Below are 69,259 nucleotides of genomic sequence, written 5' to 3'. Positions count from 1 at the left end.
TTCGCATAACATTGCCTGCCCAAGCCAATTTCTTCCTATTGATTTCGACTAGCATGTCATTAACTCGCGTTTGTTCCCTCACCCACTGTGCCTGCTTCTGGTCTCTTAACGTTACACGTGTCATTTTCCTTTACATGGCTCGCTGCATTGTCCTTAACTTAAGCTGAACCCTTTTCGTTAGCCTCCACGTTTCTGCCCCGTAGGTGAGTACCGGTGAGATACTAGCTGTTGTATGCTTTTCTCTTGAAGGATATTGGTAAATTGTCATTCATGATATGAGAGAACCTGCCATATTCGCTCCGCCCCTTTTCACTCTCATAATCAGGATGTGCCGCCTCTACCTGCCTTAAGTAGACGCATCCACTTACCATTTGTAGCATCTCACTACCGATTGTAAACATGTTGTTCCCTTCTGAGACTGTTTAACATTACTTTGGTTTTTGCATATTAATTTTTAGACCATCATTCTGCTCTGCCTGTCTAACTCATTGATCATGTTTTGTAGTTCATCTCCTGAGTGACTTAGCGAGGCAATGTCATCAGCAAATCGCAGATTACATATGTATTCTTCATTAAGTCTTATCCCCAACAGTTCCTAATTTAGCCCTCCTGTAAACAGGTGACGAATAGCATTGACGAGATCGTGTCTCCCTGCCTGACACCTATCCTTATTAGAATTTTTTAGCTGTATTCATGGAGAACTATGGTAGGTATGAAGTTGTAGATATCTTCTAGTATTTTCGGATAAGACTCTTCTATACCCTGATTCCAGAATGCCTGTTTGACTGCTGAGGTTTCCACTGAGTTATGTTTTGCACATTTCTCTATCACCTGACTGATAGTGTGCATATCTCTGTTGTCGAGTATCCTTTACGAAAGCCTACTCGATCATTTGGTTGATTAAAATCTAAGGCAGTACTGATTCTGTTAGCGATAACCTTAGTAAATACCTTGTAGGTAGCGGACAGTAAGCTGATCTTTCAGTATTTTTTCAAATCCTTGACGTCTCCTTTCTTATGAATCAGTATAATGTTAGCGCTCTTGCAAGCTTTTGGTACGCTCGAAGACATAAGGCATTGCGTATACAGTGTGGCTAGCTTTTCTAGCGTCATCTCCCCTCCGTCCTTCAACAGAGTTGCTGTTACCTGGTCCTCACCAGCCGCTTTCCCCCTTCGCATTGCATTGCTCCTAAGGCTTTCTTTACTTACTCCTATAAAATGTTAAGCTATAGGAATTAGCAAATTGTCCAGTACAATTATTATATTACTGCGTTGATTCATAACAAAGATATCACTTTATAGCTTGGACGTGAACGCCCAAAGGAGCAGCGGTGAAGCCCGCGGACTCACCGCTTAGGTCCCTGGATTGGAGAGAATGTAAGAGCGTGTGCCCTTGTCCCCGGTTTTCGGCCGTTTTAGACACACGTCGTAAAGCAGCGGCATCCCTCCGTTCCTTCGTCTCGTTCTCTCTGCCTTCTTCTTGTGGCAAGCGCCGCTTCTGCATGAAAAATGGCGTCAAACGCTCGCCTGGGGTATCTGGGGAGGCGCAGAAGCAGGACGACCGCGCCTAGTCTGCGGAAGGAGGAAAAACAGAGGGGAGAGTGTGGGGCAGCATTCTTGAAACTTTCGCATTTCTTTGTCGCCAGAACCGGGCCTTATTGGACGGCTTCCTGGTCTGACAAGTCGTGACCCCCCCCCCCCCCCCACCCTCCCAGTCTACCCACAAAACGTCACCGAGGAACCTCCTTGCTTTTCTTTTTCGGGATTGCCCCTGCCTCCCGCCCCTTCCCCCAATATTCCTTCTCACCCTTAGAAGAAATGGTTGCCCTGAATTGCACTGAAGAGATATGTACGTGGTCAATTGCGCTGCACACAAAGCAACAGAAGACACTAAGAGCACCGTGGTGCCTGCAGGAAGACCCCCCCCCCTCCTCCCGACCTCCTGACTACCTGCAAAATGCCATCCAGTAACCTCCTTGCCCTTCTTCTTCCGGGCTGCCCCAATACCCTCTGAAGAGAGGGTGTTGGCTGCCCCTACCTTTTCTCTTCTTACCCAAGAGAGAAATGGTTGCCCCCGAATTGTACACAAGAGACACGTACGCGGTCAATGCTGCACACAAAGCAACAGAAGGAACTGCGAGCACCGCGGTGCCTGGAGCGTGGCCGGTGTTCGTCTTGATAAACTAAAGCGCTTTTTTGAGACCAGTGTGTTTAATGGAATTCCGTGAAATGGACGTACTGGTTCCAATTAGGGCTTTAGTTCCGGTACAAGCACACAAGAAATGCACTTAAAAGATCTCTGCGTATCCGGGCTAGCTCTAAAGCTTTTAAAAAGCCTATAAGCTTTTCCTTATGAGTTTATAAAGACAAGTTCAGGCGTTCTTCGGATGCAATTTCAAGCTTTTTTTTTTAAACTGTAGAATATACGTCGGCGGGCTCTGTGCACGTGGATGGCACTGCAAGGCGGACAATATGTACGTGAGATAGCAAGATAATTAGAGATGTAAAGAAACTGAAGTTACCTAATTAACTTCTGATTTTTGAAGGGCAAGATTATATTGCGAATATGAAGGCCGTCAGCGTTTAAGGCAAGCCCAGTTTTCAAATTTCCTTAATCGGCAATGTGGTTCCAATTATCGAGCGTCAAAAGTACTCCTTGGAACGCTCGTCGATTTGTCTCTGACCTTCGACGTTTACGGCCTTCAATTTTGCAATATAATATTCCTCCCCAAAATCAAAAATTAAAAAGTTGATTACTTAATTTAGTTCAATAATATTCTGAATACAGCTAGAGCTCTATCAAGTGCCTATTCCCCGCCTTGCTGTGCTATCACCCTTATAATAAACTGCACATCTCCAACCAGAAATTTTATCTTTAACCCAACGTTTCGAAGCCGACTCGGCTCCTTCATCAGTGGTGACAGAGGGCAGTAGCTAGCGTCTTTTAAGTATGCAGGGGAGGGGGTGGTGGTGAAAAGAACGACAGCTGTGTCGCGAAAGGCGCAGGGGAGGGGGGGTTTAGGCTGTTAGTCACGCTGGCGCACTGCAGGGAGGTGGTGAATGGCGACTTTTTTTCGTTGCGTTCGCCATTCAGCACCTCCCTGCAGTGCGCCAGCGTGACTAACAGCCTAAAACCCCTCCCCCGCGCCTTGCGCGACACAGCTGTCTCTTTTCACCCCCCCCCCCTACTTCCATACATAAAAAGACCCTAGCTACTGCCCTCAGTCACCCCTGATGAAGGAGCCGAGTCGGCTTCGAAACGTTGGGTTAAAGTTAAAATTTTGGTTGGAGATGTGCAGTTTATTATGTCTTCAAACCCAACCAGACAGGCAAATCTGTTAAAATGTTTAGTTTTGTACTATCCCCCAGTACGACCGCACGGACGTATCTCACGGTTTTAAAATAAAGATCTGTAAACTTAAGGAAAACAAAAACCTGTATACATACATTATATTACTCTGTAACTTTTCTTTTTCTTTGTCATGCGTGGGGTTTACTATGGCGGCTGATAGTTAAGTGGAACTTCGCCCACATAACGCGGGTACAGGTCATGGAAAAACTGTAGGCACCGCAAAAGCAAGAACTACACACGAGTGACGGCACAGAATAGGGCGATCGCATGCAGCATGGCCGACCAAAAGGTTAAATTGTGCGCGCCACAACACGAGAGAGGATCGACACAACACGAGGGAAGCTGCGGAGCACATCTTGACGTCACAGGTCGCACGTCGATGGCCCATCGCGCGACGCCACCGGCAATGGCCGGCGATGTCGAAAAACCAGACAAATCAGGTCCTCCCGAATCTGGAGCCTCAGCGCCGCACTGGCGGGCGACAGGGCTCCGCTCAGGCCTGGACTCCAGCGTACATAATATATGCGCGCGTTAAACCACCCGCGTTCTTGGCCCCCGGAAGGCGCCCGGAAGGCTGTCTCTGCGCACCTTTCTGCTGCCAGAGTCTGTGGCGGTCTCCCCGTTTATTTTCTGCTCGCGGCCTCTTTCTGCAAACAACGCCCCCCAACTGTCACTCGGAACTACCCAATGGGGACGCGAGGTCTAAGCGGGAAGAATGGACGGGAGGGTGATTTACAGCGCTTCTCAAAAGAGCCTCCCTTGGAAAGGAGGACAAGGTGGTGGTTGTGGTGGTTTGGTGCTATGAAATATTCTGGAGAGGGGCATTCTGGTCCCGACGTATGTTGGCCCTTAGGGCCGTTGTACGATCGTTTCGGAGCACCTTCCGCCTCGTCCGCTTCGCGAGCGGGCCTGGCGGATCCGCCTCGTTCGGCGAAACACAGCACACAACTGCTTGCGTTAGCGTGCATCAATGAGCTTCCAGCCTTTTGCCGTAGCTCCAGCCCTTAAACACACTTACACGACATTACCGAGAAAGTTACAGTTAGAAAAGACTATAGACACGCGACTCTATATCTTTAAACACACAGAACATTAACGAGGACGTTATGTTAGAAAACGCTATAATCTAGTGTCGCATATTTAGTGCTTTCAACTGTAACGTCCTCGGTAAAGTGTAAGGTTGTAAGTACGGCAGAAGGCTGGAAGCTCACGTAAGTCCACAAAAGCATTCGAAACTTGAAGAAATTTAAACACGGGTCACTAGCAGCTATACGCTATACAAATACACAGCATTTCAATCTTACACCTGCGCAAAGCTACATGCATACTTCCGCGCTGCCACAACGGTTCGGAACGCGCACAAGAGAGCGCCAGCAAAAGGGCGATGCAGCTACCCGCCGGGGCCGCGTTATCCTCAACGGGATCGAGAGTCGGTCCTGATTGGTCCTGATAACCAGCTTTGCCCTTGTAGTCGAACAGCAGTTGCGAAGCTCTCCAGGCAGCGATGCGTACAGCCCCGCGCAGGTGGCCTCGGGAGTCACGCTGATGCTGCGATGTCCTCTGGAGCATACCACAGAGTCTGGGGCTCGGGCAGACGCACTCAAGGCACCGCGAAGCGACGGCAGGCGTCCCAAGAGAAAGCATAAAGATGCAAAGGTCGCGTACCTTGTCCACTGCAAGGCTTTAGACAGGTAATGAAGCTGCGGAACAAAAAAAAAGTATTTCAAACAAACAATTCCCCCAACTCCAGCAAATGACCTCCGACTTCGCTAAGTGGTCTGGGGAGAGGAAGATCCCGAGCAGCGTGAACACGAACACACATTCCGAAGCTCTGCTACCAAGTGTGCTGTGCAGTGAGTGCTTTACGTGCCTTTTTTTACTCACTCTCCTCCCCCCCCCCCCCCCCCGCCGGGCCTTCGTTCGAAGGATTCGTACCCCCGCACATTGCGCGCACGGTGTCTTCGACATCTGAAAAGGCGCTTAGCGGGGGAGAGGTAGATACGCGGCGAGCGAGCCCAGTGGGGAGAAGGAAGGCACTGAGGAAAAGAAAGCTTCCCCCCCCCCTTCCGCAAGCAACGGCCCCTTCCGGGTCTACCGGAAAAAAGGGGGACCTTGACACCCCCCTTAGCCCCACAATGAGACATAGAAGGACCTTTTCTGCTGTGAACCGAAATACGTTTCGTTATCTACGATACTACACTGTACATGGGCGAGAGAACAAAACACTTGAAAACTCATGTTATACAGTCATGAAACATTTAAACGCCCAAAACACACTGAATAATTCATAGCCCTGTACTAAAACGCCGCGGTGGCTCAGTGGTTAGAGCGCTCCGCTACTGAGCCAGAGTTCTCGGATGCGAACCCGGGCGCGGCGACCGCGTTTCGATGGAGGCGAAACGCCAAGGTGCCCGTGTGCTGTGCGATGCCAGTGCACGTTGCAGATCCCCAGATGGTCGAAATTATCCTGCAGACCTCCACTACGACAAATCTGCAGATCTTTCTCTCTTTTCATTTTCAGTCCCACCTTCCTGCCTTCCCTCGTTGTCCTGTGTCGATTGGTAAGCCTAGCTGCAACTGTCCCGCAGTCGCCTCTGATTGGCTATTGAGAGCGTCACAAGAAGTTTTGCTGCGCTTTTCATTGCCCCGGTTCTCCGGCACCTGCCGCGGTGGCTCAGTGGTTAGAGCTCTAGGCCACTGAGCCGTATGGTTTGGTTTTGTTTGGTTTATTGGGGTTTTACGTCCCAAAGCGACTCAGGCTATGATGGACGCCGTAGTGAAGGGCTCCGGAAATTTCGACCACCTGGGGTTCTTTGCCGTGCACTGACATCGCACAGTACACGGGCCTCTAGAATTTCGCCTCCATCGAAATTCCACCGCCACGGCCGGGATCGAACCCGCGTCTTTCGGGCCAGCAGCCGAGCGCCATAACCACTGAGCCACTGCAGCGGCCCACTGAGCCGTAGTATACCCGGGTTCGAACTCGGCCGCGGCGGCCGCGTTTCGATGGAGTCGGAACGCAAAGGCGCCTGTGTGCTGTGATGTCAGTGAGGTGGTCGAAATTATTCCGGAGCCCTCCACTAAGGCAACTTTACCCTCCACCACAAACATCGCTATCAAAACAACAACAGACGACCTGGCGACAACTGCAAGCTCGCACCTTTCCCTCCCTGGCGCTACTTGCTCTTTCCTTCCCTTCAACTCACACCACCGAGAAACTGGTAATGAAAATTGGTTGTTGGGGGAAAGGAAATGGCACAGTATCTGTCTCACAAATCGGCGGACACCTGAACCGCGCCGTAAGGGAAGGGATAAAGAAAGGAGTGAAAGAAAGAAGGAAGAAAGAGGTGCCGGCAGTAGTGGAGGGCTCCGGTATAATTTCAACCACCTCGGGATCTTTAACGTGCACTGGCATCGCACAGCACACGGGCGCCATAGCGGTTGGCCCCCATCGCAAATCGACCCCGTTACGTTCATCTGCCAACTGCAACCACCGGCCCAATGGGCCCTGGCGGACTCGGAGGGGATGGGACGCCCTGGTCTCTAGCTTCGACCCGGCCTCAAAACTGAGGGTGGTGCAGTGAGCGCAGAAGGTCGCCGTCAGACACGGGCTGCCGGCCACCACCCACGACCAGGAGCCAGCTCACCTCTGAAATTGTGAACTACTGAACTATAAGGGTTCCGCCAGTAATAAAGTTTTTTCATCTGCCAACTGCAACCACCGGCCCAATGGGCCCTCGCGGACTCGGAGGGGGTGGGACGTCCTGGTCTCTAGCTTCGACCCGGCCTCGAAACTGAGGGTGGTGCAGTGAGCGCAGAAGGTCGCCGTCAGACACGGGCTGCCGGCCACCACCCACGACCAGGAGCCAGCCCACCTCTGAAATTGTGAACTATTGAACTATAAGGGTTCCGCCAGTAATAAAGTTTTTCACCACCACCACCACTAAAGCGCCCCTTATCTCTTCCCTCACGGCGCTTTTCAGGTGTCCACCAAGAAGTGAGACAGCTAATGCGCTATTTCCTTTCCTCAAAAACCACTTATCGCTTATCATTCTCCGGCGCAGTTCATTTTAATCTCTGCCAGGATAAAGGAAAAGGAGACTATTCGAATTTTAGGCATGTGGCTACAGAGCAACGGCAAATGCAACCACATGATAAACCTCCTTAAAAAATCAACGGAACAAGTTTGCCGCATGATAACCAGAGTATCATCCAGAAGATACGGCATGAAGGAGTGCGACACGCTGAAACTAGTGAACAGCCTAGTCATCAGCAGAATAATCTACTCACTACCATACCACAACATGCTCAAAAGCGAGGAAAATCAGACGGAGGTTCTAGTCAAAGCATCCTACAAAACAGCTCTGAACTTACCAAGAAACACATCAAACGAGAAGCTGGCAGAACTTGGGCTGCACAACACTTTTGATGAGCTTAGTAAGGCACAATTCATGTCGCAAATACAAAGGCTAAGGAACTCGACAACAGGAAGGGCCCTCTTAAGAAGGCTGAACTATAAAGAAGCCTTGGACATCGAGGACAGGTCGGAAAACATCCCAGATGAAATACGTCGAACCTTCCATGTTAGTCCCATACCCAGGAATATGGATCCAAACCTCCACGCAGCAAGAAGACAGGCAAGGGCTAAATATGTAGAAACGAAGATAGCCACACAAGATCGAGTAGTGTACACTGACGCCACACTGTATCCATGGAATCGCAGCCAAAGCATCAAGAAAACAGTTTCGGTTGTAACAACGAAGGAAGGTGACCTCATCAGCGGTGCATCCACGAGAGATGGAACGATAGCTGAGGCAGAGGAGATAGCCGTAGCCCTAGCGGCAGCCGAGGGCTATCGCACCAACAAATCTCTCACAATCTTAACTGACTCCCAGGAAGCGTGCAGACGCTACATGGCAGGAAGAATCAATAACAAAGCACTAAACATGCTCTTGAAAACGAAGCGAACCAATGAAAATATCCAACATAGGATCTACTGGGTACCAGGACACGCCGGAATCAAAGGCAATCTGAAGGCAGACAAGCTAGCTCGCGAGCTCACTACCCGAGCTGGTGCGTCAAATGCCTCGGACGGCCCGGGGATGACGGTGGAGCTCACGTACGCAGCTATCCTCAACCTCATTAAAGGCAGAAGGCGCAAATACCCCCAGCCACACCCTCAGCTAACACAATACGAGGCGACATGTTGGAGAAGACTCCAAACAGGGACCTTCTACAACCTTCATGTCCTACATAAGATGTATCCAGAGCAGTATAGGGATACATGTCCGTGGTGCGGGACAACCCCCCCCCCCCCCGTTATATCATATCACATGGGAATGTACACACAATGTAGCGTTCCGAAATAATAAAGACCCAAATGCGGAGCAGTGGGAGGACCGGCTAACCAGCAGCCAGCTTAAGGTCCAAAGGGACCTAGTGAGCCACGCATGCCGGATGGCCAGGGACAGTGGTGCCTTGGACTAGGGGCGCCAACCACGCTCAGCCTGGAAGACATCGGCAGTCTCCGGGCACGCAACCAAACCTCTCAATTGTGAACAATAAAGTTTACTCTCTCTCTGCCAGGATAAGTACCAGACTGGCCCGACTCTTTCCAGTTATCGGATACCGCATATATGAAGTCCCTATTATTTCATGCTGCCACTGATATCGCCTAATCGTAACTTCGGTGAGGGAAGCTTAAAAGAATCACCCGGCTCGATGCAGCTTGAAATCGGACGCAATGAACAATAGCTTGTGCCCAGTGAGACTCAGGAACATCGGAATATGTCGGCTATTTAATAGGAAAAAATTAACTCAAACGTTAAAACTGCTGATGTGAGGAAGGACCGCCAAATTTTACGAATTGAGGGTGAGGGAGAGCTGAAGATTTATTGTCGAGGGTAATAAATAAGGTAGGAAAGACCCTTGGTCAGTGTAAGTGTTTCAAGCATACGTTTCCCGTGAGCAGCGTCCCGCTGCCCTGCCGACCCTCCCCCGCGGGGACAGCACGCCATCTCGAGCTGGGAGGACTGGGAGGTCCTGCTTATGTCTGCAGACCCGACATCGCAGCTTGCTGCGGTGACTCGGGCTGCCGACGTCATGTCCCGGCATGACCTACTTGATGCAGTGCGGGACCGCGCAGTGGCCCAGGGACCCAGTTGGGTCTAAAACTCATTTGTTCAACAAAGTTTTCTGTCTGTCTGTCTGTCCGGTCTCGTCTGATTAGAGTCCACAGCCTGCTTGATATAGGTATCATCGGGGGCAAAATTAACTGACAGGGTTTCTTACTATTCATACTAAGAAACTATGGTAGGAGACCCCCCTCACCTACAAGTTTCGGCCCGTGCCACCCTGCATGGGGGCGCCACCTGACAAAACACTTCTGGTTATCAGACCGGCGCAGTGGGCCCGTTGACAAAGACGGGCCTGACAGAAGTTCTTTCAGGTGGCGCCCCTACGCAGGGTGGCACGGGTAGGTTTGGTTTGGTTCGGTTTTTAGGGGGTTTAACGTCCCAAAGCAACTCAGGCTGTGAGGGACGCCGTAGTGATGGGCTCCGGAAATTTCCACCACCTGGGGTTCTTTAACGTGCACTGACATCGCACAATACAAGGGCCTCTAGAATTTCGCCTCCATCGAAATTCGACCGCCGCGGCCGGGATCGAACCCGTGTCTGTCGGGTCAGCAGCCGAGCACCATAACCACTGAGCCATCGCGGCGGCTGGCACGGGTAGGAACTTGAAAGCAAGGGGCTTCTGCTACGTTTTCCCCAGATGGTACACATTTTAATGAGTGTGAACATCGTAGTTCGTGGCTTCGACCACTAGAATGCGTTTGTTAGCACACCAGGGCAGGGGTTGGTGTTCACGCTGAGATCAGAGAGCACAACGGTGTATGAATCTACTGCGATTAGTACTAACGCTATACTTGTGCGTGTGCGCCTTTTTTTTTTTTTGATACGTCGTGAATCTCTCAGAAGGAAACACGCGCAGCAGCCTGTACAGTCTCTTTTGTCCCTTTTGCTGTGCTGTTTATGCTTAAGTATGCAAAAACTAGGTCAACTCTCCATTTTACTGTATCAGCTAAGATTCCATGAAATCAGTCTGCAAAGACTGCAGACTTGCGAATCATTGGCTGCGTCTTTTTTTTCTTCAAAACGCCAAACACCTGCGTAATTAACCCTTGCCAATCTTCAAACACCAACGCCGCCATCAGCTGGCAAAGAAAAAAAACGAAATGGCCACGCAACTCGGCCCATTTTTCAGCGCTAAAAAAAAACGTTCATTCACCATCCACAGACCAGGCGAGTCACACTTAAAAGGCGAAACTAAAATAATGGGCGAGTTGCGTCTGTCCTGCCATCGACCGATGACTGCTCCCGGAGACAGTTCCGCCAATTTTGAGTAGCTGTTTGAGATGTTTCGCTCACCGTCAACAACGCCATATTTTCTGCGACGGGAGCTCTTTTAAGGCTGACGTAATTCATGTGGGATCTGTGCAAGGACAGATTATCTTAAAAGGGGAGGAACTTCTGCCCCCCATTTTTCTAAGCGAGAAATTTTCCAGAGGCAAACGACGCGCTACCGCCACCCCCCTACTTTTTTATGACGAGAGCAGCTCGAAAACTGCATTCTGCAGAGCATCACGCTAAGAATAGGTTCCACAACGCACCTGGTTTTCGTCCTTTATTTCTCCAAATCAAGACGTGAAACCGAATGCAGAGTTGAAAACATGGTAGAAAGGCGAGCGAGCGCCGTCGGCTCAACGCGCACAGCTGCGGCCAGGCGTGGCGAGTCACGTGGAATGACGTCACAGCAAGCTTCCATTCCTCTTGGTTCGAAAATCGAATTCCATAGCTAAGCGACCTCCAGCTTTGTATGGTAGGAGTACAGCCTCCGCTCTAATACCGTGAATAGTACTAAGGCTATGTACGTCAGTGTGCGGCACTTTTTTAAGTTTTGTTACGTCATGAAACCGTCAGAAGGAAACACGCTTAGCGGCTCTGATAGCATGAAATCAGTGTCGAAACCGCGCACACTTGTGAACAATTGGCAGCGCTTTCCCTGTATTTTTTTAAACAAACAGATACCTGCCTAACCGTTAGTAAGCTTCTAACGCCACCGCCACGACGGTGGTAAAGAAAAAAAACTGAATGGTCACGTAACAAGTCGCCCCATTTTTCAGCGGTAAAAAAACGTTTATTCCCCATCCACATAGAAGGCTAGTCACACTTAAAAGGCAAAACTAAAATAATGGGTGAGCTGCGTCTGTCCTGTCATCGACCGATGACTGCTCCCGGAGCCAGTTGCGCCAATTTTGAGTAGCTGTTCCCACGGAGAGGAAACTTTCACTTGGACCTGACGGAGTTTCCAGGTTTGGAGGGCGCCTGCAGAGTAGAAGAGAGCATGCAGCTAGGTTAATAAAGTACAGCACTTCCCCAGACTATAAGCTGTCTGTAGGACACTGTACAGATGACGGGGAGGAAAGGGGGCAGTTAAAGCGCTTCCAAGCGAACCTCTAAGCAGACGCCTGTACGATTGGCCTCTCGCAGCTAGCGCGTTCATTATGGAGTGGGTCTCATCGTGTATTCATTTTGTGCGGCAACGAATTCCGAGTCACGAGAAGACAAGCGACAGCTTCAGATTTTTCAAAGAGCTTGACAAAAGATGACACACCAGGTCGCTATCGCCCATTCCTCGGCGGTTTCAAAAAGTTGGCTTCACTGTGGATCCATGTGCATTGTCACGACGCACCCAAAGAAAATACAAAGCAGGCCCACAGTTGGACTGCAATGCACAGGGATTAGGGCTCAAGAAAGCGCTGTCTCAGGGAACGTGTTAATCTCTGCTTCCGGCGCAACAATTCGTACACTGCCTCGAGCATCCAACTGATTCCATTCCGGTGTAGACTTACTTGCCTGCTCCCAAATGTGCGTCAGGTGCAAAACCCGCAATCTAGCTTCTTTTCTTGCTACAACTAGGCTATACAAAACGATTTAACCGTGCCACATTCACCGAAGAAGCTCACCCATCAGCCACCACCTGTTTTCGCCCAGATTTAAATTGTGAAAACAAAAAAAAAATCAGGTGAACGCAGAAGACATGAAAAACCAAACGTAAGCAACGAGGTGCCACAGATACAGAAGCGTATAGCCACTGCGTATAATATTGCGCGGTTTCAGATTAAATCCTGCAACGGCAAAAATAATTACGTCTGCAAACCTGTAAACGTTACGGCTCATTTGCGCCAATCGGAAGCACTCACCTTCTCCTGGACCTTTTTCGTTCCCTGGGGCCCTTTGGACGGAGCGGTAGCTACCATTCTCCCTTGGGCATTAGAGTCCAACTCCGCCAGCGCTCGGTCCTGCCGACATGCATGAGCTTTCTTGGGTGCCGCCGAACCAGCACCTTTCCCTCGGAGGGCGTTCACCAGCTCCTTCAAAGCGGAGCGGCCCGTGTCGGCGTCAGGCTTCTGTTTAGAGGGCTTCCTGTTCTCCAACATGGAGTCCTCAACGTTCTCCAATTGCTTCTTGAATCGGTCTTTCTGCGATCTTGTGCATGGCGGCGAGTAGAGGTCACCCACTCCTTTCACCGCCTTCCGAGGATTAGTCGCGTTAACGGAGGGCTTGCTGGTGGTAGTAGACGGCTTGCTTTTTCCTACTGCTTCTCCTGCTGCTATCGCTGTGGTCGGCTTGCGGCTGTCGCTGGCTGCTTTCTTCATTGCTGTATGAAGCGCGATAACCGAAGGCCTACAGGGCGTTGCAGTGACGGGGAGCTAACGCTGAAGGGCCCTGGTTTGGCCTTGCGGTGCCCCCAGTGGCACGAGCTTTTCTAGCACACATGCAGCGCCCCCTAGTAACGGATGACTTTTTCGGCTTTGATCTCACCTTTTGATTAAGGTAGTCGAGCGGCTACGACTTTATTGATTACGTTGGCGTTGTCCTCTAAGGGAAAACCCTATATTGGTGACTGGCCAAGACTCCTGTGACGACGTCCCAGTGTTAAAAAAGAAAAAAAATGAAGCTGAGCATATTTTACTTTAAATATTTTGTTTTTCAAGTAAAAAAGCGAGTGTTCAGAGAATTGCCTCCTTGCGCATGCGCACAGTGGCTCGTTTTGCGGAAACAATGATGTGGACCGTTGAAGTCGAGCAGCTGGAGGCATCGTTAAGACGAAAAAAAAAAATTGGGAGGGGAGGTGCCACTTAAGCTCCGCCTTAAAGGGGCAATGAGAGCCTATTTTGACGCATGCCCTGTTTATCGCCTTTAATTCCCAACAGGTTAAATTACAACAACCCTAATTTTCAGTTGATCCTGTGCGGTAAATATGTTTAAAACGATTTTTTTTTCTTTTGCGAACTGCTTGCTGGTCTGGCAACATCTGATCGCTGACGTCACGAGCGCACACACGCCACGCGTCGTCTGCTGCGAGCTGTTGGGGTGCTTGCATGCTGACCGTAGACAGCGGTCTCTCGAAAAGTTTTTTTCTTTTAGCCTAGCGAAATAAAATGCATTTTCCGTGTTCTCTTTTGGTAAGCCATCAACTTAGTACTCGAGCTGAGTGATCCTCGGGAAAGCGGACTTGCTCGTGGCGCCCACTTTCCGATTGTTGAGGAGACAGAAATCGATGGACTCCTGCTTCATTATTTGCACTTAGAAGCATGCTGTTCGTATGTTACGAGTGTGGTCTCTTTTGAGCAGTCAAGTGCTCCCGTATGTGAAAAGCGGCACGTGCCGTGCATGCCTTCGCCGATGTGCGCCGTGAAAGCCGCGGCGTTTTGTAGCTAGCTACCAAGTTCTTGTCCGCTATTCATCGCTCGATAATTAAACTCAAATTATCAAAAGGTGGCACTAGAGTAACCTTGAGGCACGAAAGGAGCCGAGAAAAGTGCCGAGTGCGACGACTTCCGCGCTGCATGTAAGCGTTTGTAAGTCGAGCAACCATTTCCTTCGACTCATATATAGAACCTTTTTGCAGGAACCAAGCCGCTTGCAAAACCCTACGTAAATCGAATGTGTTCACTGTCCACACCGATGAATAGTCGCCGCCGTCTAAATGAGTGCTTCGAAATAATAGTACAGAATTTTGCTGCGCGTGCGCATTGTGCCCCAGGAGTGCGACGATAACGACAACTGCAGCCCCGCGCTGAGGTTGATTACATGGCTGTGCGCAAACAGTACTGCTCGTTTGCGTGGCATAAAACGCCAGGTGGGTTATCCCCATCCTAAATATTACGTACTCTTGCTCACAAATTGCACTTTCACTCATTTACACACCATGATAACACTGCAATAAGCGCCGATGATGCTATATCGCCTGCTTGGGAAACGCTTCACGTAGGATACCGGCGCTTTCCACCAATTGTATCTGCTTTGTCTTATGTCACCAAAATTTAATTTTAGATCGGTTTAGCTAAAGATACGGTCGGACATTGCTTGAATTAACGAAAACAACCAGATTTGTCGTCCCCAGTCGACACCGACGGCTGCTGCCGGCTGCCTTCTGCACATGCTATGCAGACCGGGTCACATATATCGGCACTTCACTTTTATTGTACTCGCGTCCTGCAATGTAGGCAGTCGTCGCTTTGAGGGCACTGTAGCCAAAGCTACGCTCTACAGCTATTTGCAGGCGCTAAAACTTGCGAATTCGCTCTCCGCAATCGCCGAAATCGCACGCACGAATCCTGAGTACTCGCTATAGGCCTCGTCACGAAAGGGGCATGCGGTCCGCCGTCAACCGAAATTCAAGAATATGCCAAAAGTTCCTCACTGATTAGTAACAAAGTGTGAAGATATGATATGTAGCCGCTTGTTTCGCTTTTTTTTTCGATACGGATAAGGTACACGAGCGCAGTTTTTCCGGCCGTCGCCTCACCGGATGTGAATCTTTCGCTCGGCCGCACGAGCCCAGGCGACGGCGGCGAGCGGCACCGTCGTGCGGCGTTTTCTGCCCGTGTCGCTTGCGTCGCCGATCGGTTCTATGCGCAGGCACCGAATGAAAGCACATCTTCGCATTTACACGCACATCGCGTATGTCGCCGTGGCTAGCATGAGGTCCCATAAGTTTTAAAATTCTCAAGTTCATAGAATGCCATACCAACTAGTCCCCTACCACTCTCTTCTGGTTCCCACTAAGCAGACTAACGTTACTACGATATGCGATCATTGATCGTGCTCGCGTCGCCACCGGTCTAGTGTAACAGACCAGTGCGTCACCGACGGCATTTGCGTACCGATTAGCCCACCGACCATCGATCCCCATCGCATCGGCCTATAGAGTGACCGGACCCTACCTATACCGACGAAAAACTGCGTTACTGTTATTATCGCTTTTGCGGTACCAGTCATTCATATATGGGGGACGACTGCTACTTCGATCGCCCGCGAAAGTACAGGGAGGAATGGGACCTCGCTGCACACATTGCAGAAACGAGAGCAGACGACGTTGCTCCCTGCATGTGCTTATGACGTCACGAGAGCTTTCAATATGGCGGTCACTGCCGGTGGGAGGACTCTCCCGGTCTCAATTTCGATCGTATTTTTTAGAAAACACAGGGCGTCCAGGGCAGCCGAATTTCGGAAATTGAATCATAAGCTCTTGCATTAGTTACTGAAGCAGAAAACTGCAATATGAAGAACGACCCTGCCATGGCCCCTTTAAGGGCACGGCCCGATAGGGTGAATGGGTTAATGCCCACATATATGCAAGATTGGTCATCCACTACGGAACATTCATAGCCGCTTCATCCATTGAGCCGCGTGAGATAAACCTTGCTGAGTTTTTTCCGGTTTGGATCTGCACCACACCCTGGCCAATCTCCCACCGTGAGTATGTGCCATAGTATTTTTGAGGCAACAACAACAGCAACATTCACTGATCCCTCGAAGTCCTCGTACGTCTCCTGGCGAAGTGGTGCAGCGGCCAATTAAGCGATTCACTACCCTGCGATGGCAGGTGCTGCCACCGGTGGTGCTTGGGCGACCCAGGATTATCTTCGTGGACAACCTGTCGCGACTAGTCATTAATTTATCTGCCACTTGCCATGGTGCGCAGTTGGCTCACAATTATGGCTGTCAGGCTGTGACGACGCCACAAGGCTACGTGCCCCATGTGACCCACCTGCCGGTTGGGTTACTACTCTGGGGATTTTTGGAGGATTTTTCGCTCGCCGTAATTTCTGCGGCACAAAATTTTGTCGCATGTCCAAAAATCCTCGATTCTATTCCTGGTAATTCATATTTCTTTAATTCATTTGACTGTTCCAATTTTGATATTGATTTAGTCTTCTCGCGCCTATTTTTCCCCGCGCAAATACCTCATTGGGATTATCTACTGAACCTTGGCCAATCCCCCTGCTTACTAAGGAGAAGAAGAAGAAGACACGAGCTCTTTAAGGCTGACGCATTCATGTGGGATCTGTGCAAGGAAAGATTATCTTAAAAGGGGAGGAACTACTTCCCCCAACTTTTTTAAGCAAGAAATTTTCCACAGGCAAACGACGTGGTACAGTCAACCCCCTTACTTTTTTATGACGAGAGCAGCTCGAAAATTGTATTCTGCACAGGAGCATGTCAAGGATGCGCTCCATAACGCACCTGGTTTTCGTCCTTTACAGCTGCTCCAATTCAAGACGTGAAACCGTATGCAGAGTCGAAAATATGGTAAAAAGCGAGCGTGCGCCCTCGGCTCAACGCGAACCGCTGCGGCCAGGCGTGGCAAGTCACGTGGAATGACGTCACAGGAAGCTTCCATTCCTCCTGGTTTGAAGGTCGAATTTCATAGCCACACGACCTCCAGCTTTGTGTGGGAGGAGTGCAGCCTTCGCTCTAATACCGTGAATATATAGTGCTAAGGCTATGCCCGTCAGTGTGCGGAACTCTTTTTCTTTGTTACGTCATTTACGCTAGTTTTGTTAGGTCATGAAACCCTAAGAAGGAAACACGCTTTGCTGCTCTGATTTCGTGAGTAAGACGTTCTGGCAGGCTAGTTGGTACATATTCATTTCTGAAAGGGTCTGCGCCAAAAAGACTTTCACAGGAAAAAGGGGGGCAGAGACGATAGGAAAGAAGCGCAACTTTCAACTTTAATCACGACAAAAGAAGCCAGGCGCACTTATCTATCCGCTGTTATCCAGAGACAAGCTTCATGAAATAGGGTCAACCTAAGAATCAACACGAGAAAGAGTGATGGGACATATCTAAGTGAGATTAAAAACCTAAGAAGGCGAACATATCAACACGTGCCCAGGTATGGTAAAAAAAGAATTCACATGGGATAAGAACAATGCATAACACCATAGAATACAGGGCTGCATGAAAGATGACAGTGAAAACAAAAGAAGTGCGTAACAAGAAAAATAAATGTATCACATGAAAAAATTCTGACAATGAAAGGATACAAGAGAGACGGGGATAAAAACCATGTAAAGGGCTGCACAAAAAAAGATAAAAGCACATTAAAAATTCTCAAAGGAAACTAAATACAGAGCAGCGACGGGATTGAGAGACTAGATGTAACTATCCAAAAAGGATAGTTCATTCCTAGAAAGGTTAATAGAAGGCGTCCTAACGCACTTGTCTTTTCTTAGGTCATTTAAAAAGGCCTCACTTACTTCTCTATCGGTCTTGTTCTGAGCCTTAGCTAGAAACCCAGTTTCATGAAACTTGGGGTAGCATTTTTGGCAACTGCTGCAGTGTAAAGGAAGGTTACCTCCATATTTGCTCTTCAGGGTGAGGTTGTGCTTGCGCTCATTGAAACATTTCTCGGTTTGCCCCACACTCACTCTGCCGCACGTGAAGGGAATCTCATACACAACATTGGCAGTGCATTGTTTGCGCAAGGTGTCTATAACAGCGGATATATCACCGCGCCAGGCTTCTTTTGTCGTCATTAAAGATGAAAGTGACGCTTCTTTCATCTCGTCTCTACCCTTTTTTTCCTGTGAAAGTCTTTAGCGCAAAGCCTTTCAGAAATGATTTCATGAAATCCGTGTCAAGACCGCGCACACTTGCGAACCATTGCAACGATTCCCGTGTTTTTTTTTAAACGACAGATACCTGCATAACCATTAGCAAGCATTTAACACCACCGCCGCCACGGTGCATGGTGAAGAAAAAAACGAAATGGACACGTGACAACTCGCCCCATTTTTGAGCGCTAAAAAACGTTTATTCACCATCCACATAGGGGGCTAGTCACACTTAAAAGGCAAAACTAAAATAATGGGCGAGCTGCGTCTGTCCTGTGATCGACCGATGACTGCTCCCGGAGACAGTTGCGCCAATTTTGAGTAGCTGTTCCCACGGAGAGGAAACTCACTTGGACCTGACGGAGTTGCCAGCTTTGGAGGGCGCCTGCAGAGTAGTAGAGAGCATGCAGTTAGGTTAATACAATACAGCACTTCCACAGACTATAAGCTGTCTGTAGGACACTGTGCAGATGACGGGGGGTGGGGGGGAGTTAAAGCGCTTCCAAGCGAACCTCTAAGCAGACGCCTGTACGATTGGCCTCTCGCAGTTAGCACGTTCAATGTGGCGTAGGTCTCGTGTATTCATTTTGTGCGGCAACGAATACCGAGTCACGAGAAGACAAGCGACAGCTTCAGGAGCTTGAGAAAAGCTGACACACCAGGTCGCTATCGCCCATTTCTCGGCGGTATCAAAAAGTTGGCTTCACCATGGAACCATGTGCATTGCCACGATGCACCCAAAGAAAAAACAAAGGAAGCCAACCGGTGGGCCACAATGCACAGGGATTACGGCTCCAGAAATAGCTGTCGCCGGGAACGTGTCAATCTGGACTTGAGGTGCAACAACTAGTACACTGCCTCATGCATCCAACGAAGTCCATTCCTGTGCAGACTTATTTGCCTGCTCCCGAATGTGTGCCAGGTGCAAGAGCTGTAATCTAGCTTCTTTTCTTGTTTCAACTAGGTTATGAAAAACGATTTAACCGTGTCACATTCACCAAAGAAGCTCAGACATCATCCACAACCTGTTTTCGCCCAGACTTAAATTGTGAAGAAGAAAAAAATCAGGTGAACGCAGAAGACATGAAAAACCAAACGTAACCAACGAGGTGCCACAGGCACAGAAGCGTATAGCCACTGCGTATAAGATTGCGCGGTTTCAGATTAAATCCTGCAACTGCAAAAATAATTACATCTGCAAACCTATAAACGTTACGGCTCGTTTGCGCCAATCGGAAGCACTCACCTTCTCCTGGAGCTTTTTCGTTCCCTGGGGCCCTTTGGACGGAGCGGTAGCTACCATTCTCCCTTGGGCATTAGAGTCCAACTCCGCCAGCGCTCGGTCCTGCCGACATGCATGAGCTTTCTTGGGTGCCGCCGAACCAGCACCTTTCCCTCGGGGGGCGTTCACCAGCTCCTTCAAAGCGGAGCGGCCCGTGTCGGCGTCAGGCTTCTGTTTAGAGGGCTTCCTGTTCTCCAACATGGAGTCCTCAACGTTCTCCAATTGCTTCTTGAATCGGTCTTTCTGCGATCTTGTGCATGGCGGCGAATAAAGGTCACCCTCTCCTGATGCCGCCTGCCGAGGCTTAGTCGCGTTTGCGGAGGGCTTGCTGGTGGTACTCGACGGCTTGCTTTTTCCTACTGCTTCTCCTGCTGCTATCGCTGTGGTCGGCTTGCGGCTGTCGCTGGCTGCTTTCTTCATTGTTGTATGAAGCGCGATAACCGAAGGCCTACAGGGCGTTGCAGTGACGGGGAGCTAACGCTGAAGGGCCCTGGTTTGGCCTTGCGGTGCCCCCAGTGGCACGAGCTTTTCTAGCACACATGCAGCGCCCCCTAGTAACGGATGACTTTTTCGGCTTTGATCTCACCTTTTGATTAAGGTAGTCGAGCGGCTACGACTTTATTGATTACGTTGGTGTTGTCCTCTAAAGGAAAACCCTATATTGGTGACTGGCCAAGACTCCTGTGACGACGTCCCAGTGTTAAAAAAGAAAAAAAAATGAAGCTGAGCATATTTTACTTTCAATATTTTGTTTTTCAAGTAAAAAAGCGAGTGTTCAGAGAATTGCCTCCTTGCGCATGCGCACAGTGGCTCGTTTTGCGGAAACAATGATGTGGACCGTTTAAGTCGAGCAGCTGGAGCCATCGTTAAGACGAAAAAAAATTGGGAGGGGAGGTGCCACTTAAGCTCCGCCTTAAAGGGGCAATGACAACCTATTTTGACGCATGCCCTGCTTATCGCCTTTAATTCCCAACAGGTTAAATTACAACAACCCTAATTTTCAGTTGATCCTGTGCGGTAAATATGTTTAAAACGATTTTTTTTCTTTTGCGAACTGCTTGCTGGTCTGGCAACATCTGATCGCTGACGTCACGAGCGCACACACGCCACGCGTCGTCTGCTGCGAGCTGTTGGGGTGCTTGCATGCTGACCGTAGACAGCGGTCTCTCGAAAAGTTTTTTTCTTTTAGCCTAGCGAAATAAAATGCATTTTCCGTGCTCTCTTTTGGGAAGCCTTCAACTTAGTACGCGAGCTGAGTGATTCTTGGGGAAGCGGGCTTGCTCGTGGCGCCCACTTTCCGATTGTTGAGGAGACAGAAATCGATGGACTCCTGCTTCATTATTTGCACTTAAAAGCATGCTGTTCGTATGTTACAAGTGTGGTCTCTTTTGAGCAGTCAAGTTCTCCCGTATGTGAAAAGCGGCACGTGCCGTGCATGCCTTCGCCGATGTGCGCCGTGAAAGCCGCGGCGTTTTGTAGGTAGCTATCAAGTTCTTGTCCGCTATTCATCGCTCGATAATTAAACTCAAATAATCTAAAGGTGGCACTACAGCAACCTTGAGGCACGAAAGGAGCCGAGAAAAGTGCCGAGTGCAACGACTTCCGCGCTGCATGTAAGCTTTTGTAAGTCGAGCAACCATTTCCTTCGACTCATATATATATAGAACCTTTTTGCAGGAACCAAGCCGCTTGCAAAACCCTACGTAACTCGAATGCGTTCACTGTCCACACCGATGAATAGTCGCCGCCGTCTAAATGAGTGCTTCGAAATAATAGTACAGCATTTTCCTGTGCGTGCACATTGTGCCCCAGGAGTGCGACGATAACGACAACTGCAGCCCCGCGCTGAGGTTGATTACATGGCTGTGCGCAAACAGTACTGCTCGTCTGCGTGGCATAAAGCGTCAGGTGGGTTATCCCCATCTTAAATATTACGTACTCTTGCTCACAAATTGCATTTTCACTCATTTGCACACCATGATAACACTGCAGTAAGCGCCGATGATGCTATATCGCCTGCTTGGGAAACGCTTCACGTAGGATACCGGCGCTTTCCATCAATTGCGTCTGCTTTGTCTTATGTCACCAATTTTAGATCGGCTTAGCTAAAGATACGGTCGGACATTGCTTGAATTAACGAAAACAACCAGATTTGTTGTCCTCAGTCGACACCGACGGCTGCTGCCGGCTGCCTTCTGCACATGCTGTGCAGACCGGGTCACATATATCGGCACTTCACTTTTATTGTACTCGCGTCCTGCAATGTAGGCAGTCGTCGCTTTGAGGGCACTGTAGCCAAAGCTACGCTCTACAGCTATTTGCAGGCGCTAAAACTTGCGAATTCGCTCTCCGCAATCGCCGAAATCGCACGCACGAATCCTGCGTACTCGCTATAGGCCTTGTCACGAAAGGGGCCGGTGGTCCGCCGTCAACCGAAATTCGAGAATATGCCAAAAGTTCCTCACTGATTAGTAACAAAGTGTGAAAATATGATATGTAGCCGCTTGTTTCGCTTTTTTTTTCGATACGGATAAGGTACACAAGCGCAGTTTTTCCGGCCGTCGCCTCACCGGATGTGAATCTTTCGCTCGGCCGCACGAGCCCAGGCGACGGCGGCGAGCGGCACCGTCGTGCGGCGTTTTCTGTCCGTGTCGCTTGCGTCGCCGATCGGTTCTATGCGCAGGCACCGAATGAAAGCACATCTTCGCATTTACACGCACATCGCGTATGTCGCCGTGGCTAGCATGAGGTCCCATAAGTTTTAAAATTCTCAAGTTCATAGAATGTCATACCAACTAGTCCCCTACCACTCTCTTCTGGTTCCCACTAAGCAGACTCTTTAACGTTACTACGATATGCGATCATTGATCGTGCTCGCGTCGCCGCCTGTCTAGTGTAACAGACCAGTGCGTCACCGACGGCATTTGCGTACCGATTAGCCCACCGACCATCGATCTCCGTCGCATCGGCCTGTAGTGTGACCGGACCCTACCTATACCGACGAAAAACGGCGTTACTGTTATTATCGCTTTTGCGGTACCAGTCATTCATATATGGGGGACGACTGCTACTTCGATCGCCCGCGAAAGTACATGGAGGAATGGGACCTCGCTGCACACATTGCAGAAGCGAGAGCAGACGACGTTGCTCCCTGCATGTGCTTATGACGTCACGAGAGCTTTCAATATGGCGGTCGCTGCCGGCGGGAGGACTCTCCCGGTCTCAATTTCGATCGTTTTTTTTTTTAAATACAGCGCGTCCAGGGCAGCCGAATTTCGGAAATTGAATCATAAGCTCTTGCATTAGTTACTGAAGCAGAAAACTGCAATATGAAGAACGACCCTGTCATGGGGGGCCTTTAAGGACACGGCCCGATATGGTTAATGGAGTAATGCCCACATATATGCAGAATTGGTCATCCTCTACGGAACATTCATAGGCGCTTCATCCATTGAGCCGCGTGAGATAAACCTGGCTGAGTTTTTTTCCTGTTTGGATCTGCACCAAACCCTGGCCTATCTCCCACCGTGGGTATGTGCCATCGTATTTGAGGCAAAAACAACAGCAACATTCACTGATCTTTCGAAGTCCTCGTACGCCTCCTGGCGAAGTGGTGCAGCGGTCAATTACGAGATTCACTACCCTGCGATGGCAGGTGCTGCCACCGGTGAGGCTTGATCGGCCCAGGATGTTATTCGCGGCCAACCTGTCGCGACGAGTCATTACTTTATCTGCCACCTGCCATGGTGCGCAGTTGGCTCACAATTATGGTTGTCAGGCTGTGATGACGCCACAAGGCTACGTGCCCCATGTGACCCACCTGCCGGCTGGGTTACTCCTCTGGGGATGTTTGGAGGATTTTTCGCTCACCGTTAACGACGCCGTATTTTCTGCGACACGAGCTCTTTAAGGCTGACGAATTCATGTGGGATCTGTGCAAGGACTGATTATCTTAAAAGGGGAGGAACTACTGCCCCCCACTCTTGTAAGCGAGAAATTTTCCAGAGGCAAACGACGTGGTACCACCACCCCCCTTACTTTTTTTATGACGAGAGCAGCTCGAAAATTTCATTCTGCATAGGAGCATGCCAAGGATGCGCTCCATAACTCACCTGGTTTTCGTCCTTTATAACTGCTCCAATTCAAGACGTGTGCCGAGTCGAAAATATGGTAGAAAGCGAGCGTGCGCCCTCGGCTCAACGCGAACCGCTGCGGCCAGGCGTGGCGAGTCACGTGGAATGACGTCACAGCAAGCTTCCATTCCTCCTGGTTTGAAGGTAGAATTCCATAGCCACACGACCTTCATCTTTGTATGGGAGGAGTGCAGCCTCCGCTTTAATATCGTGAATAGTACTAAGGCTATGCCCGACAGTATGCGGCACTATTTTCTTTGTTACGTCAGTTTACATTAGTTTTGTTACGTCATGAAACCCTAAGAAGGAAACACGCTTTGCGGGCCTGATTTCATGAGTAAGACGTTCTGACGGGCTAGTTGGTACATATACATTTCTGAAAGGCTCCGCGCCAAAATTGTCTTTCACAGGAAAAAGGGGGTAGAGACGATAGGAAAGAAGCGCAACTTTCAGCTTTACTGACGACAAAAGAAGCCCGCCCACTTATATATCCGCTGTTATCCAGAGGCAAGCTCCATGAAATAGTGTCAACCTAAGAACCAACACGAGAAAGAGCGATGGGACATATCTAAGTGAGATTAAAAACCCAATACGGTAAACATATCAACACGTGCCGAGGTATGGTAAAAAAAGAATTCACATGGGATAAGAACAATGCATAACACCATAGAATACAGGGCTGCATGAAAGATGACAGTGAAAACAAAAGAAGTGCGTAACAAGAAAAATAAATGTATCACATGAAAAAATTCTGACAATGAAAGGATACAAGAGAGGCGGGGATAAAAACCGTGTAAAGGGCTGCACAAAAAAGATAACAGAACATTAAAAATTCTCAATTCAAACTAAAATACAGAGCAGCGACGGGGTTGAGAGACTATAGATGTAACTATCCGAAAAGGATAGTTCATTCCTAGAAAGGTTAATAGAAGGCGTCCTAACGCACTTGTCTTTTCTTAGGTCATTTAAAAAGGCCTCACTTCTCTATCGGTCTTGTTCTGAGCCTTAGCTAGAAACGCAGTTTCATCAAACTTGGGGTAGCATTTTTGGCAACTGCTGCAGTGTAAAGGAAGGTTACCTCCATATTTCCTCTTCAGGGTGACGTTGTGCTTGCGCTCATTGAAACATTTCCCGGTTTGCCCCACACTCACTTTGCCGCATGTGAAGGAAATCTCATACACAACATTGGCAGTGCATTGATTGTGCAAGGTGTTTATAACAGCGGATATATCAGCGCGCCTGGCTTCTTTTGTCGTCGTTAAAGATGAAAGTGGCGCTTCTTTCATCTCGTCTCTACCCCTTTTTTTTTTTCCTGTGAAAGTCTTTTTAGCGCAAAGCCTTTCAGAAATGATTTCATGAAATCCGTGTCAAGACCGCGCACACTTGCGAACCATTGCAACGATTCCCGTGTTTTTTTTTTTTAAACAACAGATACCTGCATAACTATAGCAAGCATCTAACACCACCGCCGCCATTGTGGTGAAGAAAAAAACTGAATGGTCACGTAACAAGTCGCCCCATTTTTAAGCGCTAAAAAACGTTTATTCCCCATCCACATAGAAGGCTGGTCACACTTAAAAGGCAAAACTAAAATAATGGGTGAGCTGCGTCTGTCCTGTCATCGACCGATGACTGCTCCCGGAGACAGTTGCGCCAATTTTGAGTAGCTGTTCCCACGGAGAGGAAGCTTTCACTTGGACCTGACAGAGTTGCCAGGTTTGGAGGGCACCTGCAGAGTAGAAGAGAGCATGCAGTTAGGTTAATACAATACAGCACTTCCCCAAACTAGAAGCTGTCTGTAGGACACTGTGCAGGGGGGGGGGGGGGGGGGGGGGGGGGCAGTTAAAGCGCTTCCAAGCGAACCTTGAAGCAGACGCCTGTACGATTGGCCTCTCGCAGTTAGCGCGTTCAATGTGGAGTGGGTCTCATCGTGTATACCATTTTGTGCAGCAACGAATGCCTAGTCATGAGAAGACAAGCAACAGCTTCAGATTTTTCAAAGAGCTTGACAAAAGATGACACACCAGGTCGCTATCGCCCATTCCTCGGCGGTTTCCAAAAGTTGGCCTTCACTATGGATCCATGTGCATTGTCACGACGCACCCCAAAGAAAATACAAAGGAGGCCCACAGCTGGGCCGCAATGCACAGGATTAGGGCTCAAGAAAGCGCTGTCTCAGGGAACGTGTTAATCTCTACTTCCGGCGCAACAATTCGTACACTGCCTCGAGCATCCAACTGATTCCATTCCGGTGTAGACTTACTTGCCTGCTCCCAAATGTGCGTCAGGTGCAAAACCCGCAATCTAGCTTCTTTTCTTGCTACAACTCGGCTATACAAAACGATTTAACCCTGCCACATTCACCGAAGAAGCTCATCCATCAGCCACCACCTGTTTTCGCCTAGATTTAAATTGTGAAAAGAAAAAAAAATCAGGTGAACGCAGAAGACATGAAAAACCAAACGTAAGCAACGAGGTGCCACAGACACAGAAGCGTATAGCCACTGCGTATAAGATTGCGCGGTTTCAGATTAAATCCTGCAACGGCAAAAATAATTACGTCTGCAAACCTGTAAACGTTACGGCTCGTTTGCGCCAATCGGAAGCGCTCACCTTCTCCTGGACCTTTTTCGTTCCCTGGGGCCCCTTGGACGGAGCGGTAGCTACCATTCTCCCTTGGGCATTAGAGTCCAACTCCGCCAGCGCTCGGTCCTGCCGACATGCATGAGCTTTCTTGGGTGCCGCCGAACCAGCACCTTTCCCTCGGGGGGCGTACACCAGCTCCTTCAAAGCGGAGCGGCCCGTGTCGGCGTCAGGCTTCTGTTTAGAGGGCTTCCTGTTCTCCAACATGGAGTCCTCAACGTTCTCCAAATGCTTCTTGAATCGGTCTTTCTGCGATCTTGTGCATGGCGGCGAGTAGAGGTCACCCACTCCTTTCACCGCCTTCCGAGGATTAGTCGCGTTTGCGGAGGGCTTGCTGGTGGTAGTCGACGGCTTGCTTTTTCCTACTGCTTCTCCTGCTGCTATCGCTGTGGTCGGCTTGCGGCTGTCGCTGGCTGCTTTCTTCATTGTTGTATGAAGCGCGATAACCGAAGGCCTGCAGGGCGTTGCAGTGACGGGGAGCTAACGCTGAAGGGCGCTGGTTTGGCCTTGCGGTGCCCCCAGTGGCACGAGCTTTTCTAGGACACATGCAGCGCCCCCTAGTAACGGATGACTTTTTCGGCTTTGATCTCACCTTTTGATTAAGGTAGTCGAGCGGCTACGACTTTATTGACTACGTTGGTGTTGTCCTCTAAAGGAAAACCCTATATTAGTGACTGGCCAAGACTCCTGTGACGACGTCCCAGTGTTAAAAAAGAAAAAAAATTGAAGCTGAGCATATTTTACTTTCAATATTTTGTTTTTCAAGTAAAAAAGCTAGTGTTCAGAGAATTGCCTCCTTGCGCATGCGCACAGTGGCTAGTTTTGCGGAAACTGATGTGGACCGTTGAAGTCGAGCAGCTGGAGCCATCGTTAAGACGAAAAAAAAATTGTGAGGGGAGGTGCCACTTAAGCTCCGCCTTAAAGGAACAATGACAGCCTATTTTGACGCATACCTGCTTATCGCCCTTTATTCCCAACAGATTAAATTACAACAACCCCTAATTTTCAGTTGATTCTGCGCGGTAAATATGTTTAAAACGATTTTTTTTTCTTTTGCGAACTGCTTGCTGGTCTGGCAACTTCTGATCGGTGACGTCACGAGCGCATACACGCCACGCGTCGTCTGCTGCGAGCTGTTGGGGTGCTTGTATGCACGCCGTAGACAGCGGTCTTTCGAAAAGTTTTTTTCTTTTAGCCTAGCAAAATAAAATGCATTTTCCGTGTTCTCTTTTGGGAAGTCTTCAACTTAGTACGCGAGCTGAGTGATCCTTGGGAAAGCGGACTTGCTCGTGGGGCCCACTTTCCGATTGTTGAGGAGACAGAAATCGATGGACTCCTGCTTCATTATTTACACTTCGAAGCATGCTGTTCGTATGTTATGAGTGTGGTCTTCTTTTGAGCAGTCAAGTGCTCCCGTATCTGAAAAGCGGCACGTGCCGTGCATGCCTTCGCCGATGTGCGCCGTGAAAGCCGCGGCGTTTTGTAGCTAGCTACCAAGTTCTTGTCCGCTATTCATCGCTCGATAATTAAACTCAAATTATCAAAAGGTGGCACTAGAGTAACCTTGAGGCACGAAAGGAGCCGAGATAAGTGCCGAGTGCGACGACTTCCGCGCTGCATGTAAGCGTTTGTAAGTCGAGCAACCATTTCCTTCGACTCATATATAGAACCTTTTTGCAGGAACCAAGCCGCTTGCAAAACCCTACGTAAATCGAATGTGTTCACTGTCCACACCGATGAATAGTCGCCGCCGTCTAAATGAGTGCTTCGAAATAATAGTACAGCATTTTCCTGTGCGTGCACATTGTGCCCCAGGAGTGCGACGATAACGACAACTGCAGCCCCGCGCTGAGGTTGATTACATGGCTGTGCGCAAACAGTACTGCTCGTTTGAGTGGCATAAAAAGCAAAGTGGGTTCTCCTTATATTAAATATTACGTACTCTTGCTCACAAATTGCACTTTCACTCATTTGCACACCATGATAACACTGCAATAAGCGCCGATGATGCTATATAACCTGCTTGGGAAACGCTTCACGTAGGATACCGGCGCTTTCCATCAATTGTGTCTGCTTTGTCTTATGTCACCAACATTTAATTTTAGATCGGTTTAGCTAAAGATACGGTCGGAAATTGCTCGAATTAACGAAAACAACCAGATTTGTTGTCCACAGCCGACACCGACGGCTGCTGCCGGCTGCCTTCTGCACATGCTATGCAGACCGGGTCACATATATCGGCACTTCACTTTTATTTTACTCGCGTCCTGCAATGTAGGCAGTCGTCGCTTTGAGGGCACTGTAGCCAAAGCTACGCTCTACAGTTATTTGCAGGTGCTAAAACTTGCGAATTCGCTCTCCGCAATCGCCGAAATCGCACGCACGAATCCTGCGTACTCGCTATAGGCCTTGTCACGAAAGGGGCCGGCGGTCCGCCGTCAACCGAAATTCAAGAATATGCCAAAAGTTCCTCACTGATTAGTAACAAAGTGTGAAGATATGATATGTAGCCGCTTGTTTCGCTTTTTTCGATACGGATCAGGTACACAAGCGCAGTTTTTCCGGCCGTCGCCTCACCGGATGTGAATCTTTCGCTCGGCCGCACGAGCCCAGGCGACGGCGGCGAGCGGCACCGTCGTGCGGCGTTTTCTGCCCGTGTCGCTTGCGTCGCCGATCGGTTCTATGCGCAGGCACCGAATGAAAGCACATCTTCGCATTTACACGCACATCGCGTATGTCGCCGTGGCTAGCATGGGGTCCCATAAGTTTTAAAATTCTCAAGTTCATAGAATGTCATACCAACTAGTCCCCTACCACTCTCTTCTGGTTCCCGCTAAGCAGCCTCTTTAACGTTACTACGATATGCGATCGTTGATCGTGCTCGCGTCGCCGCCGGTCTAGTGTAACAGACCAGTGCGTCACCGACGGCATTTGCGTACCGATTAGCCCACCGACCATCGATCCCCATCGCATCGGCCTATAGTGTGACCGGACCCTACCTATACCGACGAACAACTGCGTTACTGTTATTATCGCTTTTGCGGTACCAGTCATTCATATATGGGGGACGACTGCTACTTCGATTGCACGCGAAAGTACAGGGGGAAATGGGACCTCGCTGCATACATTGCAGAAGCGAGAGCAGACGACGTTGCTCCCTGCTTATGACGTCACGAGAGCTTTCAATATGGCGGTCACTGCCGGTGGGAGGACTCTCCCGGTCTCAATTTCGATCGTATTTTTTTAGAAAACACAGCGCGTCCAGGGCAGCCGAATTTCGGAAATTGAATCATAAGCTCTTGCATTAGTTACTGAAGCAGAAAACTGCAATATGAAGAACGACCCTGCCATGGCCCCTTTAAGGGCCCGGCCCGATAGGGTGAATGGGTTAATGCCCACATATATGCAAGATTGGTCATCCAGTACGGAACATTCATAGCCGCTTCATCCATTGAGCCGCGTGAGATAAACCTGGCTGAGTTTTTTCCTGTTTGGATCTGCACCACACCCTGCAGCCAATCTCCCTCCGTGAGTATGTGCCATAGTATTTTTGAGGCAACAACAACAGCAACATTCACTGATCCCTCGAAGTCCTCGTACGCCTCCTGGCGAAGTGGTGCAGCGGTCAATTAAGCGATTCACTACCCTGCGATGGCAGGTGCTGCCACCGGTGGTGCTTGGGCGACCCAGGATGTTATTCGCGGTCAACCTGTCGCGACGAGTCATTACTTTATCTGCCACCTGCCATGGTGCGCATTTGGCTCACAATTATGGTTGTCAGGCTGTGATGACGCCACAAGGCTACGTGCCCCATGTGACCCGGCTCACCGTCCACGACGACGACGCCGTAATTTCTGCGACACAAAATTTTGTCGCATGTCCAAAAATCCTAGATTCTATTCCTGGTAATTCATATTTCTTTAGTTCATTTGACTGTTCCAATTTTTATATTGATTTAGTATTCTCACGCCAATTTTTCCCCGCGCAAATACCTCATTGGGATTATCTACTGAACCTTGGTCAATCCCCCTGCGTGGGTATGTGCCATGCTTACTAAGGAGAAGAAGAAGAAGAAGACACGAGCTCTTTAAGGCTGACGCATTCATGTGGGATCTGTGCAAGTAACGATTATCTTAAAAGGGGAGGAACTACTGCCCCCCACTCTTGTAAGCGAGAAATTTTCCAGAGGCAAACGACGTGGTACAGCCACCCCCTTACTTTTTTATGACGAGAGCAGCTCGAAAACTGCATTCTGCAGAGGAGCATGCCAAGGATGCGCTCCATAACTCACCTGGTTTTCGTCCTCTATAGCTGCTCCAATTCAAGACGTGAAACCGTGTGCCGAGTCGAAAATATGGTAGAAAGGCGAGCGTGCGCCCTCGGCTCATCGCGAACCGCTGCGGCCAGGCGTGGCGAGTGACGTGGAATGACGTCACAGCAAGCTTCCATTCTTCCTGGTTTGAAGGTAGAATTCCATAGCCACATGACCTTCATCTTTGTATGGGAGGAGTACAGCCTCCGCTTTAGTATCGTGAATAGTACTAAGGCTACGCCCGACAGTATGCGGCACTATTTTCTTTGTTACGTCAGTTTACATTAGTTTTGTTACGTCATGAAACATTAAGAAGGAAACACGCTTTGCGGACATGATTTCATGAGTAAGACGTTCTGGCAGGCTAGTTGGTACATATTCATTTCTGAAAGGGTCTGCGCCAAAAAGACTTTCACAGGAAAAAGGGGGCAGAGACGATAGGAAAGAAGCGCAACTTTCAACTTTAATGACGACAAAAGAAGCCAGGCGCACTTGTATATCCGCTGTTATCCAGACATAAGCTGCATGAAATAGTGTCAACCTAAGAACCAACACGAGAAAGAGCGATGGGACATATCTAAGTGAGATTAAAAACCTAAGAAGGTGAACATATCAACACGTGCCGAGGTATGGTAAAAACAAGAATTCACATGGGATAACAACAATGCATAACACCATAGAATACAGGGCTGCATGAAAGATGACAGTGAAAACAAAAGAAGTGCGTAAGTAACAAGAAAAAGAAATGCATCACATGAAAAAATTCTGACAATGAAAGGATACAAGAGAGGCGGGGATAAAAACCGTGTAAAGGGCTGCACAAAAAAGATAACAGAACATTAAAAATTCTCAATTCAAACTAAAATACAGAGCAGCGACGGGGATGAGAGACTAGATGTAACTATCCAAAAAGGATAGTTCATTCCTAGAAAGGTTAATAGAAGGCGTCCTAACGCACTTGTCTTTTCTTAGGTCATTTAAAAAGGCCTCAATTACTTCTCTATAGGTCTTGTTCTGAGCCTTAGCTAGAAACTGAGTTTCATCAAACTTGGGGTAGCATTTTTGGCAACTGTTGCAGTGTAAAAGAAGGATACCTCCATATTTCCTCTTCAAGGTGACGTTGTGCTTGCGGTTGCGCTCATTGAAACATTTCCCGGTTTGCCCCATACTCACTTTGCCGCACGTGAAGGCAATCTCATACACAACATTGGCAGTGCATTGTTTGTGCAATGTGTTTATAACAGCGGATATATCAGCCCGCCTGGCTTCTTTTGTCGTCATTAAAGATGAAAGTGGCGCTTCTTTCATCTCGTCTCTACCCCTTTTTTTCCTGTGAAAGTCTTTAGCGCAAAGCCTTTCAGAAATGATTTCATGAAATCCGTGTCAAGACCGCGCACACTTGCGAACCATTGCAACGATTCCCGTGCTTTTTTTTTTAAACAACAGATACCTGCATAACCATTAGCAAGCATTTAACACCACCGCCGCCACGGTGCATGGTGAAGAAAAAAAAGAAATGGACACGTGACAACTCGCCCCATTTTTGAGCGCTAAAAAGACGTTTATTCCCCATCCACATAGAAGGCTAGTCACACTTAAAAGGCAAAACTAAAATAATGGGTGAGCTGCGTCTGTCCTGTGATCGACCGATGACTGCTCCCGGAGACAGTTGCGCCAATTTTGAGTAGCTGTTCCCACGTAGAGGAAACTTTCACTTGGACCTGACGGAGTTGCCAGCTTTGGAGGGCGCCTGCAGAGTAGTAGAGAGCATGCAGTTAGGTTAATACGATACAGCACTTCATCAGACTAGCAGCTGTCTGTAGGACACTGTGCAGATAAGGGGGGGGGGGGGGGCAGTTAAAGGGCTTCCAAGCGAACCTCTAACCAGACGCCTGTACGATTGGCCTTTCGCAGTTAGCACGTTCAATGTGGCGTAGGCCTCGTGTATTCATTTTGTGCGGCAACGAATACCGAGTCACGAGAAGACAAGCGACAGCTTCAGGAGCTTGAGAAAAGCTGACACACCAGGTCGCTATCGCCCATTTCTCGGCGGTATCAAAAAGTTGGCTTCACCATGGAACCATGTGCATTGCCACGATGCACCCAAAGAAAAAACAAAGGAAGCCAACCGGTGGGCCACAATGCACAGGGATTACGGCTCCAGAAATAGCTGTCGCCGGGAACGTGTCAATCTGGACTTGAGGTGCAACAACTAGTACACTGCCTCATGCATCCAACGAAGTCCATTCCTGTGCAGACTTATTTGCCTGCTCCCGAATGTGTGCCAGGTGCAAGAGCTGTAATCTAGCTTCTTTTCTTGTTTCAACTAGGTTATGAAAAACGATTTAACCGTGTCACATTCACCAAAGAAGCTCAGACATCATCCACAACCTGTTTTCGCCCAGACTTAAATTGTGAAGAAGAAAAAAATCAGGTGAACGCAGAAGACATGAAAAACCAAACGTAAGCAACGAGGTGCCACAGACACAGAAGCGTATAGCCACTGCGTATAAGATTGCGCGGTTTCAGATTAAATCCTGCAACTGCAAAAATAATTACATCTGCAAACCTATAAACGTTACGGCTCGTTTGCGCCAATCGGAAGCACTCACCTTCTCCTGGACCTTTTTCGTTCCCTTGGCCCCCTTGGACGGAGCGGTAGCTATCATTCTCCCCTGGGCATTACAGTCCAACTCCGCCAGCGCTCGGTCCTGCCGACATGCATGAGCTTTCTTGGGTGCCGCCGAACCAGCACCTTTCCCTCGGGGGGCGTACACCAGCTCCTCCAAAGCGGAGCGGCCCGTGTCGGCGTCAGGCTTCTGTTTAGAGGGCTTCCTGTTCTCCAACATGGAGTCCTCAACGTTCTCCAATTGCTTCTTGAATCGGTCTTTCTGCGATCTTGTGCATGGCGGCGAATAAAGGTCACCCTCTTCTGTTGCCGCCTGCCGAGGCTTAGTCGCGTTTGCGGAGGGCTTGCTGGTGGTACTCGACGGCTTGCTTTTTCCTACTGCTTCTCCTGCTGCTATCGCTGTGGTCGGCTTGCGGCTGTCGCTGGCTGCTTTCTTCATTGTTGTATGAAGCGCGAAAACCGCAGGCTCACAGGGCGTTGCAGTGACGAAGAGCTAACTCTGAAGGTCGCTGCTTTGGCTGCGTGGTACGCCCAGTAGCACGAGCTTTTCTAGGACACATGCAGCGCCCCCTAGCAACGGATGACTTTTTCGGTTTTGATCTCACCTTTTGATTAAGGTAGTCGAGCGGCGACGACTTTAATAATTACGTTGCTGTTGTCCTCGAAACACTACGTTGGTGACTGGCCAAGACTCGTGTGACGACATCCCAGTGTTAAAAAAGAAAAAAATTGAAGCTGGGCACATTTTACTTTCTATATATTTTTTGCGGATGAATAGAAGAAGTGGTCAGAGAATTGTCTCTTTGCGCATGCGCACAGTAGCTTGTTTTACTGAAACGATGATGTGCACCGTTCAAGTCGAGCACCTGGAGCCATTGTTCAGGAGAAAAAAAAATCGAAGTGACACTTAAGCTCCGCCTGAAGGGTATGACCCGATAGCGTTAATGGGTTAAAGCCCATATATATGCAGAATGAAATCTGAAGTCTGACGAAAACTCGTCTGGTCGGGAAGAAGATTCATGTATGAAGTAAAAGGAACGCCGACCAAAAGGTTGTTGTTTAAAACGAAGACGTTTCGGCTTCCATACGGAAGCCTTGATCACTCTGATCGAGGCTTGCGTATGGAAGCCGAAACGTCTTCGTTTTAAACAACAACCTTTTGGTCGGCGTTCCTTTTACTTCATACATATATGCAGAATTTGTCATTCTCTACACATTCATAGATCGCTCGAAGTCCTCATATCACTCCTGGCGCAGTGGGGCAGCGTATAAGCGTTGCACTACTGCCCTGAGATAGCAGATGTTGCCATATCGTTGGAGCTTGTGCGACCCAGGTTGGTCTTCGCGGGCAACCTTTTGCGACCAAACATTACTTTATCTGCTACCTGCCATAGTGCGCAGTTGGCTCACAATTATGGTTGTCAGGTTGTGATGACGCCACAAGGTTACGTGCCCTGTGTGGCCCACCTGCCTCATAGGTTACTGCTCTGAGGATTTTTCTTGGATTTTTCTCTCACTGGCAACAACGCCGACGACGGCGCTGGATTTTCTGCGACAACGAGCTCCTTAACGCAGACGCATTCACATGGGATCTGGACAAGGACAGACTTAGAAGGGGAGGAACTACTGCCTCCCACTCTTCTGAGCGAGAAATTTTCCAAAGGCAAACGACGTGGTCCCGCCGCCCCCCTTACATTTTATGACGCGAGAAGCTCGAAAATTGCATTCCGCAAACGAGCTTGCTAAGGATACGCTCCATAACGCAGTTTTCGTCCTCTCAATATACTTTGTCCAATTCAAGGGGTGAAACCGTATGCTATAGCTATGGTATAAATTTGTATTACGTGTAGGCTATCCGTGATGTAATTTTTTCAGGTTATTATAACCAATTGAACCAATCTCTCATGAGCAATCATTCTGCTGCGTGCCATAAAACAGTGTTTTTTGTTTGAAAATGGCTGGTGATTCAGCATTGCTAAGCAAGAAATATTGTTCGAAAGCTCTTTTCCTTGCAGGTTGACGCATTCGACACATACATGAGAGCGCGATTGAGGTGTCCAATGACACAGGGCGCCAGTTATGTGCGTCTTCAACTTTTTCATCGTCATTGCCAATTGACAATGTAGGCCGCCGGCCTATGGTCCTGTGCCTCGTTTCTAGAGCAATGTTGTGAACATTAAAGCGTATTGCTCGAGTACCGTGTTTCTGCCACAGCGCTGTCCACGCCAAAGCATACAGCGCACATTTTTCTGTCGCAACTGCCGCTTAGCTCAAAGCGCTAATAATAGTTTGATAATAGTAACATTGGTTGATGAAGATGATGTGCCATGCACAGCGCGAGAATATTGCAGTTAATACGAGATGTGATCGGCTGCCGCGATAGCTTCCGTGCGGTGACCACCGAAGCTGATCTGTTCGCGCCGCCGCGTGTTTGAATCCCAGTCGCGGCAGTAGTTATTTATTTATTAATGCGAAAGCATTTCTTGGCTCATTAGTGGCGTCACCGGAAGCTCTGGACAGGCGCTGTGGACGGAAGTTGTGGGCAGAGCGTGTCCGCAAGAACTGAATAAAAGTGCAGTCGTAGCGCCATCATTCGTCACGTAGTGAAACCCCCTCTCGCAATGTGCTGCGCTCGTCCAGCAGATGGCGCGCGCGTAGGCGCCTACGCTCCTTCCATCCACAAGGTCAACCATCACACAAACCGGTCACCAGTTTGAGCTCGTGAAGTAGTTCTTTCGCGCTAAAATCCTCAGGGAAGCAACCTACGTGCGGTGGCACGCGTAGGTGGAAGATGTCACCTAAGTGACGTCGCCTTGTGGCATCATCGCACTTGCCCACCGTGGCAGGCGGTATAGCTTAATTGTTGGTGGTGGCAGGTTCCTCGAAACGTGGATCGTACAACCTCTACCGGTGGCAGCCTCTGCCATCGCAGGACAGTGGCGCATCTCTTGACAGCAGCACCACTGCGGGTAGACAGCTGGGCTAGTTGGTTTGCATTACCATGGAACATGGCACCAGCGCAAGAAACAAGGACGAAGGGAGAACAAAGACAACGCGAACGCCGTTCAGGCAGGTAAAATAGGAAAAAAGAAAACAAAAAAGTCTGCGATGTGCCCTTGTGCGCGCAGTTGGTTGATTTGTCTCTGTTTCGTTCAGATGCTTTCGTCATTTGTACACCGGCGTGTGTTGATAGCTGTGAACGGTTGGTGGCGATAGTACTGCTTCTCTGCATATAAAAGTCCCGCAAGTGTGCAATAAATTTCAGTTGATGTCCGGCGTTCGTGTTGTATTTCTTCTCCCTTCGTCCTTGTTTCTTGTGCTGGTACCATGTTCCTTAATAGCACCACTGCGCCAGGACAGGTATGGGGACTCCCAGGGACCTGTGGCTGTTAAGTGGGGAATGACCAACGCCACATATATGGGCATCCACCCATTAACGGTATCGCATAATGCCCTTAAGGCAGAGCGTAAGTGTCCGCTTCATTTTTTTCTTTTTCTTGCTCCTAATCTCAATCTGTCGGAATTCACTTCTGCTGCGCATGCAGTTACACCCAGCTTTTGGAGGGCATATCTGCAATTTTAACGCGATGGCATTGAAGGACCCGTTGTCCAGGAAATCCGGCGCCAAAATCACGAGCATGACTCTGGCAGGCGGTGCTAAAAAGCAACCTAGGAGGCAGGCGGGCCACCTGTCACGTGAACATGCGACGTTATCATAACCTGCCCACCGGATAGTGAGCAAACTGCCCACCCTGGCAAGTGGCAGTTAAATTGATTGGTCACGGCGCGGTTCAGGTGCCCAACGATATATGAGACAGATACTGCGCCATTTCCTTTCCCAAAAAAAACCAATTATTATTATTATTAACTCGGGACGATCAACCTGTGCCGCACATGGCCCGCCGCTTAAAGCACCTGCCATAACAGGGCAGTGGCGCATCGCTTAACCGCTGCGCCACTGCGCCAGGAGAGGTGACTCCGAGGTTTCTATGAATGTAAAGCAGAGAACGTCGTTCTGCATATATGGTAATTCAACCAATACGCCATCGCGTCCTACCCTTACAGCGGAGCTTAATATGTCTCCTCCAATTCTTTTTTTTTTTTATTGCGCTCGCGTTTCAAAATTCGCGCCATCCTTGCTGTCCAGAGACGAAGCGCTGAGTAGCAGTGAAAGCCAGTGACTAGTGTCTTTCTGCTCGTGTGACCGCCGATGGAGCATAATGCCAACATGTGTGCCCCGCTGCACAAGTGGATACAAGGGAACAAGGAAAGATTAGCAGTGGCTTAGCTCGGCTATGCCAGGATATACGCAGCGAGAGGTACGTTTCCCTGGCTGAGCTTGTTGTGGTCGCTGTATGTTTAGCAATGAGAGACATTGGGCTCCATCTGGGCGGCTATGCGCCGTCTATTACGCTCGGCATTCTGGCATCTCCGTTTGGCAAGCCATTCCTCTCTCTGTTCGGGCGTCTCCGCTGCTCTCTGCTCTTTCTGACGCTCATTCTTTCTTTGTTGAGTAGCCAACTGCCAGGCAACAACCTCAGGATCGGAAGGGTTAATCTTCTCTTGTCTATACCGCCGTTTAGCAGCGGCTGGACTCCCCTTCTCTGCTCCCATCTCAAACGTTGCGATACAGCCGCCCATTGCATCTCCCCCTTTTATACGAGCGCGGCCCGGGCAATAGTGCAGATGCGTGGTCGCGGTAGTAAACTGTAGCCGCGGCGACGGCGAAGCGCACGCCACATCTGCTGCTCCTCTCCGTTGGCCACGGTAATGGCGCATGCGCATAACTTTCCTCTCCCGGCCACCGCGAAATTATGGTGGCTAGAATGAAAAGGTGTGAAAACCCGCCGGGGAAGCATGGTCCAGCCCGCGCCGATGCCGTGTGGCGGCGCTGACGGCAGTGGCGCGGTAAAGCGCGCAGCCGAAATGAGTTCATCGCGTAGGCTTAATTTTTACCACTGAGGCGTAAATAAGGCCGTTTCGCTTATCGCGCGTTTTCTGTGAGTGTCAAAGAATGAATCATTACCATAAAAATAATGTCTCGTCAACTCGCATCATTATTCCCGTGAAATATGCTGCTTCACAAGCCCAGTTTGCATTGCATAGCTGGAGTGAAGCGCGTTTTGTGCGTGCACATTTCGAGACGCTGCCTAGGATGTGACGTACGCCGTAGTGGAAGGTTTAGGAATAATTTCCACCAACTGAAATCTAAAAGGTGCACCGACTCTCTACATTGCGCCACCATCGAAACGCAGCCACTACGGCGAGAAGAGCAGGCTGTAAGGGCTATAATGCGTGCCACAGGACCTCAAAACTACACTCGCATTGGCTGAAGGCGCCCCAACGCACAAATATGGTGGCTAGAAGGAAGGACTCCCTTCTAGCCACCATAGCACAAACCAGTTTTTGTCGGCGCTTGCGAACCTGTAGCATGTATGCCACCTTGACGCTCATGCAAGCAGGGACTCCAGAACAGAAGGGGGGGGGGGGGGGGGGGGGGGGGGTCAATGGGGGTCGGTCCTTCCCCCGCCCCCCAACATCCTACAATTTTCCAGCGGGGCAGCGCCCCCCGTCTTTAATTGCTGACACTTGGACAGATATTGCTGACAGTTAATGGAAACACTTGAGCTCTACGACTCTTTTAATGCAAAGCACAGTGGGGCTGAGCTACTTGGCTTCGTAGCCAGTTTTAAGGCATTTCGCATGAGTAACCTACACCAGTCATGTCCCAACAGAAGTGGACAGTCTGACCCATGAACATGATCATGATTAGCAGAATTTAAACAAACTGTGGACAAACTTTTTTTAATGCAATTGATCACTCCTCGTGCGTATTAAAGCTTAAGTTCTCATTTCAATTCGTTTTATATTGCCGTGAATCTTTGCACCGTTTGTTCGTTCGAACTCAAAATCGCTGGCATGCGGATTTCTCATTCTGCTTTGTAATGCGACCAGACTTATTTCCATCGATTGTGGTCACGTGAAAATGCTTCCATATCTTTCCGGATTGTTGTTGTCGCTTTTGGTTTCTTATCTCGAAGGTTCCTTAATTGTCAGCTTTAAATTGAGCACGGCCAAGTACTGCATGCATTCATTCCGATGACCGCCGAGCACGCTTGTGGCTATCGCCACCGCCGAGTCATTCAGTTCTTAGTGGGCGCGAGTGAGCCACTTAAACAGTTTCTTTTGGTAGTTTTTTCGTTATCTTCCTGACTGCTGAAGCGTCGTCACCACACGTGACAGTTTGCATCAACCTTTGAACTTTAAAAAATAAGAAATAATAAAAATATAAAATTTATTGTATCAATGAGCATTAAATAAATAACAAAATAACCTCGAAGTTTTCCCCCTCAAAAAAAAAAAAAGTTCCGTGGTCCCTGCATGTAAGCAATCTCCGACGATTACAGACAGTGAAGCAACACATCTGGCCATGAAATCGTTTATTTACAAGTTAGAAGGAAAACTTCTGCAGAATTCGACCTACAACGCACAAAGTTTCAGTGTTTTCCTTTTCATCTCACTATCCTCCTGATGTATATATACCCTTAAGCAAAACGCGAATCCTTGTGAAGCAATCAAAACGTACAAAAATGATGCTGTCAGCGAAAAAGAGTGTTCAGAACAACCAATTTTTGGCACATCACCAATTGGCTGAAGAATCTCTGCCGCAGCTTCGGCATGCAAGAGCGTTCGGCTGAACGCATGTGTAAGTTTGTTACAAGGACGTTGACAAGATCGTGAAATGATACTAATGGATAGATATAAAAGGCCCCCAAGGTCCCACTCATAATCAGTTGCCTCAGCTGGAAGTTCTTTGGGAATGTTGCCTTTATCACAGAGACATGCTCGTCTGCATGCTTCACAACGAGGTGTCAAAACACGCTTCCTGGCCACATAGCCTGCAGTGTAATAAATCAGCTGCGCATCGCTGTGTCGCACATCATAGCTGTGATGGTCTACAGCTACTTCAACGTTTTCCACTGCCACTTTTCTGTTGAAGGCATCTCGCCCTCGCATGAGAAAACGCTGCTACAGACACTCCAATACAGGCGACGAAACGGTGGCTGGCTGAGCTTACCGGATGGATGGATGGATGGATGGATACGGCTGAACCTTTTAAATCGGGCGGTGGCTCAAGCCACCTAGCCATGAGTTATGAAATTTTACTCTTGTCTTGATTTTAGCCACCAATCAGGTAACCTTCGCTTGGTTACTTCTACCCGCTTAAAATCTACTTTTCCAATTCACTGTCCTTAAACCCCAATGCCTTGGATAAATCAGCTCCGCTGCTTTCCACTGTAGGGTGAAGCCCTTTACAGCCGTTTCCTCCTCCTCTCCGCACAACGTGTCTATCTTGTGGTACCTGACTCTATATGTCTTAGTACGCAAAACTCCCGTCCTGTCTTCAAACAACAAAGAGCTTCCCCTACAATTATCATAGATATTTTCTTTGGCAATTTCCTTCTTAAAAATCATGCATGTTCACAGTGCTGATTTCTTCAGCATCCCTGTTTTCCACAGAACTCTCTCTGTTTCTTTAACCTTTTCCTTAACGGATAATTGCTGATTTGCCCCCTACTGCTGTCCAGATATTTGCTTGTCAATTTTCTAGTTCACTTTCTGCATTTCGTGTCAACATTCCTTATACACAGGTATCTGAAAACTTTCCTAGCCCACTGCTTCTCTCCCATTTTTTTTCAATCGCTCCTCAAATGCTATCTTACTGCTAGCTTCTCTGCTATCGAACGATGCCCATCCCATATCACCCTGTACCCCCTGATTTGGTGTATTGCCATGTGCTCCCAAAGCTAGCCTCCCTACGTCACGTTGTTTAATTTCAAACCTTGCTTGAACGTCTGGTCTCATGCACAGGACCGCATTACCAAAAGTCAGGCTAGGAACCATCACCCCTTTGCAGATGCCTCTTACCACTTCATACCCATTGTAATTCCACAGTGCCCTGCCGCGCCGCTAGTAGCAGCGCCACATTCCCCCTAGCGGCATCGGTGCGCAGAAGGGTCACGCGCGGCCGAGAGAAAACGCCGCGGTATTCACACCTTCTCATTCTAGCCACCCTAGCGAAATGCTCAACTGGCAGCCTAGTTTTCTAATCCATTTCTTGGCTCCGCGTGATTTTGAACTACGTGCGGACAAGTCGCGCGTGTGTGATATACACTCTGATGCGCAGGACATCCTGAAGACGAAGTTCGATAGGGGCAAAATATAGAAAACTCGATTCAAGGTACAGGAGTGCCCAATGCTGGCTTTTCCAAAGCAGCTGTCTCATACATATAATATGTTTTACACCATTTTGTTGTAGATGTGCTGCTTCGTGTGCTAGAAGTCCACATGTCAACAAACGCCGCGCTCCCTGCCGCTACTAGTTTGAAATGATTGTCTACAAGCTTTCACTTCACATTTGCTTAGCTTTTCAGAACTAATAAGTCGCGCCTACTGCTAAACACAAATTTACACACACATCGGTGAATTAGACGAATTAATATTTCCGAAAAGCCGCCCTGTACGCACCACATCGCAGCTTTCGCCGCCGCTTCACTAGCTTCACGCCCGCAAGCTGGAGCAGCTGCAATGCTCGTCGCAGGCGGAGAACGCTTAGAGTTGGAAAGTGCGGAGCACCGAGTTTCTTACTGTATTATTTAGAAACTTTACGGTGCGGAGAGTTTCTAAACTCAGAGTCACTGAAAATTTTTCAAAAATTTCCTGACTTTCTAAACTGAACTGGATGCACCACTCAGCCCCCTAGCGGAGATCAGTGCCACTGAGTCGCTCCTTCTAGCATAGAGTTGTTTACTATACATTGTTTAGAAACTTTACGAGGTGGATCTTACACAGTGCTGCCAACCCTAGGGATTTTCCCCTAGATCTAGAGAATTTGAACGTTGTTTAGGGGAAAAGGGATTTTTGTTGTAATCTAGGGAAATTTTACTTTCCGCATGAACCTTTTTATTTTTCGATGTGACTCGGTTCCTTATTCACTGTTTCTTCACCACCTTGATTTTGAGAATCTGGCTATGCGCCATGTGCACGAGGGGAAAGCGTTGTTTGGATCGAGGTGGCGTGGTCGGGCCGGGAGGAGGTACGAGGTACGGCAAGCCAGATATTAACCAGATTCCCATTGGACAACGTCCAGATGAAAAGACTGGAGGCAATTGACCCGCAAGTTGTCATCGAAAAGCGGATTTATTCAATAGCCCCACTTGCCACCTCATTTCCTTCTCTGGTGCCAGAAAGAGAAATGAACAAAATTGACGCAGAATGGAGACTGCTCCGCAATACAGAAATGGACCTGCCGGCAGATGCGAGCGTTCAACACTTTTGGAAACGAGTGAGAGACGCCAGGCAAGGAGACGGGAGCCCAATGTTCCCTCTCTTGAGCGACTTCGTCTACAAGCTTCTATGTTTGCCGCACTTCAGTGCAACAGTGGAGAGAGTTTTCTCTCTGATCAACCTGATGAAAACAAAGACCAGAAACAGCTTGGTGATGCAAACCCTGGCAGCTACGCTTCACACCAAGCGGGTTCTAGGAGGGGCCAACTGTTATGACTTTGCAGTGAACGAACGCTTAATTGGCCTCATGAAAAAAAGAAATGTATATACAGGAGCGAAACTCAGTCGGGATGCCAACCGAATGACGTGTCCTACGTTTTAGCGTTTGTTTGTTCACGCCCACATTTGGGCACAAAGTGGATTTCTCTCGCTCTTTGACTGCAGCCGGTGAGCGTAAGTGTTCACTGCGAGATTTTCATTCATTTCAGGGCTTAGGCCAGGATTTATTAGGTTTTGGTATTAACTAATGTTTTCCTTACCCGTGATCACGTGGTACGCGAGTTTGCATGGGAAATCAATGTGTTGTTGTATTCAAAGTTGCTGCCAAAGTGTGGTAAGAGGGTCTCTGCGAAATAAAAGAGTTCACAATTTAACTACGCACCTTTTTTCCATGCCTGAATCTTATTTTTCGGATCTAGAGAAATCTAGGGAAGTTTGAGTGAAAATTTGGGGGAGAAGTGGCTTTCGAGGTTGGCAGCACTGATCTTACAGCATCGGCCTTTGCATCGGCGCTTGAGACGCATCTGAGCAAAGCGTCATGACTACTAGGCGCTGGGGTCACCCACCTCACTGCGACGTTAAATTTTGCCGTAGTAAATCAAAGCACGACGCAACCAAGTTCCACTACTTTCCCTGTGATGGGACGCAACGTAAGGCGTGGATTGAATTTGTGCGGGCTACTCGGCATAGTGAATGGATGCCAACTAAGCAGAGTAGAATTTGCTCGCGCCACTTTACTCGAGACTGCTATGTCCAGAGCCCAGCACTTATGGCAGCGTTCGGGTTATCGACGAAATGCTTGCGGCTTGTGCGTGGTGCTGTGCCAACGATTTACCCTACGCATCGCACTACCGCTACCTCTGGAGGCAGTTCAACAGCGGCCAAGCCGCCAAGACAAGAGGTGTGCATCTTTTGTTTCACGCGCTCGGGCACAACGTATTGCGCTGATAATTTGTGAATATTTACGCAGGCTCCCGGCGCTGCCGATGTAGAGCGTGTTCCTGGGTTATCCACCTACCACGCTGGCAGTACATCTGAGCCTGCGCAATCAGGTACGTAGTGTCTGCTTTACCAGCATACGCGCGCGCACTTCAGCGTAGAACACTTCGTCTGGACTGCGTGTCGTGTCGTCACAGCCTTGACCAAACGCTTTCTTGGCTGTGTTGCGAGGCGTGGCTGGTTTGGTTTGAGAGCTTGGCGCACAAAGCCAGTAAACGTCACCCGTGAACGTCATGGAAATGCAGCAAATGGTCAGAAAAGGTATGAGAACTGATGACTGGTAAAGTAAGAACTGCCTGCAGAGACCCGGCAGTGGCAAAGTTGCAATATATTGGGCAAAGGATTCGTAGGTGCGGCATCCGTAGAAGGGATTTAGTGTCCTAGTGCCATAAAAACCGGTTTCTCGGCTACCAATAAAACCTTTGATGCTACCCTTCCAGTATGGTCAAAGTCATATTTTTACCAAGAGCCGTGAAAAAGATGAGTCAGGACAAGCAATAATTGAGAGTGACTGTCGAAAGGAGCAGGCGTATTCATGTGTATTTCAGCAGGCAGTAAAGCATTTTTGAGGACTTATTAGCACATTTAATAGAGCAGGCAAAGCCCTAACGCAATTTCAACTATGAAGCTGCAATGTTCCTCCGTGCTTTGGAAATTTCATAATTTTCTCTCTATTGTACATTTGCAAGCATACGGCCAGAAGTTCAAAGTAGAGCAAAAACTGTTGTAATCATTTTGGCACTAAAATTTTTATATCCTAAGCTTTTGAAAAAGATGGGCGAGTTTATTTTTGAGGTCTCAGGACAGTTATTGTTACTCCGGTGATGACGCCAACGTGTAATTGTACTGAATTACATTGCAAAGAGCCCTTTAGGTCAAGGTGTTTCATATATAAAAGGCGCTTAAGCCTGATTAAGTGACGAGATAATCAATTTCATTGCCTGCCAGTTGTAATGTCACAGGTGATGAGGTGCTTTGTTCTTGTTCATCTCTGTTCAGGTTTTCTCATCTTGCCTGCTCCTCTGGCTGCTGAAGTCTCACCTGGAAGCCAGGCAGTAATCACGACCTGCAAGTCTGATGCCGGGACTCAGTGCAGGCCACAAGTTGCAATAAAGCGCACACAAGCAAACCTCAATTCAAGTGTCAGGACAGTGTGCACGCAGACAGAACAGAAAGTTGGAGAAATTGGTATGTTTCAGTGCATTTTTGCACTGAATCGTCGTATCTATCTGTTCTGTTAGTGTGTCCAGGAACAACCAAGAGGTCTTAGTACTGCAACAGCCAGACTGAATCACACAACTGAAAGGTAGAAGGAAATGACATGAGAAAAAGTTATTAGGTTAGTCATAGATTACAAACAGGGATCCAAAACAGATGACAAACCTCATGAAAACAGATGAGCACAAAATCTATGACTTCGAAACAAATGACGAATACAGAAAGAGAAGTTAAATCATCATCATCATCGTCCGCCTGACTACGCCGACTGCAGGGCAAAGGCCTCTCCCATTCCCATGTCTCTCCAATTAACCCTGTCCTTTGACAGCTGCGCCCACCCTATACCTGCAAACTTCTTAATCTCGTCCGCCCACCTAACTTTCTGCCGCCCCTGCTACGCTTGCCTTCTCTTGGAATTCACTCCGTTACCTTTAAGGACCAGCGGTTATCTTGCATTCGCGTTACATGCCCTGCCAAAGCCCATTTCTTGCTCTTGATTTCGACTAGGATGTCATTAACCCGCATTTGTTCCCTCACCCACTCTGCCCGCTTCCCGTCTTTTAACGTTACACCTATAATTTTTCCTTCCATAGCTTGCTGTGTTGTCCTTAACTTGAGCTGAACCCTTTTCGTTAGCCTCCACGTTTCTGCCCTGTAGGTGAATACCAGTAGGATGCATCTGTTTTATACTTTTCTCTTCAGGGATATTGGTAAATTGCCATTCATGACCTGAGAAAGCCTGCCATATGCACTCCACCCCATTCTTATTCTAGTTATTTCCATCTCATGATCTGGATCAGCGCTATCTGCCTGCTCTTGGTATAGATATTCCTTTACCAATTCCAGCACCTCGCTACCAATTGTAAACTTCTGTTCCCTTGCTAGACTGTTGAACATTACTTTGGTTTTTTGCATGTTAATTTTTAGACCTACCGTTCTGCTCTGCATGTCTAACTTATTGATCATGCTTTGCAATTAATCTCCTAAGTGACTCAGGAAAGCAATGTCATCAGTGAATCGCAGATTATTTAGGTATTCTCCATTAACTCTTATCCCCAACTGTTCCCAATTCAGGCCTCGGAACACCCACTGTAAACAGGCGGTGAATAGCATTTGTGAGATCGTCTCCCTGCCTGACGCCCTTCCTTATTGCAATTTTATTGCTGAATTTTTGGAGGACTGTGGTAGCTGTGCATTTGCTATAGACATCTTCCAGTATTTTCACATAAGGCTCTTCTATACTCTGATTCTGCAATGCTTGCATGAGTATAGACACCTAATTTTGGCGGCATGTTTTCTTCTCTACAATGATGCGGAAAGACACTAATACGCATGAATCACGATTTGATATTCACCTACGACCACTAAATAATTTATAATCGTATTTTTCTGTCATCCTGTTTCGGTTTTAACAGCTGAATGATGGCTGTGACGTCAAAGAGTGATTTTATGTCACGCGAGACATCTAAAAATGCCGATATAATCGCTGCTTCATCGTTTTAATTCACTACAGTGCTGAAGCCAGCCTTCCTCAAGAGCCGGAATGACAAAAAATGTAGAAGCAGATATTACCTGGCAGTTTGTTCATGCCTGACATGGCCTATAACCCCACTTTGACGTCACAGTCATCGTTCAGCTGTTGACACCAAAACCACAAGAGCACGAGAGAGAAATTCGATTATAAATTTTTTAGCGGTCGTAGGAGTATACCAGATGGTAATCCATGTATAATAATGCCTTATGCATCATTACAAACAAGAAAACATGCACCAAAAAGTTAGGTGTCTGTACTGGTTTGATATCTCGTAAAACCAAAATTGCAACACAATGTGGAAGCACATAGAGCCACCATTAATGTTTGCAAAAAGAAATTTGCCGAAGGTGGAGTTAGAGCGACGGTTTCACTCTTAGTACACACATGATCCGCACCAGGAGATAGAAGTGGAGGAGACAGTTAAAGAATGAAGAAAAAGAGGCACTGTAAGAGAGGCTTCGGGTTAATTTTCTCCGCCTGAGGGTCATTACCATGTTCTGACATTGCACAAGAAACATTGTTACTGATTTGAAACTACTGTGGTAAAGGGCATGAAATATCAAATGCTGATGCATGCTTGCAAGCTTGTTTCGGATACTTTTACTTTTCATTATACCTTTTACTAAAAAGGTGTGGTTTTTATGTAACTATGGTGTTAGGAGCCGGATTGCCCGAGTGGCACTGTTACCTTCGAAAGAGAAAATTGTTGGTAGTATTGAATATCAAAAGAGGGGATCTGTTCCGTGATTTTTCATAACACTTTCAGATATATCCTACATGATAATTTATTTTTTTGCAAAGAGGAAGCAAACGAAATCAAATGAAATTTTAGATGAATAAAATGAAATTTCACAGCAATTTTGCACTAAGGATGCCACGAAAATAATTCCCATTGAGGATGTTTGTTCATACTGCTTGTAATGTACAGGCTTCAACAGTATGGCACATAACTTGTCATCTGGATCTCTTCTAATCTTCTCCGAATATCCCTGTTCTGCCAGCTGCGGCCACATTATCCCACCAGCCATCTTAATCTTGTCTACCCACCTAACTCTTAATTGGCTGCCCCCCCCCCCCCCCCCCCTAGGTTTTTCCCTCCATTAGAATAAACTGGGTTAACTCTACAGGCCATTGGCTGTCTGTTACATTGTGCACCTCTTATTACAGCATCGTGCCACATATCACGAAGCACCAGTCACTGTCTCGATGTTTTCTGGAAATTCATGTATTTTATTTACTCAGAACGACTGGAAAGTGAACAAGGAGACACAGCTTGGCACTTGAGATGCACTTGAAGCGTTGGACAAGCATCATAACCGTACACTTTTTGTGGTCTACCTAAACTTGGCAGTGTATTGTGCATTAGGTTGCCTGCGATACATTCTACTGTGTGGCGACAGAGTTTAGCTTAGTAGTGCGTTGTGCGCAAGATGTTAAATATCTACGGCCCTCCATCACACTGGTGTCTGGCTCCTTCATAGCTGTTGCAACTTGAGCAGCCAGCAGAAAGTGTTCAAGTACGCTTATGGCAACATTGAGATCGCTGCCACAGTCTTGTCCGCTGTCTGTAGCCCAGACATGGCAGTAGCTGAAATACTGTAATTTAATTACTTTTCCACATTATTTGTAATGTAATGAATTTCTTTTCTGCTGTAGTAATTTAGCAATGTAATGAATTACATTGCAGTAGTAATTTTGCATAAAAATAATTACATGTGAAATTACTTTAATTAATCTTGCAGTAAAATTCTTCGTAGTGGCAAGGCTTTGATCTCTCATTCGCCCGCTTGTGTGCCTTGAAAGCAGGAATGACGCTTGGCAAGAAGTGCGTAAGACTGTGGGTGCGTTCCAATACCTCCACGTAGACGCTACTTAAGACGTCTAGCCGGACAGCCGCCATCTTTGGACGCGTTCTATTTCTCACGAAGCAGTCCAAGATGACTGCTTCGCCGAAGTCAGCATCGATGCAGGCTAACTTCCTGTCTAAAGATGGTGAAGCTGATGTACGCGGAGCGAGTCGTGCTCTTCGCGGGCGTCGGACTGCAGCCGGAGTATGGATAGGCACCGTCCTTCAAGTGTGAGTCATTCCTTTAAGTTAATTGGTACGCAAACTAGTGGCTAATTAAGCAGGCTTTATGGACGTGCGATTCCTCGCAGTGATTCACGCAGGAGAGAATCGTGCTGTTGAGAGATTTGCTACAGCAGCGGACGCTGTAGGTCTGTTTACATGATCTGTTTATAATCTGACGATTCCGGCTCTTAGCGCCTTGATTTTTAAAATTCGTCCCTGTCGTTGGGTTCTTTGCTGGCGTAAAGATGGCTGGTGTAACGGTTTACAAATGTGTTTTCCTGTTGCTATATTAGCTGCATCAACTCTTTCGTGAACATTCTTTTCTTTTTCTCTACAGTCTCAGAACAAACACACCGGCATGTTGCAAATTGATTTTAGTCTGTGCAGGATTAAAGCTTGCTGCTGTATTTAGGTTTCTCGCCGGCTCCGAGTACCACGTACGGCAGACAGCAGGTTTAATGGCAAGCATGTGTTTTTCTGTTGCTGTATCACCTTCCGCGCATATTAATTTTGTGTTTACAATCTTTCGTATTCTTTTTTATGTTTACAGAGTCGTCCGGACGAGCACGTTCTAGGAGCATTATCGTCTTGAGGACAAGAACAATAGCGTCAACAATAAAAGAATAATGGCATATGTCTTTAGCGTCATTTTCGGAGAGCGGACACTACCGTCTGCTACAAGTAGACTGACCGATAGGCGCTGCCACCAGTCTGATTTACGCATAAAATTATTGCATCAAAAATGTGTGAATTGTTGAAAACGCATTTTATGATCGTCATTGCGAAGTTTAAGAAAAATTGCAATATAACTTTCCATAAGCTTTAGTTACATTTTTATGGTGCGAGGCGGCATGAGCAGTAGACAAGTTCCAATATGTGGACATGTAGACGGCTTCCTAGACGTCACACTAGACGTCTTGTCGGACGTCTAGAGAATTGGAACGCACCCTGTGTCTCTCAGACTCCCAGCATCATCTGTTGTCAGCTCATTGCCAGTGGGTATTGGATGTGTAGACAGTAGTTAGGATTTACAAAGGTAGCGTGGTCGGAGTCGGAGCAGGAAGGGCGAGGCCAGAGACAAGGTTATGTGTGGGAAAATAGAAAAGGACTTCATACAGGGTATTCACATCTCGTTAAAATTGAGACATGGCGACCAGAAACTGAGAAGACAGCCTGTCTCCTGGTTCCCGCCTCCTCAATCTATCAGCACTGGCACGCAGCAAGCACCAGGGCCCCAGTTACATATCTACAGGCAGCAGGATCGCGGAACGTCCACTTTGAAGCCGGCCACCAGCGATGACCCCCCATCCTTGCAGCTCGACCAGGAGCATTAGCATAGTAGTATGTTGGGTCCTTCTCTCCCACTTGGCACACCTTTTCTACCACTCTCGCAGTCCCCGAGGAGAGGGAAGGGGGATGTTTCCGAAACGACGACGCAAACATATAGCTTCGCTGGGGCCTAGGCCATGTTTGCCACTGCTGTTAATTTATGACACTCGAGCCAGGCGGTTTGGCGTACACCATGACGTTGCCAGATCCAGGTGCAAGTAGCGGTAGTAGTAAGATTTTATTGATAAAAGGCACAATAGAGTGCACATTTCACGAGCATCCCCAAGCGGAAGCATGAGGTGGCACACGTCGCAGTTGAAAACTAGTCTGTAGCGCACCTAAACACTCGCAAGGTTATGTCGGCTAAGGGCGCTGTGGTGTCTGGCTGCACTCATCACTACGAGACACCAGTGGAAATGCACATTACGTGAACATTACCGAGCTCAGTCTGCCAAGGTCGATTCTTGGGGACCACTGAGGCAAAAAACAGCCTGCTTTAGAGACCTGTAATGGTGTAAACGGCTCCGGGCAGCAAGGTGTTGGGTTCACTGCTCATTTCTTTGCTCATTTTGTTGACATTACCTTATCTTTGTAATGGTCTGCACTAGAAGAAACATGATGGAATAGATTGCTGGGACGGAATTTGGCGGGACAACCGAAGATTGTGTGCGCCCAGAGTGTTTGCTGCTTATTTTAAACTGTTTACATTTGTTTTTTGCGTGCATAAAAACCAGGACGTAATTTAAGAGCAATTATATTACTTTTTGGAACTAACTGTGATGTAATGTCATTATCGCTTGTCAGAGGTAATTGGAAATGTAGTTGAATTAGAACTGCACATTGTTTAATGTAATTTATATCATTTTAGAAGTAATTTTTCCATGTGTACTGCAGCCCAACACCAGCCCTGTGCTTCTTCGGGATGCCGGCATTGCCTGCTGCTGGACGAGGACCTATGAGCACACCTGGGGAAGTGTCTTGTTTCCTGTTGTCAGCAAGGTATTCATAATTCAGCACTGTGCCTGGCAAACTGCATTGTGTTATGCATCAAACATCCTTAACTCTTTTTTTCACAGTGTCTCTATTTCGGCGTAAACTTGTTTGGTGTTAGTATCAATTACTGCAGGGTTGTATTCTGTTTCAATTGGGTGGAACTCTTGTTTAGAATTTTTTGTGATAGTCTATGTGGAACCACGTCGAGCCAGGAGTGGAATATGACCATAGCATAGAAAATTATTTTAGTGCGAAAGCGCTATGTCATGAGGTCTAACCAAGTTTCTTTTTACTTGTTTTTTTAATTACCTAGGTTTTTCAGATATTACAATCCGAGTTTGGCTCGAGAGAGAACAATTAACTGCATGAAAAAAGTTATTTCAATATGCAGTGTTTCTTTGATCATTAGATGGTGCATATTATACAAGCATTAACAAGAAAAAAATTGCAAAATGAAGTATCAGTGCACACATATTTAACATAAAACAATAGTCTAAACACCACAATACAAGCAAACGCGCTACAGTACATGTATACAGTCACCAATAATGCACGCAAGCAGCAGACATTTCGGGCAGTGCTGCTCTTTCTAGGTGCTTAGGCGGGACCAAAGGTTGCTGCTCGCTCCGCTGTTCTGCTCACAAACTCCCTCATGACGTTGTCTAAACTTAGGAGCGCCGTTCTTTCTTTGTGTGTATGCAAAATCAAAAGATGCGATAACCTCTCTTGAGTCATTCGGTTGTGCAAATACGTGTTGATTCTGTGCAGAGCACTAAAAGAGCGTTCCCCAAGCGATAGACGCTGGTATGGAAAACAGAAGCTGAACATACCTCACGACCTGCACCATCAACTCACGAATGTTTTGCGATTCCCTTTGTAGGATCACCAGAATGCCCAGAGTTGTGGTAGAATCAGCATCGTTTAGAAGAGCTGATAATAGCATAAACTGCGCCGAGAGTCTGCACAAGTCAAAATGAACTGCATGCGCTCCCAAAGCAGCCTATAGTTCATCTGCTGTATACCGACCGCCTCCAGCGGGGTTGGTTAAGATGCTTTATAGTTTTACGAGATGTTTCATGCCCAGCTGCTCAAAACGCTGTTTTGTTTCACTTATGATTCGGTCAGCAGTAGCGAAATACTCCTTGCGCACCGCGGCCTTAGCGTCAAGTGCAACTGGTTGGACAGGTCTATCAGTCGTCTCATACCTCGCAGGAGGTTTTGTTGGCCTTGACATACGAGGTTCCTTCAGGCCCAGGCACGCTGCTGTTGTGCTCGTGTGCTGCCACAGCTTCTCAAACTCAGTTTCAGAGCACAACTGGGAGATCGCCTTGCAGAGAGCCTCTGCTGCCTTTTTTGCACCTGCGGCACAATATGTTGAGCTCTGGAGAGCCCTTGCTAATTCTTCACAAGGCCTAAAGAAGGCTGCGAAAATATGGATACCTAACAAGGTTTCAAATTTATGCAAAAGCCAATCGTAACCTCTAAAAATAGCCTTTATGCTTTCGGTCCCTTAACATGGTGTCTGCAAGAGCTCCTTGAGTGTCTCTTGGACTCTGGCATAATTCTCAACGAATCTTTGCATCAACTTGACTCTAAAGGTCCATCGCGTTGGGCAAGGCAGCAGTAAGATATTTAGCCTTGATCCACTCTCCACAGCTGACTGGTGTCCTGTGCAGGGAGGAAGCGGTGCTGGCCCACTCTGTCTCTTGCTTTGCAGCGGACGGCGTTTTTGGCGAGCTGTCTTTGTGAACCATCACTTGGTCACAGCATCACAGCTGCAGATTGCAGTTGTTGGATTTGATACGCAGATGAGTCGGCACAACGTGGGCACCGATGCAGTGCTGCGTGTTAACTGGAAAAAATTATCGCTCTGGCATGTGGTAGTATGTGCATTGAGGATGCCTGATTATGATGTATGCGATAACCTCACATTTTCATGTCCCTACTCGGTGGTTTCACTAGCTATGGCGTTAGGTTGCTGAGCCCGAGGATGTTGGATCGAGTCCTGGCCAAGGTGGCCGCATCTCGGTGGAGAGCAAACGCAAAAGCGCCCATGGGCTGTGCATTGTATGCGCGCAGTGTGCCCATTTGACAAAGATTAAAATACGGAGTCTTTCGCTATGGCGTCTCTTATTGCCCATGCGCCGCTTTGAGCCACAATAGCTGCCATTCAGATTTAAATAAACTATATATACATGGATGTGTGCGAAAGTTTTTAACTGGTTTATGGAACAATTCCCAGTTGATTCCAGCTGTAACCAAATGGAAACCAGTTTGAGCAGTTAGGATTTTTCTCCTGGAATTCGACTAGTCACGTTTTAAATGCGAACCGTGCTTTTATTTCATTTTGGAAATTTATTGTATGGCAAATAATGTTTCATATACATACGTCAACGTAGGGCCTGTGTATAGCTGCTATCCAAGGAGAGGGCTGAGTCGGGCTGGTTGGTTCATGTTGAACGGTGACAGACACATGCACTGGTGTCTGTCTCCTCTTCCGTCTCGTCCGTCAGCGCTGCTTCATCATACCGTTCAGGTGTGGTTAATAGTCATCTGAATATATGGTTTACTTCTGAGCCTTGAATTGAAACTTTAACATCTCAAATGACCAAAAGAAACGGTGAGGGCAAGGGCCTTCTTCACATTGCTCGGATTGCTTCAATTTCCCCACCACCACACGGCTCAAGCACGAACCATGTCATGTGGACTGTCAAGGGTTTTTAAATGGGATATCTGAGCTCAATATTTCCAGTTGCGGATAAGCACAACTTATGTTATTTGCACGCACTGGAAAACAATGTTGCTGAAATATGAATTGTGTTTGACAAAGAATATATTTGGCTGAAAATAAGACGGAGCCAAGGCAATAACGAAAACAAGCACCATGGGTTCTCTGTTCCATACTAGTCCACCGCTGTGGTTAATGATGACCTGCAGCGCCGTCAGTACTTGCATTTAACCTGCATGTCTAACGAATTTTCTATTTCAAAAGGAGCAAAACTAAGCAGGCATACTCAACTATAATAACAATGTGAGCACAGATAGAGCGGTACGTACCCGAATAAGCCCCCAATAAAGCTGGAACTGTCCACGGAGGTTGACAAACGGTGCCGGCGTTCCTTGATCGCGGTACAGGCTTCCGCCAAACTCCCTAAATGTCGACTCCCAAGGCCCTTTCCAAGCGCTTCTTTATATATAGCCACTGTAATGAACCACTTTTCCAGTAACGTCCTGCGCATGTTCAAAGCCTCCTCGTCCGCCAATTTTGACAACTAATTTTTGAATAGGAGAGGAGTTCGCTGAACGTGCTTTTCCACGACGTCTCTTCGATTCGACAAACAATAGTGGACCATTTAGAAAAATCTGTAAGTCAGCTTTTCGCAAGGCTTGTTTTCCAGCCAAAAGTTCTCGTTCCGAGACTACACTCTCGCATTCTTTGTGCAGTTGGGTTCCCCCTTCTGAGTAACTTCTGGAATATCGCCATTTGGCTTCAAGATGGCCCCCTAGAGAGGAGGGACCGCTGTCAACGTCCTCTAGCACCGCAGCAGAGGTTAGGCAGGAAATGCAAGGAAACAGGCCTTGCTTCCGTGATGGCAAGGGTGGGCTACCTCATACGGGGACTCTGCTCATACTAAACTTTTAGAATTTTCTGCTGAACAAGTTAGACTGACCCTGCACCATCGCGCCAACTTCCTCCCTTCACCCCTCCGTACCCCTAGCCCGAACAATGAACAGCCCACCAGCCAATTCGCGACGACACAAAGACGACGGTGATTGGGACTCCCGGAAAACTTCCCTTCGCATACGTTAATGGACTGCGCCACTTTTTAACAAAGGAAAAGCGAAGCCAGCTCCCTGCTTCTGCTGCTACTGCGAATTGGTACCTGCACCAGAGTGTTTTTGTTAAAATTGCCGTTCCATGAAAACCAAAATGAGGGCTAGCACTCTAATTCATGCTTGTTCCAGAGACTTTGGGATGACTTTGTGTAGTTTCCTACTGGGACGTCGTGGGGCGTCGCCATGTTCCGGCGTCGCTGGTTGTGCCAGCTATTATAAGTACCAGTCTACAACTTTCACTAATTGAGCAAGTGTAAACACTAAAACCCGCGAAGCGGCATTAGGAAAACAGCGGCTATGTGATGAAGCCAGACATGCCTTGGCTGGATTGTCTTGGCATGGCGTAATATTTGGCTGTGGCATACGCTAAGCAGAAAATTTGCACAGAACTTTCAGTTAAATGATATGAAGTGTGGAATTAATGTTTAAAATTGGAAATAACATTTGTCACAATTCTGTTAATAAATTTCCCGCACGTGGCAGGATTGTGGAAACAAATATACACTTTCCAAAATTTTTGAAGAAAAGGAAACGTGACGCTTCAGGGCCCGTACGGGTCCCTTGGTCACATAGAGCGCCTCATGGAACGACGGTGGCTTAAATACGGTTAAAATTGAGCGGTGTCAAATTGTAGATCTCTGGAAGATTTCCACGTGTCCTGTTAAGAGCATGCTTCGTGTTATGTATATGAAAAGATTCTAAAAAAAGGTGCGGTGAAAAGTTTTTCTCTGTGGCAATGACTGATGCTTCATCCCAAGCATTCCTTAACAGGACACGTGGAAATCTTCCAGAGATCTGCAATCGGACATTACGCAATTTTAACCATACTTGAGCCACTGTCGTTCCATGCGGCACTCTATGTGATCAAAGGACCCGTACGGTCCCCGAAACGCCGTGTTTCCTTTTCTTTGAAAATTTTAAAGAGTGTATGTTTATTTCTAGTGTTCGCCCCTTGCCAGGTGGTATTCCGTCAAACTGCGGACTGTATAGCTCTTCGCGCTCAGTATGGAACAACAGTTACACAAGAATCGGAAGAATCGCAAGAATCAGGCAGTTTGTCAACCTAAATTCCAGACTGGCATCTTTTCAGTGCCATCTATAGTTCAACCTATGCTGCAAGTCCCAGGGTCTCATCCCGAAATCTCTGAGGTTACCGCACCTGCTGCAAGCACAGATCGCCGAAGCGAAAGCTACGATCAAGCGGTTTGAAGGGGATGTATTCTTTGTGCAATGCTCACTCCATCGTGACCTGACCAACACCTTCCCAAAAGTTATGCTGCACACTAACAGCGTCGCCGCTAGGACGAGAGACAAGAGAATGTGAGCTCAAGAAGGCAAGTTGTCATTGCTCCTACAGAGGAGCGTCCGTACATGTGGCTCTCCTGGCATTTACTATTTTTCCTCGCACGAACTAGATTCCACAGAGCATTCTCTGCTCAGCCGTGGACTGAACTTTTAATGTTGCTGCTGCCCCTAACCCTGCAAGAATGATCTGTACGGTCGAACAAGCTGTTCGGCAGGTTGAGCCCAGTTGATGAGAGGAGGGACGGACGTTCGTGTGCCATTGGAGCCCTTGAAAAACTGTCGCAGACGAAAACAGAGTCCCTATTACTGCCAGAAAGGAAAGCCGTCAAACAGTTGCAGACGAACAGCGAAATCATAATCTTACCCGCCGACAAAGGCAACGCCACCGTCGTTTTGGACCGTTCCGATTACATCATGAAGAGGACCACACTTCTTGAGGATGCAAACACCTATATGAAACTCAACCACGATCCAACGAAAAAAATTGAATTCAAACTGCAGAAGCAGATCCTCAAGTGTTCAAGTACGTACAGAAACACTTGTACAACAATCTTCTTTGCCACAACGGCTCGGCTCCAGCGATCTACAGAGTCCCAAAAGTGCACAAGCCAGGTGTACCACTGCGACCAATCGTAGACTACAGGCATTCACCGCTATACCAACTGTCCCGTCATCTGCACGAAGTCTTTCGCCCGCTAGTGGGAAAAACGACGGCCTACGTTAAGGACTCTTGCCACTTTGTGGAAAAACTAAAGCAGACATCGCTTGAAGACGAGGACACCATGGTTTCATTTGATGTGAAATCTGTGTTCACATGTGTCCGTGTGGACTTTGCATTACAGTGCTGCAAGGAAACGCTTTCCATAGACGGCTCATTGCCTTCAAGGACTCCGTTCGAGGTGGACGACCTATGCCGTCTTGTCTCGACAACACGTATTTTGTTTTCAACGAAACTTTCTACAGGCAGCACTTCCGCACTGCAATGGGAGCTTCTATCTCCGTCGTCTGCACCAGCCTCGCATTAGAAGCCATTGAGAGAGCAGCTATTTCGACGTTCGAGCCAGCACCAAAGTTATTCCTACGCTATGTGGACGACTGTTCCGGCATTATGCATTACAAAGATGTGCAGCCTTTCCTACTTCATCTAAATTCAATTCAGCCATCAGTACAATTTACCGTAGAAGTAGAAGCCAACGGAAAAATTCCCTTTTCTTGATGTCCTCCTACAGAGAAATACAACCATGATTGATACCTCAGTATATTGAAAACCAATGCACACCGGGAAGTGCCTTAACTTTCAGTCCGCACATCCGTCTAGCCGGTGCACCAAGTGGCGCTCCCCACTGGCTCTGGCTGACGACCGGCCCAGCTGCACCTTGGTGCTCGAATCGGTCACAAGCGGTCAGTTGCCAAATCGCTTTTTAACCGTGCTTTCACCCTATGCTCGAGCTAAGAAAAACGCCGCTGCGAAATCGACAAAATGAAGCAAGACTTGCAAACCAATGGATATCCTCAGCATCTAATGAAAAGCCAAGAGCGCTCCGCTCACGCCTCCCGTCCTGGCCAAGAGCAGAAAAATGCAGAAGCCAAGCGAGCGAGCATTCCGTATGCTTCTGGGGTAAGCGAAGCACTTGCACGCATTTTCAAAGGTTATGGCGTGCACATTTCTCATGCGCCTGCCAGCAAGTTGAAACAACAGCTGGTCCGGGTAAAAGATTGTCTAGATCTTTCAAGGTACCCGGGTGTGATATACAAGATACCATGTCAAATCTGTGACGCTGCTTACCTTGGCGAAACCGGAAACTTCAGACGCAGGCTCAAAGAGCATCTGAATGACGTCACGAATGGCCGCTCCACATCTAATGCTTTGGCGGAACACAGCGTATCAATGGGACACACCTTCGATTGGGACGAAGCATCAGTCATTGCCACAGAGAAAAACTTATCATCGCACCTTCTTTTACAATCTTTTCATATGCATAACACCAAGCATGCTCCTAATAGGACACATGGAAATTTTTCATAGATCTACAATCGGACATTACGCAATTTTAACCATACTTAAGCCATGCGGCGCTCTATGTGATCAAGGGACCGTACGGGCCCCGAGACGTGTTTCCTTTTCTTCGAAAATTTTGGCAAGTGTATGCTTATTTCTACAATGTTCGGTATTCCATCAAACTCTGGACTACATGGCAGGACCACATGATCCAGAGGTTGAGCAGGGTTTCATGCAATGTGCCATTTGATGGCAGCTGACTGCTGTTCAGCCAACTTGGAAAAAGGGCCAGACATTACAAAAGACAGTGCCGCCATGGTGGCTTCATGGTTATGGCACTCGGCTGCTGACCTGAAAGACGTGGGTTTGATCCCGGTCACATTTCGATGGAGGTGAAATTGCAGAGGTCCATGTACTGTGCGATGTCAGTGCACATTAAAGAACCTCAGATGGCCTAAATTTCCGGAGCCCTTACCGCAGTGCCTGTCATAGCCCGAGTCGCTTCGGGACGTTAAAACCCCATAAACCATTCCAAGCACTACGACGTGCTCCATGCCCCATGTCGTGGTGCACTTCGTTCTGCTGTATACATTTCATTTTCCTGAAAATAGCACATAAGGTAACAGGTGTGCAGAACTGGCTACACTGTTCAGTCATTATTTAGCTGTTCCCATGTACTCATGCTCATATATGAGAGCTGAAACAAAAGTTGCATACTTCATTGTTAAATTTTCAACATGTTTCCATGGATGTAATGTAGACATGGAAACGGGAGATACATAAAGAACTGCTATCTGTGTAACTGTCAGCCAAAATGCAGAAATATAAATATGTATGTTGCTTTATCTGGAATGTGCAGCCTTGTTCAAAAGCCTTCGGGACATACAGTTTGCTTTTCAGCTGTAGTGGGACAAAGATACTCATCTTTTAAGGCCTTCTTGTATTTGAGGGTGCTAAAGTGAGACACTGGAAGGCTGACAAGAAGCGATGTGACCTGGAGGCCTGTGAACAAAGCTATCCATGTTGCTGGAATGAGCAGGAATGTTCTTAAAATGATTCCATACTACCAAAACTTGTTGCAGGACTGCACTGGCTTATGATGAAAATGCTGGCAGGGACAAGGGGTTGTGCCAGTGTTGGCAATTCAAGTGCCAAAAAGGAAGGAAGGGAAGACCGCTGTCTTTTCTATCAGGAAGGAATGTACGTCGATTGGCTATGACTGCACATCAGCAGCTGCTGTAAGCAAAGCGTTTTTGTACATTTTGCGCATCCCATGGCATGTTTCTGATAAAGTTACAGATTGCCCGCTTTTTGCTTGAATGTGACGCAGCTATAGCTAGAGGGTTAATTACTAATGAGCATCCACCTGAGCCACAAAGGACAGCTATCTCTTTGAAATTGAAGTCAACAAAAAAGGTGTGTAGCATAAGTTGGATGCTGATGAGTAACTACTACTTTCATTGGAATCTACTACACATTTGGGGATCCTCCTAAATACATTAGAATGTAGCTTGATTTTTTTCAGAGTCATTCCTCACTTCAATTTTCTTGCAATATCAAATAATTGCATAGTTTTTTCCATGTTTAATGTTGACAAAACTAACCTTCACGTTACAATCATATTGTTGCATTACGTTCAGTTAAATGCGTCAGTACTGCAGTCGTTCACTGTGCACGGGATAGCAGTTGGCAACATATATGTGCCTCTTGTGTTAACTTCAATTTTTTTCAATTGCAGAGATGTGCACAGTAACATGGGATTGGAGCTTTTCAAGACCATGTGCACTGCCTTCTTGCCCTCTGCTCACATCCAGCCTTATACTTTCCCCTCTCCTGGTCCCTCCTGGTTGTGTGGCGTCGACAGTGTTGAAGTAGCAGGGTGCAATGGTCAGTCATGGGGTGTCAGGGTTGGGGGTGTGGGGCTGTGGCGAGCACATATGGCGACGACTTGAAGCCCCATGCCGCCCATACAGTCGCCATTGTAATAAAAAGAATTCAGCTTTCCAGCAGTCTTCATTGTCTATTAACGAGGGTACATTTGAAGTCCCAAGAGGTCTTCACGTGGGAAGGTTTCCTGGATGGTAGACCATACGCAGCTTGGCAGCACAGTCTGCCTGGCCCTGTTTAGCTTCCGCCAGATCCACAGGATGAACTGGCAACGTGCGGTGTTCCTGTAGCGCCTGAAAGTGAACAAATATTGAAGCTGGTTAGCTGTCGCCTAATGAGAGTACTGTTTCCTTACATAAAAAAATTGGAGCGGACACTTAAGCTCTGCCTTAAAGCTATGACGCGAGAGCGTAATGGGCTAATTTCCATATATGCAGAAGGTCATTCTCTACTTTACATTCATAGATACCCCTCCTGGCGCAGTGGTGCAACGGTTAAGCTACGCACCACTGCCCTGCGATGGCAGGTGCTCCGAGGTTGCTCTTCCCGAGTGACTAATCATTAACTGCCACATGCCACGGTGGGCAGTTTGCTCACCCTCCAGTGGGCACTTTGTGATGGTGCCGCAAGGTCACATGACCTTGTGGCCCACATGCCTTCTAGGTTGCTCTCTGGGCACCACCTGTCAGTCATGCTCGTAATTTTTCGCTTACAATGCCGTTGGGTTTTCTGGGAAGCGAGTTTAACGCTGTTGCGTTAAAAGGAAATGCATAAACGTACACCATAGGTAAAGCTGGAAATTTGTCCTACTGAGACCTATGTCATTCGAGCTCAGCAATGTACACAGCGGACTACTGAAGTAAGCAGAGGCAATCCTTGATAGGACGGTAATGGGCTGTAGGCTGGTTGGCAAGACAGACCCGAAAAACTGCAAAAATGCAGGGCGATGGAGTGAGAGGCGTATATTTGTATATTTGCAATTTCTCAGGCTTATTTAATGCTCGAAAAGCCAGAGCAAGTCGCAAACACCAATAAAATGTGGCACCACTTACGCATGTGCTCAAAGCAAGCAAAGAACTTACCTGTGGATCTCCGGATCTTCTATAAGGGTAGGCCGGTTCTGCTCAAGCCCCCGGTAGGCTATTTCTAACGCATGTATGTTAAGGCAGCCTCCTCGGAACGTAGGATGTGTGGTGATGCACGTTTCATCATTGGTGACGAGGCCACTCATGCGCTGCACCTCTCGGCAGCAAACTGATGCCTCCTCGGTCTGCATTGGCCGGCACCTGCCGCACTTGCACCTGAAAATGATGTCCATGGTTCCTAACGCTCGCTTGTTCGTAACAATATATTCCATGCCCCGACGCAACCAGTATTTCTCCGCTGAGAATTTGGAACAGTAAATGAGGCCGGCTTTTTGATGTTTAATTACCATATCAAACAAGCCAGAGACCTAAAAAATTCAGGGGGGCACTTGGTTGGCCTAAAGTGCAGTTAGGCAAAAGCCTTTAGCGCGGTGTTCCTGCTTGTGTCACTGATGTGTGGTTAAGATGTTAAGTACACAACAGTTTCTGAATCTTAAAGCCGGAGACACTGGAGGGCATTTGGGAGGCGTCCGTCTGATTCGACGCCTTTTCACAAACACTCTCCAGCGTCCTTATGCTACACAGATATTACGTTGGGGCAACCTAAAAAGATTGAAAAATAATAACCCCCTGTTTGTACCACTGACGTATAACCCTTACTCCAGACATGTTAGGTTGCGGCAACCTAAAAAGATTGAAAAATAATAAGCCCCTGCCTGCACCCTTACACTAGACATATATTAGTGTGGGCAGAGGCAAAAGAAAGAAAAATAATGTTGCCCAGCCCGCACCGCCTAAGGCACAACCTTACGGTAGACAAAAATTATTGTGGGAAGATAAAAAGAACAAAAAAAGTGCCCCTGCCCGTACCACTAAGTATAACGGGCTTTCCTGATGGTACACTAGGAGAACTACATACGCGTTGGCAGGAAGTAGCGTAGTCATTAGCAAGCTTGGCTGCAGAACGGAACGATGGTGGTCCGAATCCCACCGTTCACACGGATTTTTTTTCTTATCGAGTCATCGGTGTGACATGGCTTGAGACCGGACTAGGTCACAGCCGCAAGTATGAGCCATTAAAGGCTTTCGCCTTAAAAATTATTGAGCTTAGCATTTTGTCCAGGAAGTATTCACCAACGTCAGAGCAACCGCCATTTTTGTCGTCTTTGAAGCACTGCGAAATGCCGTGCGTGTCTAATGATAATAGAGAGTTATAGCATAGCATGATCCGCTTCCGCAGAACACCACCATGCATGCGCTGATTGCCCGATGCGGCAGGTGCACACGCAGCTGACAAGAACGTGGCGCCCTCAGGGCGTTCTGCGCAAGCGCAGTGGCACCTCATGCAAGCGGTTTACGGTAGAGGATCCCATTATGCTATAACTCTCTAATATAAGAGTTATAGCATAGAGTGATCCGGTACCGTGGGGCACCGCTGGGTACACGCTGATTGGTCCTGACGCATCTGGCACGCACACATGGATGGATGGATGGATGGATGGATGGAAGGTAGGAGCGTCCCCTTTGAAACGGGGTGATGGCAGTTGCCACCATGCTCAGCATTTTTTCTCCGTTATTTTTGTTTAACTTTGTTGTAAGTTATTAAAATTTGCCATTTTTCTTTAAATACGTATTCCTACACTTTTAACCTTATGTCACCTCCTCTGCTTTTGAGCCACCAATCTTCCAATCGTTTTTTGCTAATTTACACCGCAAATTTATTTACATGACTATTGTTATCTCCAAACCCTAGGGCCTCAGGAAGAGTGACTGTGCCTGCATCGATATCAGGATGGATGCCATCGCATCTTAGTATGAGGTGTTCTATTGTTTCTACAGATTTACCACATACAGCACATGCATCTTCTTCGTAAAATTTCTTTTTATAGCTGCGCATTCTCAGACATCCTGACCTAGCTTCAAAGAGTAGGGTGCTGCCTCTTGAGTTATCATAAAAAGCTTCCTTCCTGATATGCTGTTTCCAGTATCGATATAGTTCTACACTATCCTTCTTTTCCACTGAATTTATCCAATTTTTACCTTCCACGGATCGCGCTGTGCTACGACTTTCTCTCTCTCTATATATATATATAGAGTTATAGCATACCGCGATCCTCTACCCAGAGGCGCCACTACGCGTACGCAGTGTGGCACGTTTCCGTCAGCTGTAGGGTGCCTGGACGCCCGCTCGCGCTGGCCCATCGAGGCACCCTAGTCCGCTGCGTGCGCGCCTGCCGCATCGGGACCAATCAGAGCGCGCGTAGTTATGCCTCGCGAAAGCGGTTCACGGTGGCTGATCGCGCTAAGCTATAACTCTCTATTTGGGAGTTTTAGAATACGGGACCCTAACGCTTGGGGGCAATAGCAGGCCCCAGCGCTACGTATGACTGCGCCGGTTTAGAATAGGGGTCTCCCCTACGCAGCGTCACTACGGGATGCCCTTAAAAAAAATTTTAAAATAGGCGTTTATTTCTTCATCACAAACTGTTATTATTGCAGACAAAATGTAAGAGTAAAAATTATAACAAGTGAGTTTTTATACAAGCATTTTTTTTCTAAGTCGATGCGAAATCGGTCAGCCAAGATCTCCATGGCGACTAAACGATATGGGTACTCGCTAAGCCTAGCAGCTCTGTAAACACGGAATCAGCCTGAAAATCTGGCGCATTTCATCGCTAAAATTTTGTGGTGCGGGCACCTGTTGACAAAGGGAAAGCTTCATGTGCCTTTCGTTTGCCGTGAACTTAATACACAGAGTAGCGGTGACAACGAATCGGTGGTGACGCGAGAGGCCCCGCTTCGAGGGCCGCCGCCATATTGCCTGAACGTAAGCTGCATTGGGGCTATAGTGTACTAGAATACTATTCTAGTACACTATACTATTCTAGAATAGTATTCTAGTTCACTATAATTGGGGCGCACGGCTCTTTTGAACCTCCCGCTCTTTCTGACGTCAAAGACGCGTACGCGCTAAGCCTAGCAGCTCTGTAAACACTAGAATACCAGTATTCTAGTTCACTATAGTAAACATGGAAGAAATCTGAAAATTGGGCGTGTTTTATCGCTAAAATTTTATGGTTCAAGTAAGTTCAAAGCGAAAGCTTTGTGCGCCTTTAGTTGGCCGTGAGCGTGGGACACAGCGTAGCGGCAGCGGTCCGCGCTCCGATGCACGCCGCCCGCTCACCCTAACACCCAAGGCACGTTAGGGTTCGCACATGCGCAGTAGCGTCCCGCTAATCCCCATGCCCCAAAGCGATTATTTATGGAAGCATGGCGCACAATCATGCGGTACCTTACGTCACGTGCAAACCAGCTTTGTTACATCTGCAGCTCAGTCGGAACAAGGCGCACACTGACAACCAATGGGTACATGACATGCTAGTATACAATCGAACAGAGCATGCGGACAAAAATATCAGTGTAGACTATACGGGGTTGCGCGATCAGAACATTTGTTAGCTTTAGTATAAGTAGAAGTAAGTTCACAAACGTTTGTTCATTGAATGGGATTAATGTAAGCAGCATTACCAGTCAACGTTGCCGCTGCGGATGACCACGTTAGCACCGTCTTCGCTGCTGTCAGTGGACGCATCCTCCGAGTCGCTGTCACTTATGAGCGGGTCAAGCACGTAATGATAGTTCGGCCCCTCGAACTTAGGTGCATGAGGCCAACATTCATCGGCCGAATCAGAAGACGCCGAAGATGCGGAACATGATGAGGACGACGGCGACGACATAGTGCAGAGCACGTGTTGGAGCAACAACAACGTGGTCGAAGATGCGCGAGAAATACAACCTGCTCGCGTCAGTTTTCCGAACCCAAGTGGTGGTGGTGGTTGTTGCTATGAAAGGGGGGAGGGGGATACTGGTCCCCGCAGCTGCAGCGGTTGATGACGTCGTGCAGAACCACGGCGATTCCACTGGCGCTCACTGAAACCAAAGTAGATGATAAAAATTTAAGTATTTAATTATTATACTACCTTGTTTATTTAAATTATTGTATACTATATTTATAGTCGGACACTACTCCAGAATGCAGCAGCAAACTCCCCTACCTTTTTCACAAGATGTGGCGCTGTCTAGGAAGTGGCGAAAATTCGTCTGCTCGGCCCCTCAAACGAACGCACGTGGGAGACGCGGGCGCGATCTCGGAGCCAGCTGCGCCTGCGAGGCCAGAGTCACTGTGTGCATGGCAGCTGCCGCCATCTGTCTCATGCGCTGCAGAAAGCGTGCATTTAACCAGCTCATGAGGAATGTTTATCATGTAATGAAGAACGCACTGCTCTTTGGTCGCAGATGTAGGCAGCGCAAACAAAATCGCTAGCTTTGATAGCGCTGCACCTACTGCATGAAACGGAGCGCAGTGACATTGCAGGTGGTTGGCAGGTGCAATTGTGTTGGTGACGAACCTCAACGTAATAAGAATCAGTCTTTGTCACAGGACCGCTCTGCGCATGCGCGCGCCTCCTCTCCGGCTCCACTGTTGAAAATTGATGAATGAATGAGCTATTTATTTAGAAAGGGAGGCTCAATTAAGGCCGTTGGGAATGGAACCGCCTGCTCTTACTAGCTGCACATGTGTAGTTCATGTTAGTTACTGCTAACGACACGCTGTCTCTTTCACGTGCCTTCGACGACTCGGCCACAATACAAACGTGGAGGAGTAACACCTAGGCCTCCCTTCATTTTTTAATGCCGACTGCTTCCGTACCTTTTACAGCGTTGCACCTTGTATGAAACGGATTGATTGATTGAAAACTTTATTGTTCCACCAATGTCGGAGGCCCCCTACTTCCCGCCCCCGGCAAGCAGGGGACGGGGCTGGAGCCTCCGCGACTAAAGACTGGCAAAGACACACGTACTGCGTCTTCGCGGCCTCGGCCGCTAGGCGGATTGCGCGCAGCTGTTCAGTACTCTACTGTTCAGTGGGAACCTCGCCTCTCTCCGCCTGTATACTAATACTTTGCTGTGCCCGGCAGCTCTCGAACACAATTCGACCCTTCCTTCTCCTTCTTTCTCGGGCAGCTGCCTGCACTATGCGGAGGTCTTCAGACATCTGCCACATATATATCCGCCCCACCAACCCTGCTATCCCCCCCCCCCCTCGCCCCGACCCAAACCCGGAGTACTGGAAGGCGACCCTGCTCGGCTGCTCTGACCTGCAGGCTCAACGGGCCTTGGTCGGGCGAGCGCGGGCGGCGACCGACGCCACTGGGGTCTCGGAACTAGGGACCTACAGCTAATACTTGTAAGGACTGGGCCCCTCTGGGTCAGCTCATGCTTAACCTTCTGTAAGTGTATCTGCCCATAAATGTTTTCGATAACCACCACCATCATCGCAGCAGGGCCTCCCAGGCATCTCTACTCATGATATTTTCCCCGATGCCCGGGCAGCCAGGGCACTCCCACATTACGTGGTCGAGGGTCCCTCTCACCCCACAAGTCCGACATGTGTCATCGGCTTGGGTATGGTAGACTAAAACCGCGGGTTTACAAAATTTCTGGCCGGCAGACATCGCCAAGCGACATCCTGAGCTACGGTCCGGTGGTGGCACCAGACTCCTTCCTAATCTATATTTTTCAACCAAGCTGAAACATAGACACGGCCGAAGAAGTTGCAATAGTGCTCACTTGTGTTGGAACGGAAGCCACATAATTAATTAATGACAGCAAGACAGCTGTTTGGAACAATTCGGAAAGTGCAGAATCTCCCCCGAGGCGGCCAGGATCCTGTCTCATGGCAAGCTCAACTGCAAAATTAGCATAATCTGAACCGCAGCATGCACATCCACCTCTGGCAACAAGGCGGCCCACGAGCTAGCCCAAGCTCTCTACTTCCGGGAGACCGTGGAGCAGCCCAACTGCAAGGGCATGTATGAGTGACTGCAAACGTATGAAACGGAGATTGATTGATTGATTGATATAAACTTCATTATTCCATCATATAAAGGAGGCCCCCTACTCCCCGGCCCCTTGTGCTCAGGCCTGGGAGACAGAGGCCGGGGCCTCAATCCGTAGCTAAAAGCAAGCGCAGAGTTGTTGACCTCTCGCAGCTGGATTAACCGCAACGTCATGACAATCAGTCATCGCCATTGGCTGGAGGACCTTTTGTGAAGGGAATTTTCTGCTTCGCACTCTGGCCGTTTAGTTCGTTTGATGTCCCGATCACTATATATGGGACCTCCTTCTATATAATATATCTGTAACCACTTGATATCAAAAATATTATTCTGTACCAAGAACATTAGTGCCTGTACCGCTTGGAAGGTATGTAGGGTTACTGTGGTTATTAGTTGAAGAAAGACGAGCAGCAATGGGCTGTGTGTGATAAAGTGGTTCTGAAGAAAGGTGCGTATGTCTCACTCTGGGTGGATGCCTCAACCACGCCATGAGGGAAACGATTAGGAAGCGAGTCACGGCAGGAAGAGAGAAACGCTGGAGCAGAGGGCTCCGGAATAACCGGCCGATGTCGCACATCACATGGGCGACTTTCGTATTTTGCCTTGATCAGAACGCAGCTGCCTCAGCCAGGATTGCATACCACGCATCCTAGGGCTCAGCAGACCGACGTCATGACCACAGAGTCACAGCGGCGAATGCAGTTTGCCGGGTGATCAGTTAAATGTCAGCAGAATCATTTTCACCTCGCGGTGTGGTTGTGAGTGACAATGGCAAGGCACGGAAATTCTCATTCAAGGTGGACGCCAAAGCCGCTGGTGTAGAGGGCGTTAAATTTCGAGCACCTTGAGTTCTCTTCACTAACATCGCATGGCTGGCGCTTTTGCCTTTAGCCACCTCCGAAATGCGGACGCCGTGGCCGGGATTCGATCCTGCGACCTTTAGCTCGACAGCTGAGTGCCACTACCACAAAGTAAGTTTTCACCGAAACAAGGACAGGCTAGGTAGTGAAACTGATCTTTATTTGCTCTGATTTAGACATCGTTATCACATTAAAACCAGCTATAAAAATCTTGTAATTCTGTGAAAAAAAAGCTGCTCTACAGTAAAGTACCTTGGAGTAATATGGATGTGGAGGCAGGCCTTACATGCTGAACCACCGTTAAGGCACATGCCACTACGAACGACGACACGCTAAGTATGAATTCTTTAACAGTGATGACATGTATAGGTAGGCAGTTGGGTGTATTTGGAATGACATCTCATTAAATGGAATTAAGTGAAAATTATGAAAGCACCAAGCTTACAAAAAGCAAACCACACAAAAATCTCGCTCCCTATTCCATCCCTCAGTGTGGTGCAGCTGACCACTAGCATGTTCCCCTGGCTGATCTACTGACCTTCCCCGACTTTAAAACATCCTCCCTTCAGAAAAAAAAAAAGCAATTTGACATTTTTTTGGAGCTATTACACAGAGTGACCACAACTCAGTGAATCTTGATTTCACACAACTTTCAAATGGACGAAGAAATAACTTCTGTGTATACAACCACAAGGACGAATGTATTAAACAAACCAGCAGTCATCAAAACCAAGCAAAAGAGACGGGAATGTTTTCTTCTTTTTTTAAAGTCTGTGTTGTCGATTAATGGGAAATTAATAGCATAATCACTTTATGGCTGAAAATTACCTGATAAGAAAGTAGAAGAAGAAACAACTGCATGCTGCCAGTAATCAAAGTATTGTAAATTCTCAGTTTGACAAAGTCAGTCATGATTTTTACAAACGTTGCCATATACAAGAAACGTTTTACGTATGTGGTACGCAGACACATGCAGAGCCAGTTAGCACTGATGTTTAGCAGATGCTAAAAAAATATGCGCCTTAGTGTGGAATGACACGCAGAGAAAAAATAAGATGTTAAACATTTAAGTTAACTTGGCACTTCGCGGAGTCTAACAGAACCTCTCATTTAGCCCGCTATGCACACTGACGTGAAAAAAATTTTCCTTGTTTGTTCATCTGTGGCCAAAGCCATCCCATACATTTCAATAGATGAGAGACATTACAAAAGGTGCTGAAGCATGTTGTTATGCTTTTTGCTCTTAATGGCTGCAGGCGAGAGGTGTACGTAATACACGCACTGGAAGACTTGAAACAGCAGCTAATTTGTATTAATATTGCAATAATCGTGTCAGCAGCTAAGACCTGTGTAG

At 47.9% G+C, this 69,259-nt stretch overlaps 7 protein-coding genes across 13 annotated transcripts in view; 1 reads left to right on the top strand and 6 right to left on the bottom strand.

Moving 5' to 3' along the window:
• Positions 1 to 11,529: 11,529 nt before the first annotated feature.
• Positions 11,530 to 13,192, bottom strand: LOC144100227 (uncharacterized). Its single transcript, XM_077633245.1, has 2 exons — positions 12,617 to 13,192; positions 11,530 to 11,738 (listed from the first exon to the last, which is right to left on the bottom strand). The coding sequence occupies exons 1-2, from the start codon at positions 13,070 to 13,072 to the stop codon at positions 11,700 to 11,702; spliced, it is 495 nt and encodes a 164-aa protein (XP_077489371.1). The 5' UTR covers positions 13,073 to 13,192; the 3' UTR covers positions 11,530 to 11,699.
• A 5,366-nt stretch (positions 13,193 to 18,558) lies between these two features.
• LOC144100225 (uncharacterized) lies at positions 18,559 to 20,144 on the bottom strand. Its single transcript, XM_077633244.1, has 2 exons — positions 19,569 to 20,144; positions 18,559 to 18,707 (listed from the first exon to the last, which is right to left on the bottom strand). Exons 1-2 carry the CDS (start codon positions 20,022 to 20,024, stop codon positions 18,669 to 18,671), a joined length of 495 nt encoding a protein of 164 aa, XP_077489370.1. The 5' UTR covers positions 20,025 to 20,144; the 3' UTR covers positions 18,559 to 18,668.
• A 5,134-nt stretch (positions 20,145 to 25,278) lies between these two features.
• LOC144100224 (uncharacterized) lies at positions 25,279 to 26,914 on the bottom strand. The gene is made up of 2 exons (XM_077633243.1): positions 26,351 to 26,914; positions 25,279 to 25,466 (listed from the first exon to the last, which is right to left on the bottom strand). The coding sequence occupies exons 1-2, from the start codon at positions 26,804 to 26,806 to the stop codon at positions 25,428 to 25,430; spliced, it is 495 nt and encodes a 164-aa protein (XP_077489369.1). The 5' UTR covers positions 26,807 to 26,914; the 3' UTR covers positions 25,279 to 25,427.
• Positions 26,915 to 32,234: 5,320 nt separating this feature from the next.
• LOC144100223 (uncharacterized) lies at positions 32,235 to 33,866 on the bottom strand. The gene is made up of 2 exons (XM_077633242.1): positions 33,305 to 33,866; positions 32,235 to 32,442 (listed from the first exon to the last, which is right to left on the bottom strand). The coding sequence occupies exons 1-2, from the start codon at positions 33,758 to 33,760 to the stop codon at positions 32,404 to 32,406; spliced, it is 495 nt and encodes a 164-aa protein (XP_077489368.1). The 5' UTR covers positions 33,761 to 33,866; the 3' UTR covers positions 32,235 to 32,403.
• A 9,500-nt stretch (positions 33,867 to 43,366) lies between these two features.
• LOC144101419 (uncharacterized) lies at positions 43,367 to 60,172 on the top strand. 6 transcript variants are annotated; one of them, XM_077634579.1, is made up of 6 exons: positions 43,367 to 43,789; positions 43,859 to 43,940; positions 44,887 to 45,075; positions 50,934 to 51,038; positions 59,256 to 59,411; positions 59,912 to 60,172. In XM_077634579.1, the coding sequence occupies exons 1-4, from the start codon at positions 43,427 to 43,429 to the stop codon at positions 50,996 to 50,998; spliced, it is 699 nt and encodes a 232-aa protein (XP_077490705.1). In that variant the 5' UTR covers positions 43,367 to 43,426; the 3' UTR covers positions 50,999 to 51,038; positions 59,256 to 59,411; positions 59,912 to 60,172. The 6 variants fall into 6 exon arrangements, with proteins under 6 accessions (XP_077490705.1, XP_077490709.1, XP_077490707.1 ...); XM_077634583.1 differs by lacking the exons at positions 50,934 to 51,038; positions 59,256 to 59,411; positions 59,912 to 60,172 and adding exons at positions 48,610 to 48,716; positions 49,261 to 49,340; XM_077634581.1 differs by lacking the exons at positions 50,934 to 51,038; positions 59,256 to 59,411; positions 59,912 to 60,172 and adding exons at positions 48,571 to 48,716; positions 49,261 to 49,340.
• On the bottom strand, positions 60,062 to 64,928 carry LOC144102321 (uncharacterized). The gene is made up of 3 exons (XM_077635622.1): positions 64,674 to 64,928; positions 61,143 to 61,361; positions 60,062 to 60,095 (listed from the first exon to the last, which is right to left on the bottom strand). The coding sequence occupies exons 1-3, from the start codon at positions 64,880 to 64,882 to the stop codon at positions 60,062 to 60,064; spliced, it is 462 nt and encodes a 153-aa protein (XP_077491748.1). The 5' UTR covers positions 64,883 to 64,928.
• Positions 64,929 to 68,048: 3,120 nt separating this feature from the next.
• LOC144101418 (multiple inositol polyphosphate phosphatase 1-like) overlaps positions 68,049 to 69,259 on the bottom strand; it is a 48,317-nt gene continuing 47,106 nt past the window's right edge. For both annotated transcript variants that reach the window (XM_077634577.1, XM_077634575.1), the window contains one exon: positions 68,049 to 69,259. This exon is cut by the window's right edge and continues 2,243 nt beyond it. The gene's annotated coding sequence lies outside the window, so the exon portion shown is untranslated.

Source organism: Amblyomma americanum, chromosome 8 (genome assembly GCF_052857255.1).
Source record: "Amblyomma americanum isolate KBUSLIRL-KWMA chromosome 8, ASM5285725v1, whole genome shotgun sequence".
Classification (NCBI taxonomy): Eukaryota; Metazoa; Arthropoda; class Arachnida; order Ixodida; family Ixodidae; genus Amblyomma; species Amblyomma americanum.
The sequence above is the reverse complement of the archived record's forward strand: the minus strand, read 5'-3'. Positions and strand labels throughout refer to the sequence as shown.

Excerpts from the sequence above, each read along its gene's own strand:
- LOC144100224 (XM_077633243.1), bottom strand. The coding sequence starts at position 26,806 with ATGAAGAAAGCAGCCAGCGACAGCCGCAAGCCGACCACAGCGATAGCA. Across the intron at positions 25,467-26,350 it reads CGAAAAAGGTCCAGGAGAAG|GTGCCCTCCAAACCTGGCAA; the intron begins GTGAGCGCTTCC and ends TCTACTCTGCAG.
- LOC144100225 (XM_077633244.1), bottom strand. The coding sequence starts at position 20,024 with ATGAAGAAAGCAGCCAGCGACAGCCGCAAGCCGACCACAGCGATAGCA. Across the intron at positions 18,708-19,568 it reads CGAAAAAGCTCCAGGAGAAG|GCGCCCTCCAAAGCTGGCAA; the intron begins GTGAGTGCTTCC and ends ACTACTCTGCAG.
- LOC144102321 (XM_077635622.1), bottom strand. The coding sequence starts at position 64,882 with ATGTCGTCGCCGTCGTCCTCATCATGTTCCGCATCTTCGGCGTCTTCT. Across the intron at positions 61,362-64,673 it reads CGCAGCGGCAACGTTGACTG|GTGCAAGTGCGGCAGGTGCC; the intron begins GTAATGCTGCTT and ends CATCATTTTCAG. Across the intron at positions 60,096-61,142 it reads GAAGATCCGGAGATCCACAG|CCCCACACCCCCAACCCTGA; the intron begins GTAAGTTCTTTG and ends TGCTCGCCACAG.
- LOC144101419 (XM_077634578.1), top strand. The coding sequence starts at position 43,427 with ATGACTACTAGGCGCTGGGGTCACCCACCTCACTGCGACGTTAAATTT. Across the intron at positions 43,790-43,858 it reads CCAAGCCGCCAAGACAAGAG|GCTCCCGGCGCTGCCGATGT; the intron begins GTGTGCATCTTT and ends ATATTTACGCAG. Across the intron at positions 45,076-49,260 it reads ACAGAAAGTTGGAGAAATTG|AGTCGTCCGGACGAGCACGT; the intron begins GTATGTTTCAGT and ends TTATGTTTACAG.
- LOC144100227 (XM_077633245.1), bottom strand. The coding sequence starts at position 13,072 with ATGAAGAAAGCAGCCAGCGACAGCCGCAAGCCGACCACAGCGATAGCA. Across the intron at positions 11,739-12,616 it reads CGAAAAAGGTCCAGGAGAAG|GCGCCCTCCAAACCTGGAAA; the intron begins GTGAGTGCTTCC and ends TCTACTCTGCAG.
- LOC144100223 (XM_077633242.1), bottom strand. The coding sequence starts at position 33,760 with ATGAAGAAAGCAGCCAGCGACAGCCGCAAGCCGACCACAGCGATAGCA. Across the intron at positions 32,443-33,304 it reads CGAAAAAGGTCCAGGAGAAG|GCGCCCTCCAAAGCTGGCAA; the intron begins GTGAGTGCTTCC and ends ACTACTCTGCAG.